The sequence below is a fragment of the Chiloscyllium plagiosum genome, chromosome 1 (genome assembly GCF_004010195.1).
Source record: "Chiloscyllium plagiosum isolate BGI_BamShark_2017 chromosome 1, ASM401019v2, whole genome shotgun sequence".
Lineage (NCBI taxonomy): Eukaryota > Metazoa > Chordata > Chondrichthyes > Orectolobiformes > Hemiscylliidae > Chiloscyllium > Chiloscyllium plagiosum.
In genome coordinates, this window is record NC_057710.1 from 88,918,445 (window position 1) to 88,969,257 (window position 50,813).

The window sequence follows — 50,813 nt, forward strand, 5'->3', positions numbered from 1 at the left end:
TCTCTCCACGCTTCAGGCTCTCTGCCTTTATTCCTGATGAAGGGCTTTTGCCCGAAACGTCGATTTTGCCTGTCCTCGGAAGCTGCCTGAATTGCTGTGCTCTTCCAGCACCACTGATCCAGAATCTGGTTTCCAGCATCTGCAGTCATTGTTTTTACCTAAATGACCCAAGTAGCAAAGCCACAGGTTTCATCTTCAAAGGGAAATCTAGACCAGCTTCAACTACTTTTAAGGACAGGGCAGGGAAAATGTGGCCACTTGTTGCACAAGTCAAACAAGAGGAATAACTTAGAATCTGACTATGGCACTCCCAACTCAAAACATAAACCCCATACTGAACTTCTGCCCTGACAGACCCTTTACAATTGGCAACACAACTATTTACTCTGCATCAGCTGAAGATATAGAATTCCTACAGTGTGGAAACTGGCCCTTTGGCCCAATAAGTCAATACCAACCCTTGAAAGAGTAACCCACACAGACCTATTCCCCTACTAATGCACCTAACCTGCACATCCTTGAACAGTATGGGCAATTTAGCATTTACCAAATCACCTAACCTGCACATTTTTGCACTGTGGGAGGAAATTAGAACACCCAAAGGAAACTCATGCAGACACAGGGAAACTGTGCAAACTCCACACAGACAGTTGCCCAAGGCTGGAATCAAACCCAGGTTCCTGGTGTTGTAAGGTAGCAGTGCTAACCACTTAGCCACCATGCCACCCCAACAGAATTCCTATTCCCTGACCATTGACTAGTTTCTTAACTTTGATCTCAGTTTATAACGTTTCCCCAGTCATGCAAATCAAAACATTACAAACTTGAGAATGTTGGCACCAATAGGAAATCATGAGAAATTGAATTTTAAAAAATCTTCATGGGATGCAGTTGTTGCTAACTTAGCCAATATGTTTTGCCCTTGAGAAGATGGTAATGAGTTACCATCTTGAACTGCTATAGTCCTTTTGCTGTAGATAGACATGAAAGGCTGTTAAGAATGGAGTTCCAGGATTTTGATAATGAAGGAACGGTGATATATTTCCATGTCCAGATGATAAGTGGCAAGTGGTGATGTTCCTATGGGCTGAATCTTATGATTTTCTTTTGACTAAGTCCAAGTTGTATCAAGATTTTTGGAGTGATTTTCACTGCAAGATTTAATGAGTTCTCTCACCATATCTGACAAAACTTTCCTCTTTAATGACCAACACCTTCCCTATGCATTTCTCATAAACGCTTCCAGCTCCATTTTGCCATGCAATCTGTTACTCAGCAGATATCCAGATACATCCCTCCATCCTTCCAAAACTGCCTTATCTGTTGAAGGACAAGCTCTAAACATGTCAGAGAAGTGGAAGATGGCATTATGATTCTCAGTCAGGGACGTGAAGTGACCTGGGTGCTAGCGAGAGTTTGAAGGAAGGCCATCCTCTTTCAGCAGGAGCTAGGCCAGCTGACCCTGACAACCTGGTGTGAGGTCACCATCTGGGCGAGTGCTGCTTCCACAGTGTGGATGGATGACCAGCAGTGACATAAAAAGGTCAATGACAGGAGGTCATTCTACAGGAGTAAATGCCGTACTCTTCTCTGTCCTTCCACCCACTCAGCCTATCGCTTCTGCTGCATTCACCTCCTGCCAAGCCTCATGCTACACCACTTTCACTATTGCATGCAACATCTTCCCTCACTTACACTCACCTATGACAAAACTTTCACATCACTCCCTCTGTGGTGCATCTTCACTCCCTCAGAAAACCTCACCATCTTTTGACCACAGTGAGCTTGTCCAGGTAGAGGGATGATCAACGTTGGACTCCTCCAACCCTACAAAGAGAGACTGTTTGTTCTCATGGGGAAAGACTGCCACTGTTCCTGCAGGGATGCAGGGATGCAGAAACATCCATGTCCCACCAACTGAGTAAATTCCATTCTTTATACTACTGCAACTCTCACATTGATGCTGTTGTCACTCTCATAGAGTCACAGAGTCAGACAGAATGGAAACTGACCCTTCAGTCCAACTCATTCAACTAAACTAGTCCCACTTTTCTGTGTTTGGTCCATATCCCTCCAAACTTTGCAGTTCAGACAGCATCCATGGAAATGTCGAAATGTCTTTTGAATGTTGTAACTATACCTACATTGACCACTTCCTCTGGCAGTCCATTCCACATACGAACCACCCTCTGTGTGAAAATGTTGCCCATCGGGTCCCTTTTAAATCTTTCTTCCCTCACCTTAAAAATCTGCACACTAGTTTGAACTCTCTCACCCTAGGGTAAAGACCCTTGCTATTTACCTTATTTATGCCCCTTATGATTTTATAAACCTCTATAAGGTCATCCCTCAACCTCCTAAGTTCTAGTGAAACAAGTCCCAGCCTATCCAGCCTCTCCTTATAACTCAAACCCTCCAGTCCGAGTAACACACTGGTAAATCTTTTCTGAACCTTCTCCAAATTAATAATATCCGTTTGATAGAGGGTGAGCAGAACTATACCCAGTACTCCAAAAGTGTCCTCACCAACGTCCTGTACAACCTCAAAATGACATCCCAACTGCAATACTCAGTGGTCTGAGCAGTGACAACAAGCATATTAAATGCCTTCATAACCAGCCTGTCTCTCTGTGATGCAACTTTCAAAGAACTATGTACCTGAACTGCTAGGTCTTTCTGTAAGGCAACACCATCCAGAGCCCTACCATTAATTGGGCAAGTCTTGCCCTTGTTCATTTCACCAAAATGCAATACCTCGCATTTGTCCAAATTAGATTCTGACTGCCACTCCCTAGCCCATTGGTCCAATTTTGATGATCAAGATTCTTTTGTAATCCTAGATAGCCTTCTTTAGTGTTGACTATACCACCAATTTTGTTGATGTCTGCAAACCTACTATTGCTGCATCCTAAATTCTCATTAAAATCGTTTATCTAAATGACAAACAATAGTGGACACCTGTGGAACGCAGCTGGTCAGAGACCTCCAAAGAACCCGCCACCACCACTCTCTGTCTCCTAACATCAAGCCAATTTTGTATCCAGTTGACGGGCTTTCCCTGAGTCCCATGTAATCTAACTTTACAAGTCAGTTTAACATGCAGAACATGGCATGCCACTACCATAGCACCTTTTCTCCCTTGTGTTTGCAAATACCACCAGCCCCTCGATGACTTCTGCAGAACCTTGCCCAGCTTCTCCCGAAGCCACCTCCTGAAGACCAAAATACCTAGAACTCAGGGGAAGCATCAGCCAAGTCTGCCTCCTACACCACTGTCAGCTCAGATACTCAAACCTCGGTAGGAAGGCTAGGCTTAGAAAGCATGCCACCACAATCTGGTGAGCACCTACCTCACTGTCACAGCTCCACAGACAGTCAGGGAAGAAATGTCCTAGGCTGCAGAAACCCAGAACACTGCCTGGAGACCAAACAGCTGCTCAGCCCCAGACAGGGAAGGAGTCAGTAGTATTAGCAATCTGGGTCTTTGTGCACGCTCACAGAGAGGAATTTGGGGAGCAATAGACCTCATTTCCCAGAAACTGTGGTAATTCATTCAACTATCTGTCTGCTTCCATGGACAGGTTTGTGGCTACCATGGAGAGACGGACCTAGTACCCTCTGGGTCAGCTGGACCCATTGGTCCTCAAGACAGGGGGGCAGGGAATTTGGCAAATGCTCTGATGATTCTTCCTCACAGGGAGACAGGGCAGCGCCAGGAGGCACTCAGCTGGAGGAGGAACCTGACACAGGCCCCTCAGAAATCTTCTCTCAGAACACTCTAGAGATGGCTGGGCCCTCATCTCCACTTCAAACCTTAAAACTTCTCACCGAGAACAGCCAATCTGCCTCTGGCAAGATGATAACTTGCCATATCTGGCTCACTTAGACTCCACAGTCCCTGTGGTCTCCAGCTAAGTATTCAGGGCCAATACAGTCTTCACACCTCCAGAACCTCAGCGTATGTGCCTATGCCAGCCTACCTTTCCCATTCAGCCCCTGACATATGAGGTGACCATTTCCACCCACCACCCTTGAAGCAAGGGTGCTCCTGACTGTTGGTGAACTCATCTTTGGCATGACCCCCTGCCCATCCATACTTTACAGCATTCCTATCCTGCCCATTTCTGATACTATTGCCCCTTCACAATTGTCATCCACCCATCTCCCCCCAGCCATCAGCCTCCATTCCTGATGACTCACTAGCCAGATCTCAAAGTCTTGGCAACAATTGCTCATTGCATCCTTCCCCCGCTACCTACTTCCACTTAGTTTCTGTGGCCAGAGTCAATCATACCCTTGAGCAGCCCTGGACAAAACATGCCCAAACCTCTGACTGCTGGCTGTATGTTTCCCTGACTGGGTTGGCCTTACCCCTGAGACTGGACATTATGGAGTGATGGAACTTACTGTGACTCACACCATAGATTACAGAGGTAGTGACTCCTCACTGAGATCACCCTGACTGGATGCCTGACCATGGCCAATTCCCTGGACTGGTATCAGAGGCTGCCCTCGACTTACTGTGTTTTGGACCCTTGACTCATGGGTGCCTCCATGGACTTCAGTGAGGACTATTCCCCTGAGATGTTGAGACATGGCTACTTACTTGCACATGGAGTGTGTTTGCCACATAAACAGCTATCACATAGTGCAGGTGTGAGTTTGATGTAGCCTGCTGCTATACAGCAACACAGCTAAGGACTGTTGACCAGCAAGGCAAGCTGCCTGGTTGTGCAACTGCGCTAATTGGACAACAAAGATTTCTATAGAAAGTCTATAGAAACTGCAAACTTGCCATTGGCATGAAGTGAGCAAATGCTAAGAGAGCAAGTCAGCAGCTTTGAGATGCAGCCAGTGAGCTGAGTGCCAATCAGTGCATAAAGAATCCCTTCGGCGGCCTTCCATTGCTGGTTGCCGATGTGTCCACAATGCAATACCGTGCTCCCAGAATGCCATATTAATAATGTATGCTACATCCCCGATAATTTCTCCAGCTAGTCTGTGGACCTCCAAGGTCCTTGTGCAGCAGCAGCTGGAGAAACTGTCAGCATTGCGTAGACGTGTGTGCCCCCTCAGAATGGCTGTGCAGCTTCAGAGAATATTGGTCATGAGGGATTAGCCAATGCTGGGTAGTAGTGTCCATGGATGAGGGTTTAGTGCAGATGATGCCCACAGATTGTGTCCCGCATTGCAATTTGATCAAACGCAACATGGAGGCCGTTTGGAGCAACTGGTGAGCTGAATCTGGTTTACACGTTGTGATTTCTTAGCATTGAGCTTGACTGGTAAGTTTGGTAAGATAGATGGCTGAATAACAATGAGGTGAATTGTGCCAACAACAAGACATCTAACAAGCAATAATCCCTTTAATTAGGAACTCACCATTGCCTAGTGAAAGAAAAACATAAAAGATGGAATGGGATGCTCCTGGTCTCATTGGTCTTCACATTTGATTCTGTCACTTGTCTCAACATAACCCCTTCTCTTAGAACCTTATCATATTGCACCCCATTTCACGACTACCCTTGATCCTTAAGGTGGTAATGGACTTGGGATGCAGTCTCTAAGGAGCCTTGGTGAAATTATGCAGCATCTCGTGTAGATGGTATACACTGCTGCTCCTGTGCATTGATGGTAGAAGGAGTGAATGATTCTACATGAGGTGCCAATCAAGCAGGCTGCTTTGTCCAGCTTTGTTAAGCTTCTTGAGCATTGTTGGAATTGCACTCATCCAGGCAAGTGGGAAATATTCTTTAACACATGTGATGTGTAGATAGTGGACAGGCTCTGGGCAATCAGGAGGGGAGTGACTTGCTGCAGTATTCCTAACATCTGACATGATCCTGTAGACTCAGTATTTAAATGGCCACTCCAGTTTAGTTTCTGATCAACAGTAAACCCCAGGATTTTGATAGTGGGGGATTCAGTAATGGTCATGGCATTGAATGCCAAGAAGTGATGGTTAGATTCTCTGCTGTTGCAGATGGTCATTGCCTGGCACATGTATGGTGCAAATGTTACTTGCCATTTGTCAGCCCAAGTCCGGATTTTGTCCGGGTCAGAGTCATAGAGATGTACAGCGTAGAAACTACTTCACTCTCTGGGTGTTGCTGATGGTGCTGAACATCGTACAATCATCAACAAACATTCCAAATTTTGACCTGACGATGGAGTGAAGGCCATTAGTGAGGCAGTTGAAGATGGTTAGACCTCATACACAACCTTGAGAAACTCCTGCAGTGATGTCCTGGAGCTGAGGTTACTGACTTTCAACAACTCTAACCAACCTCCTTTTAAGTAGGCATGATTTCAACCAGCAGAAGTTTACCCTCTTTGACTCTAGCATTGTTCTGGTGCCTAAATGCCAATGGTCTGTTATATCGCATAATGAAATTTCAATGATTATTTTCATTACAGTATTGTAGAAAAATAGGAGCATGAGTAACCCATGCTACCCTTAAACATTTATATCTAGAAATCTATTGATCATTATTGAACTGACTTCCAGTAGTTAACAAAATCACTTAGAAAATCTGGGAAAGCTGCCATCATCAAGGAAGAATTTTTAAAAGGAATAGAGATTGACAGTGGAATGGTTAAGAAATGAGTGGGGAGATGATTGATTGGATAGGTGAATGAGATGATTTAAAAAAAGGTTTAGAGACACAGAAGATAAGAGTTACGAACAGAACAAAAGCAGTGGGAGATAGGAGGTGGTTTGGAAGCAATAGAAATTGTGGAAAAGAGGTAGAGAAGATAATAACAGATAAACTTTAAGCCTGTTATTTAAGTTTAAAGTTGCTAAGTGTGAGGGAAAAAGCACCACATATCATGTGCAACCCAGAAATAAGCCATTCAACATAACCATACCATGTTGAAATTACCCACACATTTCCCATCTCTCCTCATCTAAATCTATCATCATAATTCTATATTCCCTTCTCCACCATAGGCTTGCCTTTTCCTTCATTGCACAGGAAATTGTTAATTATGGAGGAAAGGAACCTTCTTGATCTTGGATTTCTGAAGGATTTTGAAAGTGAAGTACCACAAACTGTGTTTGATAATTTGACTTAAGTGTAAATTAGTCAATTTTCAATGTCATTAGTTTTATGGGTAACAAATGGACAACTTATTTCAATGTGCTGACTGATCTTTTTCTCTCATAATTTTGCAGATCATGGAAAGTCAAGCAAAAATAATTAATAGGTCAGTGAGGGAGAGCCCACCATAAGGTAGATTGGACATAATCTTTTAGGAGGATCATGTTTAATGGAACATGTTTCCACTCTCCCTCTTTGCTTTGAATGTTGTTTCTCAGTTGTTGGTCTGATATTGTTTGTGGCTTTCAAGCCTGTTGGCAACATCCAAATCAGAACCATTCAAAATAAATGTCTGGTTAAATGGTCAACCAGTTCTAATAGAGATCGATACTGGCATAGCTGTTTCAGTGACCACAGAACTAATCTTAAATGAAATTTGCTCTGGACTCCAACGCTTGAGTTTGCACAAGACTTCAGCTACACTGAGAACCTATACTGGGGATCCTTTACACATTAAGGGTACAACTTTGATTCCAGTCTCTTATGAGAAGCAGTTGGTTCAGTTACCACTGGTTGTAGTAAAAACCATGGGCTCAAGCCTGATGGGATGAAATTGGTTGAGAAAGATTCATTGGTTGGTTCAAAAAATTTTCCGATAAGAAAATGGCTGCCTGAGTGAATTCCAAATTAAACATCTGGAAGTTTTCAGGGAAGTCTAGGAACTGCCAAAGGAACCAAATCCACCTCGCATGTTGACCAGGAAGCAATTCCATGCTTCTGCAAGGCTGGCTCAGTGCCATTTGCCTTACAGGCAAAAGTAGAGGCAGAATTCAGGAGGCTGGAAACCAAAGAAATCATTACACCAATCCAGTTTGTGCAATGGGCAGCACCGATCATAACGATTGTGAAGTCTGATGAGTCAGTTCACCGTTGTGGGGATTTTAAACAACTGGTAAAGCACTTTTCACAGCTGGATAAATACCCAGTCAGTGAGTAGGGAGGTTGTCCTTCACAAAGCTGGACATGAGCCTTGCATACGTACAGTTGCGGTTAGATGAGAATTCCCAGAAATAGTCTATAATTAATTCTCAATAAGGTTTGTACCACATACAAAACTGCCATTTGGGGTATCATCAGCCTGTGCAATTTTTCAGCAGATGATGGAGAACATTTTGCAAGTTCTACCCCAGGCCGTCATTTATTTAGATGAAGTGCTAATAATGGGAAGACCAAAAAGGAGTACAGTACTTAAAGAATTTAGATATAGTCTTTAGATGTTTCACTCAGGCAGATATACACCTTAGAAGGGAAAAAAATGTGTTCCAGGCACCCCAAATGACTTGGGCTACAGAGTTGACAAAACTAGATTACACCAGTTGGAAAATAAAGTGAGGACAATCCCATGCTATGAAGCTTAGATCTTTCCTCGGGCTAGTGAATTATTTCGGAAAGTTCATACATAACCTGGCCTCCATTCTGGCACCTTTACATTAACTCTTAAAAATGGGCCAAACTTGGAAATGGTTGTGTAGCCAAACCATAGCTTTCAGAGAAGTGAAGGAACAACTGTGGAGATGCTAGTGTTGGACTGGGGTCAACAAAGTCAAAATCTCATGACACCAGGTTAGAGTCCAACAGAGTTGCTGAGTTGAACCGTACCTCAATAAGCTTGGTACCATTCTGTGATGTAGTTTTCTGCAATTGGTATGTGATAAGAAGAGCTGAAGTACCTAACATCTTGACCTGTGATCACTGTGAGGTGGACTAGTTTACTGAGGAGTTTGTTACGACTTTTAATTTTTTCTGCAGTCTTCAAGAGGTTCTGTAGCTACAGGAGAGTATTGTCAAGAATGATGCAGTGTTATGGATCAGACCACACCTCCTTCAAATATATCAAGGAGATAGCCTAGACCATAACTTATTTCAAGGCAAGTGGAAGGTACTGTATTCTAGATGTAATTTAATTGGTTATACTACTTGGATTTAAGCAAAACACACTTTATCCTCACACCCATTTAAAATACAAACAAAAGAAAGAAAGAAGAATTGATCTAACTTTAACTCTTTTGGAAAAGTTAACTGTATAGCAGTTTAACTACTAAACAGCAACTGTTCCAATATGGTAACATCCCATAAACATACCCATGGCAAAGACAAATTTAGTAAAACAAATAGTATTATATGTGATTCTGGCAGCAGGAAAAGAATGCAAGTTTTTAGCTGTAACAGAGAGAGATGTAGTTACTCCCACCTTCAGCTTCAAGACCCCAGCAATGACTGAAAGTTAAACTAAAATCTTGGTTCTGTGGGAGCCTGACTCCATCTGTTCATACTGCTTCTACTATTCCAATGTTCAAAGAAAAACCCAAGCCTTCACAAGCTGTTTATTTTATTGGCTTGGAACACACCATTCTCCATCTCTGCCTCAACCTCTCCATTAAAACAACCAGGATAAAATACACCACTTAAAGCCATTCTATTGTCACAATGGTGATTCAATCTCTGGATGTCGAGTAATGCTGACTTCTTTCAATCCTGGCATCCTGTTCATGGAGTAATAGCCTGAGCCTCTGGATTACGAGTCCAGAGACGTACAAAGAACAAGAATCAGTACAGCACAGCAAAGTCCCTTCGGCCGACCGAGCCCACACCAACACACTTGGTGCCTTTCTAAACTAGAAGCATTTTGTCTCTACAAGGGCTGTATCCCTCTTTTCCCTCCCTATTCATGTATCTGTCAAAATGCCTCTTAAATGTTGCTCGCATCTGCTTCTATGACCTCCTCTGGCACTGCATTCCAGGCATTTAACACTCTCTGAGTAAAAATAAAACTCACCTCGCACATCTCTTTTAAATTTACCCTCTGTTACCTTGAACCTATGTCCCCAGTAATTGATGTTTTATCATAGAATCATAGAATTCCTACAGTGCTGAAAGAGGACAATGAGCCCTTCAATTCAGTGCTGAAAAGCATCCCACCCAGATTCAAACCCCTACACTAACCCAGTAACCTGCTGTACTTCTACCCTGGGAAAAATACTTTGACAATCCATTTTACTTACGCCTTACATAACTGTGTAAACTTCTTTCGGGTTGCCTTTCAGCCTCCAACATTCAAGTGAAAGCAAACCAAGTTTGTCCAATCTGTTCCCTTAGCTTATACTCTCCAAACCAAACAACATCCAGGTAAACAATTTCTGCATTCTCTCCAAAACCTCCACATCTTGCTGGTAATGTGACAACCAGAACTGTACACTTTATTTTAAATTTGACCCAACTAAATTTCTATACAGCTGCAACATTACAAGCCAATTTTTATCCTCTATGCCCCATCCAAAGAAAATAACCTGAGGTTATCCAGCCTCCTACATAGCTAAAATGCATAGGTCAATCTCAAATAATAAAGGACCCAGCACTGATCCCTGCTCTAGTGGAAACAATCAAGTTTATCCAATCTTTCCTGATCTATTTGACTCCAATCCAGGCAACATGTTGGTAAACTTCTTCTGCACTCTGTCCAAAGCCTCTACATCCTTCCAAAAGTGTGGCAACCAGACTGCACACTATGCTCCAAATGTGGCCTAACTAAAGTTTATAACTAAAACTTCAACATGACTTGCCAATGTTTATACTCAATGCCCTGACCAATGATGGCAAACATGCCATGTGTCTTATCTAATTGTGTTGCCACTTTCAGAGAGCTATGGATTTCCATTCCAAGATCCCTCTGTATATCCATGTTCCTAAGGGTCCTGCTATTAATTGTATACTTTTGTCTTGCATTTGAAACACATCACTTCATACCTGTCTGAATTAAACTCCATCTGCCATTTCTCTAACCAACTTTCCAACTCTATGCTGCTGTATCCTTTGACAAACTGCTTCACAATCTACAACTCCACCAACTTCCATGTATTCTGCAAACTTACTAATCAGACCACCTACATTCTCCTCCAAATCATTTATAAAAATTACAACCAGCAGAGGTTCAGTACCGTTCCCTGTGGAACACACTGTCACAGACCTTTGGTCAGAAAAACACCCCTCCACAACTTCCCTCTGTTTTCTATTGCCAAGACAATTTTGTATCCAACTTAGCAACTCACGATGGATCCCATATGTCTATATCTTCTATATTAGCCTACCATGAGGCATTTTGTCAAATGCTTTAGTAAAATCCATCTAGAAAACATCCACTGCCCTACCCTCATCAATCATCTTTGTCACTTCCTCAAAAACTCAATCATAATTGCGAGACATTACCTCCTCCACATAAGGCCATGCTGACTATCTCTAATAAATCCATTATTTTCCAAATGTGAGAAATCCTATCACTAAGAATCTTCTCCATAAATTTCCTTACCACTGATGTAAGGCTCACTGACCCATAATTTCTTGAATTATCCCTGTTGCTCTTCTTAAACAAAGAAACAACATTGTCTATCCTCCAATCTTCTGAGACTTCATCTGTGGCTAAAGAGGATACAACGATTTTTGTCAAGCCCTCAGTAATGTCCTCCTTTGCCTCCCACAGTATGGTGGGATAGATGCCACCAGGCCCAAGGAACTTGTCTACCTTAATGTTTTCCAACACCTTCTCCTTCTTAGTATTGACAGGCCCTAGAATGTCAACATACCCCTCCTTCATCTTACCATCTACATCCTTCTCCTTGGTAACTACCAGTGCAATGTAGTCATTAAATACCTCACCCACTTTCTCTGGCTCCATGCATAAATTCCTCTTTTGTCCTTGAATGGACCTACCTTTTCCTGAACTATCCTTTTCCTCCCAATATCTGTATAAAATGCCTTGGGATTCTCCTTAATCCTACTTGCCAATGACATTGCATGGCCACTTTTAGCCATCCTTATTCCTTGTTTAAATTCTTTTCAGTTTCCTTTTTTTTAAGAAGGTATGTTTATTGAAAAAAATCTTTCTTTAATTATAAAATTACAAAAATATGAAAATATAATATTATAACAACAAAAACAACAATAAACAATAAACCAACTATATACTACTCTACAAAAGAACTCACAACTATGCTTATTACAGATCAATAAATAAATAAGTAAATAAATAATGTCGCTCAGCATAACAAGATCTCAGCTCTCAACCTTTGAGAGCATCAATTATTAAACTCACGTTTGCTCAAAATTATTCCTCTCAGGAAATTAGGCTTATTAAACCAAACCACCATGGCTTGACAAAAGCCCTAATTAAATGGCGGACAGATCTGCTTCCAAATAATTCAAAAAGGGCTGCCATGTTTTATAAAATTGTCAGTTTTGTGGTGCACCATGTTTGCAAGAAAGTTCAAAGGAATGTGTTCCAAAATTAAGTTATGCCACCCGATAGACCCGAGGGGTAGGGGGAGGGGGAGGCGGGGGTGTTCTCAGAAATGCAGCGCATCAGAATGTTCTTCCTCACACAAAAATTAAGGATGCTGAAAAGCTTTTGCCCATGTACATCTAAAGGAGATAAATTCGGCAAACCCAGGAGAAGAGAAATCGGGTCCACCTTGACTTCGGTCCCCAAGAGAAATCGGGTCCACCTTGACTTCGGTCCCCAAGACCCTCTCTATTACTCCTGCCACAGCGCTCCAATATGTACGGAGCCTGTGGCAGGACGACAGACAATGAGTGAGGGTACCCGTATTCATTTTACATTTGGGGCACATTGATGACACAGCTGGCTTAAATTTTGCAAGACAATTTGGGGCCAGATGAGCCTATGAAGGGCTGCATAGCACGGGTCCTATTACATATTGAAAACTTCCTCGCATTCTTACAAATGTCCTCCCAAGTTGTCGGAGTGATCTCCATCCCTAGGGGCAGCATGGTGGCTCAGTGGTTAGCACTGCTGCCTCACAGCACCAGGGTCCCAGGTTTGATTCCAGCCTTAGGTGACTATCTGTGTGAAGTTTGCACATTCTCCCTGTGTCTGTGTGGGTTTCCTCCGGGTGCTCTGGTTTCCTCCCACAGTCACAAAGATGTGCAGGTTAGGTGAATTGGCCATGCTAAATTGCCCGTAATGTTAGGTACATTAGTCAGAGGGAAATGGGTCTGGGTGGGTTACTCTTCGGAGGGTCGGTGTGGACTGGTTGGGCCGAACGGCCTGTTTCCACACTGTAGGGAATCTAATCTAACTGTCTCTCCCAAACCTCCCATAATCGCTCATTATCACCCGAGGAACCTCCATCCAACAAATGATAGAGAGTACTCACTGAAAGAGTGCTCTTAGCCTGAATCCTGTATCATTTATATTCCTCAATGGCCTTGTCTGATTTCAGTTTCCTAAAGCTTATACTTACCTCTCTTTTCTTTTTGACTAAGAAGAACATCTTTCCAAAGCATCATCCCTCCTTATTGTAATAACTGTCTTGTTAATTACTTATGTGACACCACCTTCTTTTTCACATCCTTCCTTATTCTACCTGAAGACCCTATACCCCGGAATGTTGAGTTGCCAGTCCTGCCCCTCACTCAATTATGTCTCTGTGATGACAGCAACATTGTAATTCCACACGTCAGTCCATGTCCTTTATTCATCTGCGTCATCTATAATACTCCTAGCATTAAAGTAGCAACCATTCAACCTCACCTTACTTTCTTGAAACTCAGCATGTCTGAATTCCCTCTGCTTTGATTTCTTTATTAAAATATGATTTTGATCTGTTTGTATCTGTTTAAGCATCTTGATATTTCTACTAAATGTCCTGTATAAATATTTTATTATCGTCAGTACATCTCATCTTATTGGGTATACTGGCAATACAGTGGAGCAAGATCAGAAACATTTGCCTTTGAGATTCACAGTCATAGCTCTAATTTACCTTATAAGTCACAGTCAGAAGTTTATAATTCTCACAAAAGGCATAGGAGGCTTTTTTCTGGAGGATTGTGTCAGTATAACGTGATGGAAGATCACATTTACCTTTGCAAACTTTAAACCCTCTGAGTAAAATACCTCAGAGACAATAATTATTTTGACTTCATTTAAAAGCTATTATAAACAGCATCAACATTTGTTTGAGCTGTATTAAGAAAACGCTAAACTTTTCGATGTCTCAAATTCACTGAAACATGAATGACAGTGCATTGATTATAGGAGTTGGGAGGTCATGTTGCGACTGTTCAGCACACTGGTTAAACCACTTTTGGAATATTGCATTCAGTTCTGGTCTTCCAGCTATATTAAGGATGTTGTGAAACTTGAAAGGGTTCAAAAATGATTTATAAGGATGTTGCTGGGACTGGAGGGTTTGAGCTATAGGGGAGAGGCTGAGTAGGCTGGGGATGTTTCCCCTAGAGCACTGGAGGCTGAGGGGTGACCTTATAGAGGTTCAGAAAATCATGACAGGCATATTAAGGTTGAATAGCCATGGTCTTTTCCCCAGGTGAGGGAGTCCAAAATTGGAGGGCATAGAGGTGAGAGGGGAAAGGTTTAAAAGGGACCTAAAGGGTAGCTTTTTCACGCAGAGAGTGGTGCTTATATGGAATGAGCTGTCAGAGGAAGCGGTGGAGGCTAGTACAATTCTAACATTTACAAGGGTATGTAAATAGGAAGGGTTTAGAGGAATATGGGCCAAATGCTGGCAAATGGGATTAGATTAATTTAGGTTATCAGGTTGGCATGGACAAATGGGACCAAAGGGTCTGTTTCCGTGCTATACATCTCTATGACTCTATGACACATTAAGTTGACATTGGGTGAAAAAGGAATTGAGGTTGGAGGTATGAAAGAGGTGGAGCCGAGTGTTGAAGTCAGAAATGAAACCAGGAAGAGAAAGTCGCCGCTTAGCTTTCCGCAGTTTAGTATTGGCTGAGTGAAAGCTGCTGAGAAAGAACAACAATGTCAAACAAAACTTCACCTCCTCTAAACCAAGAACCTGCACCAACTCCGCAGCAAGTAAGTAAAGAGATGATTAATATCACATCGAGTAAAGCACAGGTCTGAAATTGCTTGTGAAGTCTACTCAGAGGTAAGTGTAACTGCAGCAGAATTTCATACTATTTATTTCTCGAGAACAAGTAGCGTTTTTTAAACATTGAACAAGATGGGTGAAAGTTCAATCTCTCCGCCATGCTGAAAGGAAAGAAAGTCAAGGGCAAGAAGGTGGTCCCACCCGCTTCCGTCTTTGGGAGAAACGTGAGGTGAAAAAGGTTGTGAACCCCCTCTATTCGAGAAGAGGGAGCAAGCACTTCGGAATTGGTCGGGGTATCCAGTACAAGAGGGACCTGGGGTAGTCTGTGAAATGGCCTCGGCGTGTGCGGCTTCAGTGTTAAAGGGCCACTGTGTCCCAGCACCTGAGGGTGCCCCCAGCAATGAAGCAGTTCACTCAGGACCTGGACACACAGCTCTTCAGGCTGGTCCATAAATACCGGCCTGAGACCAGGCTGGAGAAGCAGCAGCCGCTGTTAGTCGGAGCAGGAGTGAACACTCTCACCGCTGCGGGAGAAACCTCAGCTGGAGAGCGGCGATCCAGTGGGGCTGGTTGTGGTGCCGCCTGCTCTCTGCTGAAAGGTGGGTGGGTGGGGGTCCTTACTGCACTGTCAAAGGCAGAGCCAGGGTCGGGCATCTGGTGGCACCCTGTCTTGTACCTGGCTCGGATCAGCCCTGAGGAGAAGCGAACAGTGACCAAACTGATGGAGACGGGACGGACAAACTGCAAGAAACGGCTTGATCAGGTTCATGGTCAGTGGCGCGAAGGTATTCTGGGCTCGGGCTGCGAAACTGAGCAAGGCCAAGGCGAGGGTACTGACAACTAACCTGGGCTCACTCAGTGCGCAGTCAGCTCGTTGTGTTTATAAGGAACTGTAAAACTGATCTTTTAAAAACAAAACATGAATGTCAACGCGTCTGTTGCAGCATGAAGTAGATCTTAATCAAAAGAAATAATTTTTAAAGTTTTCCACTTCACAGATCAAATTTCACGTTTGCAGCTCTGTGTATGTATCCTCAGCCATTGCATCATACTAGATATGCAGGAATTACCAGTCAGGTTCTGCATTACTATGTATTTTAACTATGTATTTATTCACATAGCACCATAAAGCTTTAAGCTAGGAGGGACTAAAACTCGGACTTTAGAGTTGGGCAAAGGAAATATTGATGAAATAATAAGAGAATATGTTAGGTGAACATAATTGGAATTGTCTGTTCACGCAAAAAGTGGAAGCTGAAGTCAGCTGAATGGGCAAACTTATTTAGGATTGAAAAGCTGTAGCAATATCTTTCCTTAATTATTAGCCATCTACCATGAGGCATTCATTGCAGGTAGTTACCATCAGCTCTAATAAAATACAGACTACATGGTACTCCATTGAATTTGTAATATTGGGCAGAATCTTACTTTTTTTGGTTAAGTCTGAATGACTTTGCCTTTTCACCTCATCCTATCTTACCAAACTTGCCATATTAATTACTTACTCGACCCTATATTGTCTCTCTGACATCAGATTTTTGGCCTCATCTTAATATTCCCACTTTGCGATCAGAGACATACACCCAGCTCATGAACTCAGCCAGATTACACCTCTTCACTTGCTAAGCAGGCCAAAGAACTACTGATGACATATAACATCCCAAACAGATCATGGATGAAGCTGGGAGTAAACCTTCTCAAAGGAACTGAGTATCTTGTCATCATAGACTAATATACTGACTACTTGCACATAGACAACACCAGAAGTCACACAACACCAGGTTATGGTCCAACAGGTTTATTGTAATCAGGTGAAGTACTGGTGTCATGTGACTTCTGACTTTGTCCACCCCCGTCCAACATTGGCACTTCCGGTTCATACTTTCACATGGACCAGCTCAATTCAGTGACTACCAGTGCGATTGTTGATGCCAAAAAACACACGTGTTCACACTTCTAATGTTCTACACATTGTGATGAGATCCTGTGGCTTGCAATTCACAAGTTTCACAATAGATTAGGAATTTCAACACCACATGTCAGCTCCACACTATCCTTGATCAAATGGAAAGGCTGAGGTGGCAGTGACAATGACAAAAGGGTCATAATGAAATTATACAAATACAAGGCAATCCTCAAGTGAAGAAACACTAACAGCATGGAAAATCATCCAGACCAAAGGCTAGGATCATGTCACACATACACTGTTTTTCCAATAGCAACCAAAATGATTGCTGTCCAAAGTAGTAACAGGCAAGAATGACAAAAGTCAAAGTGAAACAGCAGAAAGCCAAATTTCATTTTGATAAACTGCCAAGCCGCTGTCAGAATTGAGCATTGGAGAGTCAATCAGGGTACAGACATTAAATGCTGTCAGCAAGAGTCAGTCCAAGTGGTAACTTAGGATCTTCAATAGGTAGTTGTTATTTGTACACAGCAGATGTGAACAGCCAGACATACAACTTCAACACAGGTGTATAAACCGAACTGAAGAACATGGTCCTTCAATGTAAGCGGCAATCAGGAAGTTGTGAACTCTCCACCTGCACAGACGATGGATCAACCATCAAACCCAGAGTCCCATGGCACCTCGTCAACAGAAATGGAACAACAGCAGTTACTGTGGCAACAAGTGACATGGAAATGACAGGTTGCAGAGAAGGACATCACCCTGATGAACTGTCAATGACATCACGTACTCATACCTTTTAAGAGACTGGCATAATTTAAAAGCCATGTGTACAATGCAAATTCTGAGACCGATGAGATTAACAAACTGCTAGTACATGAGAACAATTGTAACCTGGGCAACTCACAGTGTAAATGATAATCAATTCTATTTTAGTTTTTCTTTTATGAGATGGGGAATGGTTGGGCTAGAAATGAAATACTGTCGTTCTTGGTTTGTCACAGATATGTGACTCCTACCATGAGGCATTCACTTCACTGGCATCTTATAGACAGTAAAGATAGAGTACAGACAACATAATATTCCATTGAAATCATTGACACCGATGGTTTGCTCCATGGTGTAATTTCTCCGTATACTTCCAAGTTACAAGACAGGAGACCATGTAATGTTAAAAAATTAAATTGTTGGAGATCCAAGATGGTAGCGATCTGAGTGGTCTGCTGTGCTGGGCTCTGTGCCATGCCCCCAGGCAAGGTGGACCTTTACCCCTCCCCCCTCACCAACCACCCCCAGGAGAAAAAAACAGCGAATTTAAACTTGCTGAATGTCTGGAGCTGCTAAAACTGTGGTGTGACAGCTTTAAGGCCAGAATGAAATCGAATAAAGGAAAGGGGCCTAAAGGAGTACAGCAAATAGAGCACTTCCCTACTAAGTTGGGGGGTGTCTGCAGCCAGTGCTCAAACTCCTGTGGCGGCCGCTTTGGATCTAATGGGACTGCAGCATTTACTCTCGGAGTTTGGCAAACTCTGAGAGAAGATTGAAGCAGCAGTAGAATCATTATCTACCATGCTGAAAAAAGCATGAGCAGGAAATTCAATTGTTGGACCCAAACAGTAGAGGCAGTAGAGAAGAGGACTGCGGCATTGGAGACCGTGGCGAAGGTTTCGGGAGCACCGGAAGACCAGGTTCGGGTCCTTCAGGAACAAGTCGACGACCTGGAGAATAAAAATAGAAGAAAAACTTACAGTTTGTGGGTCTTCAGGAAGGCGAGGACCTTGTCAGCTTCCTGGAGAAGTGGCTCCCGAAGTCCTTAGGGCTGGAGTTGGAGTCGGGCCTGTTGTTTATAGAGTGGGCCCACTGGATCACAATGCGCAGGTCCGAGTCAGATCTGCGCCCCCGCCCGATCCTAGTGCAATTCCTGTATTATAAAGAAAAACAGTTAGTAATTGAACAGCAAGAAGAGTGGGAAGAAATTCACAGGCTTTAATGTACAAAGGCTCGAGAATAATATTTTTTCAGGACTTCTCGGGAGCCCTAATTAAGAAGAGAAGGGCATTTGATGGAGTTAAGAAAGAATTAAGGAACCTGAAAATTCAGTATTCCTTGAGGTACACGACCGTGTTGCGTTTCGCTTATGGAGGGACAGTATATAACTTTGAAGCTGCAGAAAAGGCGAAGGACTTTGTGAATTCTCTGAATTAAAGGAGTTGAGTCAGGATGGGAGGGGAGGGGCATCATTACGGATAATTGTATGGGTTTTTTGAAATTTCTTTATTACCCCTTTTTTTCTCTTGTCTCTCCCCTTTTTTTGTGGTTATTGGCTTTACACATATCGCCTTGATGTAAAACCAGAATTATTTCATATATTGATTGGTTGGGTATTATCTGGGGCCTGTTTTCTTTACTGTTGTCGTTTTGCTTTTGTATTGGGCGTGGATATATCTGTGGTTAAGATGAGAGGGAGGGGGGATGGGCATCCATTGTTAACTCTCTGATTGTAATTAACAGGTTTTCCTCATCTGTGAATTGCCTGGGCCTAGGGCATGGCCTCAGCGAGAGGGAGTTGGGACGGTAACAAGGATTGGGAGAAGTGCCCGCTATGGGCAAGGGGGAAGATCTCTAGTGAATTAGGGATTATTTGGGTGTTTGCTTCAGTTAAATGTAGGGATTAGTTTTTAAGTTGTAGTAGTTTTTATAGGAATAGTTTTTAGACTTCATAGAATTAATGTCTTTGACTCTCGTAACACCTCAGATAAGCCACCTCCTCTTGGGAAGCCGCGGGCTGCATTGGACGAACATGGCAAGTGATTTATTCAGGTGGTGCACCTGAAATGTAAAAGAGAGCCACTGCCCCATTAAAAGAAGAAAGGTGCTGCCAAGCCTCAGGAAGAAAAGGGTGGTCATCACCCTACTGCAAGAGGTGCATTTAACTGACAAGGAACATCTGAAACTGCAGCGGGGGGGTTAAGACAGGGTATTCTTATCCTCCTCCAGCTGTAAGAGTAGAGGAGTGGCTATATTGGTAAGAAGGAACCTCCCTTTTCAGGTAACTGAGCAAATTAAGGACGAACATGGACATTCATCATTCTTAAAGCTCTAATTCATTGAGTATGGCATCTTGAATGTGTATTGTCTCCCGGCGCACCCTCTTAAATTTCTAATTGATGCAGTTGATTAATTAATGAATCTTAGGGTGTGCCTCACAATCATAGGAGGGGGATTTTAATTGCCTAATAGATCCCAAGGTTGACAGGGTGCCAAGGGGCCCAGCAGGTACACCTGTGCAGTCTAAGCAGTTGGTGGACATGTGTGAGGAGTTGGGACTAGTGGATGTGTGGAGGCATCTCCACCCTAATGGAGGAGACTTTACTTTCTACTGCAATCTACACAAGTGCCATACGGAAATTAACATGTTTTTTAATGCCAACTGATGGTTTGGTCAGAACATTGGTGTGCAAAGTTGGGAATATAGCTATCTTGGACCATGCACCAGTGTATTTAGATGTTAAAATCAAGGGTGGTGGAATGGATGCAGGGCACTGGCGCATGGACCCATTCCTGTTAAGGGATAGCAAATTTGTTGAGTACGTCAGAAGAGAGTTCAGGGCCTTTTCGGATATCAACTCAGGTTGTAATCCAGCAATACTTTGGGAGGCCACTAAGGCATATCTACGAGACCTGATCATTTCATATTCAGCGACTTGAAGGAGGCAGAGGGAGGAACAACAATGGATGCTGGAGACCTGGCTGCAGATAGCTGAGGAAGCATATTATTAACAGGCCCTCTTTGGTCAAGCTGTAGCAGGTCACAGCCCTCTGGGCAGCTCTTGACTCATTGCACACACAAGTGGCAAAAAAAGAGGTCTCCTTTGCTAAACAGGAAGTGCAGGAAGCAATAAGGCATCTCCAGGGTGGCAAAGCACCGGGGCCAGATAGATTCCCAAGTGAATTCTATAAGGAATTCATAAATGTGTTGGTGGAGCCACTTCTGGGGATCTATAGCTATTCATATACACAGTATTGTCTGCCGCCTTCTCTATGGGAGGTTAATATCACCCACATTTTAAAGAAGGGGAAAGACCCTGAAGAATGTGCCTCATACAGACCAATTTCAATGTTGAATGTAGATTTTAAAATCCTATCCAAGATGCTGGCTCTAAGATTGGAAAAGATCCTGCCCCGTATTATAAAAGAAGATCAGATGGGTTTTGTTAAGGACCATTGCTCCTCCAACAATATCAGGAGGGTACTGAACATAGTGCAGGTATGCCAGCAAAGATTGATCCCGGGTCTCGTGGTCTCCCGAGACGCAGAAAAGGTGTTTGACCAGGTAGAATGGCCGTACCTGTTTGGGGTCCTAGAGCGCTTTGGTCTGGGGGGATCCTTTGCCAGATGGGTTGCAGTATTGTAAAATGATCCTAAGATGGCAGTCATTACAAATGGCACTAAGTCAGGTACTCTTAATATTGGGAGAGGTAATTGACAGGGGTTATTCCCACCGCTGTTATTCACCTTGGCAATTGAGCTGTTAGCCAAGGCTATCAGGAGGGATCCTGAAATAGTGGCGCCAAGGGAGGGAATGCGGTAGCATAAGATCACGACGTTCCTTTGTTCTTGGCCAATCTGGGGAAGTCCATTCCTCGATTGATTCAAACATTTAATTTATTTGGCAGTTTCTTGGGCTACAGGATTAACTTTACAAAATCGGAAGCCATGCTGGTGGGGGGATTAGTGGAGGTGCCTAATCTGAAGGATGGAATGCACTTCCTGTTTAGATGGTTGTCGAAAGGTTTATTGTATTTGGGAATTTTCATTACCCCTTCCTTCCACCAACTGTATAAAGCTAACTATGTACAACTATTCGAGAGGATAAAACAGGATTTGCAGCGGTGGGAGGGGTTACTGAGATCGTGGTTGAGCCCAATAGCCCTGATTAAAATGAATATTCTTCCCCGCCTGCTGTGCCCCGCGAGATGCTCCTGTTGTTACTATCCAGATGAGTGTTACGTAGGTTCAGTGGCTGGTTAGGGTCTAATATTTGGTGTACAGGCACCCTCTAATTAAATTTACCAAATTGCAGCCTTTGCAGGTGAGAGAGGGGTGGATCTTCCAGACTTGAAGAAATATCAGATAAGCGCTTTGTTAGCATATGTTAATGCTGGGTACAGGGGGATTCGGAGTCGATTTGGCTTGATGTTGAAGCTTTGCAGTTGAGAAGTCCCCTAGTTAATCTATTATTTATGGATAAGATGAAACCTGTGACAGAGCAGTGTAAGAATCCAGTCATTTTAAATACAGTGAAAGCCTGGAGGATAATGATGCAAGATGAGGGCACTTGGTCTTAGATCTCACTGTTTACCCCGTTGGTGGGAGTCCAAGGGTTTAAACCTGTGGCAATGAATTCCGGCTTTAAGTTATAGGAGAATAAGGGAATCTATTTCCTAGGAGATTTATTCTAGGGGGAAGTCTGGATATCATTTAGCCAGTTAAGTCAGAAATATTGATTGTCTAATAGGGACCTTTTCTGGTACTTTAAGATAAGGGATTATATGCACAGGAAGACCAAGCTCCTGGCTCAGTGTTACAAGTCAGACGTGGAAAAAAGTGTACAGGTGCTCTTTTAGTCAGTATAATCATAGTCATAGAGTCATAGAGATGTACAGCATGGAAACAGACCCTTCGTTCCAATCCGTCCATGCTGACCAGATATCCCAACCCAAACTAGTCCCACCTGCCAGCACCCAGCCCATATCCCTCCAAACCCTTCCTATTCATATACCCATCGAAATGCCTTTTAAATGTTGCAATTGTACCAGCCTCCACCACTTCCTCTGGCAGCTCATTCCATGCACGTACCACCCTCTGTGTGAAAAAGTTGCCCCTTAGGTCTCTTTTATATCTTCCCCTCTCACCCTAAACCTATGTCTTCTAGTTCTGGACTCCTTGATCCCATGGAAAAGACTTTGTCTATTTATCCTATCCATGCCCCTCAAGATTTTGTAAACCTCAATTAGGTCACCCCTCAATCTCCGATACTCCAGGGAAAACAGCCCCAGCCTGTTCAACCTCTACCTATAGCTCAAATCCTCCAACTCTGGCAACATCCTTGTAAATCTTTTCTGAACCCTTTCAAGCTTCACAACATTTTTCCAATAAGCAGGAGACCAGAATTGCACACAATATTCCAACAGTGGCCTAACCAATGACCTGTACAGCCGCAATATGACGTCCTAACCTCTGTACGCAATACTCTGACCAATAAAAGAAAGCATACCAAACACCTTCTTTACTATCCTGTCTACCTGCGACCCCACTTTCAAGGAGCTATGAACCTGCACTCCAAGGTCTCTTTGTTCAGCAACACTCCCGAGCATCTTACCATTAAGTGTATAAGTCCTGCTAAAATATTGCTTTCCCAAAATACAGCACCTCACATTTATCTAAATTAAACTCCATCTGCCACTTCTCGGCCCATCTGATCAAGATCCTGTTGTAATCTGAGGTAACCTTCTTCACTGTCCACTACACCTCCAATTTTGGTGTCATCTGCAAATTTACTAACTGTGTCTCTTATGTTCACATCCAAATCATTTACATAAATGACAAAAGGTAGTGGACCCAAGCACCAATCCTTGTGGCACTCCACTGGTCACAGGCCTCCAGTCTGAAAAACAACCCTCCACCAGCACCTTCTGTCTTCTACCTTGGAGCCAGTTCTATATCCAAATGGATAGTTCTCCCTGTATTCCATGAGATCTAACCTTGCTAACCAGTCTCCCATGGGGAACCTTGTCGACTGCCTTACTGAAGTCCATATAGATCACATCTACCGCTCTGCCCTCATCAATCTTCTTTGTTATTTCTTCAAAAATCTCAATCAAGTTTGTGAGACATGATTTCCCACACAAAAAGCCATGTTGACTATCCCTCATCAGTCCTTGCCTTTCCAAATACATGTACATCCTGTCCCTCACCTTGCCTTTCCAAATACATGTACATCCTGTCCCTCAGGATTCCTTCCAACAACTTGCCTAATACCGACATCAGGCTCACTGGTCTACAGTTCCCTGGCATGTCCTTACCACTCTTCTTAAACAGTGGCACCACGTTAGCCAACTTCTTGTATCATTTACAGAAAGGTCGTGCCTTAGGGGATGTGGAAAGACTCTGTAGGATGTGGAATCAAGTGCTAGGAGAGGATATCTCATCGGAGGTATGGGAAGATATATGGAGAAATGTAAGGAAAATTTCAGTATGCAACAGAGCGCAGGCCATGCAATTGAAGATCTTACACAGGGCTCATATGGCACCAGAGTGGCTAGCTAAGTTCAAGAGAGGAGTATCATCAGGGTGTTTCAAATGTAAAATTAGTATAGGCACTCTCACACACTGCTTCTGGTCACGTTGTATGATCCACAGATACTAGAGTGCTATAATAGGGGAGCTAAAGAATAGAAGTTAATGTGGATCTGATATTTTTTGTTCTGGGGTTGCCAAATTTGCCCTCTCTGGGGGAAGACGGGAAGAGACTGTGTAACATTCTTATCCACTGTGTGAGGAAGAACATTTTAGTGAAGTGGATGTCAGAAAAACCACTAGGTCTTATGGGGTGGCGTAGGCTGGTGATGGAACATCTTCCCCAAGACCACCTCACAAATATGGCGCACCACAAAACGGAGCAGTTTTACAAGATGTGGCGGCCCTTTCTAAATTATATTGACGCAGACTTATCAGCAAATTAACTAGGGCCACGGTATAGCTGTTGGAATCGGTATGGGTGCCCGTGGTGTGCTGGGAGGGGGAGGCTGGGGGAGAAAGAATACGGGTACAATGTTGGGTGCTCCCAGGGATGGGAGTTTCAATGGAGGTGTGATGACTGAAATAGAATAAAGTAGTGAGATATAATTTAATTTAATTTGAATTCAGTTTAATTTAATTTTTATTTAATTTGTTTGTAGTTTAGTTTAAGTTGGAATAGTAGGTTGTTCACTGCTAATAATATCGTGATATTACTTTGTTGTACTGTTTCTATTTTTCTGTTTTTTGCTATTATTCTTTTTTTGTGTATAGATGTTTTGTAAAAGATTTAAAAAGGTTTCTAATAAAAATATTTCTAAAAAGAAATAAATTGTACTATCTCTCTGGACATTAATGTAATGTTAAAGAATTAAACTGTACTTATCTTTGTGTGTGGGGGGGGGATCGATATTCATGCGGAAACGTGGATGACTCTCACTTCACTTGGTCAGCCATTTACTACTACTCTCGTGTTATTATCAAATTAAATTCTCATTCAGGCCCTTCCATTCAGAAATGCTTTCATAGCCATCCCCCAAAACTAGGGCAAATCACACCTACATTATCTTGGGGAATCATAGAGTCAGGAAATAGTTTGCATAACAATTCCCCGGGATTATGGCATTTACATCTCTGAGGATGCTCTCATTCTACCATTGTGCCTGGGTAACATATGGTTATGGAGGCGAAGGGAGAATGGCCAGAGTACCTGTAAGCATTACCAACTGACCTTTATAAAGGGGATGTGTTTTCTTTGATCGGGGCCTCTTTTGACTCAACTTTTCACGCCTGTGAAGAGGGTCACTGGGGGGTCACCTAGCTTGTACAGACTTTAATAAATTCTAACTGTTTGCAGAAGTTGGTGTGTGCGAATTGCATCTCGTGTGTGAAACCTCGGGAAAAGAACCTAACAACAATAGGTCCATGAATTTACTTTTCTGGGGAAATCCAAAATTAATTGCAATGTCCCCTTCTTTCATCAGAAAATACGCACTTTTAAAAATAAATTTGAATTATTAACACTGTCCAAAAATACTACCGGATGGTGGGGAAATCACAGTTCTAGCAGGATGGAGAACGAGGACGTTCTCCCACAATTTCAATAGTTGTCAGATAAATACACAGTAAGGAATGCAATAAAATGGTTCTCCAAAAGCTGGACAGAAGTGAGTGTAGAGCTGGACAGAAGTGGGTGTAGATCTGTATCGGTTTGGAGCCCTAATTTAGAATAAGCTAACTAATGAGTATTGAAACTGATGACCAAGTACTACAGGATATGGAAATATTATCAGAGAAATGATTTAGTTAATTTTGTAGACAGGGTAGATAGAGATAAGCTTTTTCCCAGGGTGAAGGATTCAATAACAAGAGATCACGCTTTCAAGGTGAGAGGTGAAAAGTTTAAGGGGGTTACACACGGCAAGTACTTTACACAGAGGGTGGTAGGTGCTTGGAATGCATTTGCCAGTAGAGACAGGCACGGGTAGATTCATTTAAGATGCATCTGGACAGATGCGTGAGTAGGTGGGGAGCAGAGGGATACAGATCCTTAGGAATTGGGTGACAGGTTTAGACAATGGATTTGGATTGGCTCAGGCTTGGAGGGCCAAAGGGCCTGTACCTGGGCTGTAAGTTCTCTTTGTTCTTTGTTCCTTTTTTTATTATCCTCTTATTGATAGCTGTAATTGTAAAACAGTTCAATCATCAACAGAATTATGACTGATTAAGCAACTGACTTTGTATACACAGGATGGATATGTGAACGGACCTAATTATGAGAAAGTTGGCAAGATTATAATGGAATGCAAGAGTGAAAGCTTCTGGTACAGAGGCAAGTTTTATTTGCTTATTTTCTGATCATTTGTCACACCCTTTGTTGATCTTTTTCACTTTTGTCCATGTTTTTTGCAAATCTAAGCAGGTCAAAGTAACTATAATTCTATGAATAACCAGGTTAGAATGTACACTCCTCATTGGGATTACTGTGTAGATCTGTTTCATACAATTATTTTTACTGTGATTCTCTGGACTTTACACTATTGACCTTGCACCCTGTCATATTTACATAATCCACTGATCTCTGACAATAATTGTGGAGATATAGGGGGAAGATTTAGTTTTGTGACTTGTCAAAAGTGGAGGTGGGTTCTCTGGTTAACAGTTGGAAACTCTGGGCCACTGTGTGTTTGGTACATCAGTGGCAGTTTTCCTGCCCGAGTGTCAGCCTGATTGGCTTCCAGATGGACAGGAATACTGGAGAAGAGGTTGCAGGACGAACTGGATCCAATCTCTGACTTTGTGAAAGGGGCCAGCAGATTTTGATGAAAAGGAGGATCTAATTCCCAGAGCAGGGGGAGGTATTTGAACCTGCACAGGATGCAATTCCTCACTCTGGGGTGAGGAATTCTGCTGCTATATAGGATTTGGGAGTTGTTGAAATTCTGATCATGAATGATTTGGGAATAGGTGTGTTGCCAGTTAGTAATCCTTTTGCTCTTCATGTTTCACAAAGAGTGCTTCTGACCCTCTTCTTCACTTACTGCCATTAGCAAAGAAAGCTACCCAACCAGATAATTTGTTTTGCAGGATCAAATCTCAAGATTTCAACATCATAGAAACATAGGAAGTAAGAGGAGGAATAGGCCATTTGACCCTTTGAGCCTGCTCGTCTATTCAATATGGCCATATCTGAATATCCAACTCAGTATCCAATTCCTGCTTTCTTCACATACTGTTTGGTCTCTTTAGTCCTAAGAACTATGCCTTACTCCCTCTTGAAAACATGCAACATTTTGGCCTCAACTGCTTTCTGCAGCAGGGCATTCCACAGATTCACCAGCCTCTGTGTGAGGACATTTCTCCTAATTTCAATCCTAAATGGTCTATCCTAATAACCCTTGACTGAGACCTTTGGCTCTGGACCCCTTGCTCTTCAGGAACATCCTTCCTGCATTTAACCTGTCTGGTCCTGTTCAAATTTTATAGGTTACTTTGAGATCCTGCAATATTCTGTCAAACTCCAGTGAATATAGTCCTGTCCAGTCTCTCTACGTATGTCAGTCCTACCATAATAGGAATCGGTCTGGTAAACATTAGTTGCACTCTCTTCATTGCCAGAACATCCCACCTCAGATAAGGAGACCAATACTGCACACAATTCTCACCAAGGCAGTAAGACATCCCTGCTTCTGTACTTCAATTCTATCGCTTTGAAAACCAACATACCATTTGCTTGCTTCATCTGCATTCTTACTTTCAGAGGCTAGTTATGTGATAAATTTAAACTGTTAACTCGCCTCTGTGAGAGCAGGGTGGCTGTCTATCACTTAATTATACTGGGTAAAACTTAGAAGGTTACAACTAAGAGATGATTTCCTGAAACTTTCAGAACTTTTGCCCATTCACCCCCAACCTATCTGACCTACTCACCAATGCACACCCCCTCTCAGTTTTTAAAAAAAAATTCACTCATGGGATCTGGGAGTTGCTAGCTGGGCCAACATTTATTGCCTGTCCGTAGTTGCCCTTAAGCAGGTGATGGTGAACTTAGTTCTTAAACTGCTGCAGTTCATGTGTTACTTCCAGTTACAGCTGTCTTCCAGCCCTTTTGAGTTCTGTTCTACATGGGTTAAAATAAATCAAGTGTAAGAGTGATAGTCCCTCCGAATAAGGATAATACTTGAACATGCCAGGACTCTGCCTCTAGAGTCTTTTAACATAGACAGGCTGTTGCAGTGTAATTACCTCATGATTCTGAACAGGCCATCAATCTCCCTTGTGCTCACTCTTTGCCATCGGAACATTTGAAGTGCTTCCTGATTGTTAATCAAGCTGCTTGGCTGCATTATGGCACAGGTTGTCTGGCTATCATGTCCTGAGCAGTCACTTGAATCTTGAAGTTCTGGTTTAGAAGCAAGGACACTGGCATTGCCCCATAACCCCTCTTCTGATGTAAGGAAGAAATCTGAAGATAAAACAGGAAATTTCCTTCAAGCTCTTTCCCTCAGTCATGAAACATTAGCTCCCTGCACACATTGTATTTGGGATGATTATCCTTGATTGATGTTGGTTTTGACAGAATGGAATTTCACTGTTATGAATTTTCTTGTTTTCAGCTTTGCCATTATCTATTGCAAGTATGCTTGCTACTCAAGGATTGGTGTACAAAGGTAATATTACAAAGAAGTTATCAGTTCATAATGTTCTACTTAAATTAATCAGTTGAATAAAGTGGAGTTGAATCTCCAATGTGTTGTTTTGGCTTAACCACTGTATTTCTGGCAGATGATCCATAGAAATTCCAAGGAAATGGATGTAGATTTTGTTTTCACTCTTGATGAACACCATTTTAATATTACTTAACTTACAACAGTTCATTGACCTTTAGTGGGTTTTAAATCAGCTTAGCTATGACTTTTGGTGTCTGGGCTGATGTGTCAATCTCATTAGGAAATTTGTAGTGTGAATGAGCAGGGTACGTTACACAATGGCTGTTCAAGTAAGCAGATTGAAGAATCATCATTGAGGTATATAGAGGGCAAAAAATTTACCATTATATTAATTAGCATTAAAAACAGTTGGCAAGCTCAAAGAAGAGAGAGGTTTTCTCCTTTTAAGTGATGGGAACGTGAACATTTGTTAAGCAAAATTCTTTATTTTTTAGACTGAAAATTTTCAGTTTCCTTATAGTTTGAGGAAGCTACTTTCAAAACTTAAAGCTAATATACTCTTCTGCCAAATAAAAGACAATAATTGGTGGATTAAATTGGAATAATTTTTTCTATACCCTAAATAGGGATTCTTTCACCTTCAAAGAGGTTTGGGTCGATTCCTAAAGTCGCACGTAAGTTAATGATTTGTTTCACTGTATACATAGTAGTGAACTGTACATAGTAGTGCTTGAAACTGCAAAATATAGAAAAGTATGTCAGAAAATTCAAATGATTTTAATTTGTGTAGCCCCATTACAGCACTATATTGAGTAGGTTACAATCTATGTGTGAGATTTCCTCTATGGTCTTGGCAAATTAAACTGGGAAAAATGTAGGTAGCAGCCTTTCATCTACATTGTTTCTTTCACCTCAGCCATTCTAAAACCTCCATTGCCTGCTGTTCCCAGTTAGTTGAACGGATTAGCAGCTGGGAATTGTGCTCCATGTTCTTTCTTTCTGTTTACTGCCTTGTTGATCATCCCTGGAGAAGGTGATGGTGAACCGTGGGTATGGTATTTTCAAAGATGACCACTCCAAGTACTTTGTGGTACTGGCCACCTCTACCAGTATGAGGTAGTTTGCTGCTACCAATCCACCTTGTCTTTGTTTTGGTTTAGAGCTTATCTCATGGTTAGCAGGAGAGAATACCTCCCTCCTCATTATCACTGGAACATCCTTCAACTAGCTAAATGTTCACGATATCTACACTCTTCCATTTCTGGTCCTCGACATGTTTTCAATTTTAACTACTACACCATTGTCAGCTGTGTTTTCAACAACTGAGGCCCTAAGCTCAGGCATTTATTTCCTGAAGCGTAACGCCTTGTTAGCTGACTGTCTACTTTCAAAATTCTCCTTAAAACTAACTCTTTGATTAAGCTTTTGGTCATCTGTCCAGATATCTCTGTTTAGAGCTTGGTACAGAATCGTTAGGTAGCAAGGTAGGTGAGGTCCGAAACAAACACTTTGTGTTGGTATTCACTAAAAAGAAGGAATTGGTGGAGATAATCTCAGGGGAGGGTGAGTCGAGTTTCTAAGCCAAGTTGCTATTAAAACCAAAGCGGCATTGTGCATCTTAAAAAATATTTAGGTAGATAAGTCTAAGGGTCCTGATGGGATCTGTCCCAGAATATTGAGGGAGGCAAGGTAACAAATTACTGATGTTATGAAGATGTGGGTGTACTGTACCTCTAAGAGAGTTAAAAACTACCTGACTACACCAAGTGTTCTGAATAAGATATAATACAACCTTTTGGTCCAGCAGCTAATGTGGCTGGTTGCCAAGAGACAAAAACAAATTTGAATTGGGACAATCAGTTTAAATAATACCCCCAAATAAACTAAACTCCAATCAAGCTTGAATTTAACGCATTGACAATATTAAAAGCTAATGACACAATCCGATGCTTTGGGGTATAAGATTGGGAAAATTTGAACAGTTGAGGGAGAAGAACCAAGCCACCAGCATGTACAGACTGCCTGAAAAATAGCTCCCTTAAAGGTACCTTTATCTATCAGTGACTTGTGATACTCCTGGGGTCTAATTCTGGGAATTACAGGATTAATTAAGTCTCACATTGGTGGTAGGCAAATTGTTGAAAAAGATTCTCAGGGACAAGATCTATACCCATTTAGGAGCAAAAACTTATTAGTGATAGACAGTATGGTTTTTTGCACAGGAGGGCATGCCTCATTAACTTGGTTGAGTTTTTTGAGGAGGTGACGAAGATGATTGATGAGGGAAAAACCAGTTGATGTTGTCTACTACCTTTGATAGGGTCCCTCTTGGCAGACTGGTACAAAAGGTGACATCACATGGTATCAGGGGTGAGCTAGCAAAATGGATACAGAACTGGCTTAGTCATAGGAGACAGAGGGTAGCAGTGGAAGGATGCTTTTCGGAATGGAGCGTTGTTCCACAGGGAGCAGTGTTGGGACCTCTGCTGTTCGTGATCTATATAAACGATTTGGGGGAAAATGTAGCTGGTCTAATTAGTAAGTTGTCGGACAACACAAAGATTAATGGAGTTGCAGAACATGAGGAGGATTGTCAGAGGATACAGCAGGATATAAATCAATTGGAAGCATGGGCAGAAAAAAATGGCAGATGGAGTTTAATCAGGACAAATATGAGGTGTTGCATTTTGGAAGGTCAGGTACAGGTGGAAATTATACAGTGAATGGCAGAATCCATAGGAATATTGATATTCAGAGGGAGCTGGGTGTGCAGGTCCACAGATCACTGAAGGTGGCAGTGCAGGTAGAAAAGATAGTTAAAAAGGCTTCTGGCATGCTTCCTTTCATTGGAAGAATAGTATTGAGTATAAGGATAGACAAGCTATGCTGCAGCTTTATAGAACTTTAGTTAGACCACACTTGGAACATTGCATACGGTTCTGGTCATCACACTACCAGAAGGATTTGGAGTGGGTACAGAAAAGGTTTACCAGGCGTTGCCTGAGAGATTTTAGCTATGAAGAAATGTTGGCTCGACTGAGTTCGTTTTCACTGGAACACAGGAGGTGGAAGGGCAAACTCATAGATGTTTATAAGATTGTGAATGGCATAGATAGAGTGGAAAGAATGGTGCTTTTTCCCCAGGGTGGAGGGGTTAGTTAATAGGGGACAGGTTCAAGGTGCGGAGGTGGCGGGGGGGGGGGGGTGGGGGTGGGGGTGGTAGGCGGGAGAGGGTGTGTGTGTGTTTAAAAGAGATGTGCGAGACACGTTTTTCACACAAAGGATGGTGAGTGCCTGGAACATGCTGCCAGAGGAGGTGGTGGAAGCAGACACAATAGCAGCATTCAAGAAGCACCTGGATGAATACATGAAAAGAAAGGGAATAGAGGAATGTGGATTCTGTAAGTGAAGACAATTTTAGTATGGAAGGGCAAAACGTGGCGGCATAGAGTTGGAGGGGTGAAGAGCCTGTTCCTGTGCTGTATTGTTCTTTATTCTTGCTGTCATTCCTGTTAACCACCTCAGCAAATAGTAAAATTGATGTATAAATGTTAAGCTGTCATTGTTATAGTTTGCAATGGTGCAGTTGAGAGATTGGGAATTCATCTCTCAAACACAACATCAAGGTGATGAACAGTTTTACTCAGTTTAAGTCCTCTCAGTCAATGAGCATACGTCAGACTGCCACTTCCCAGCATTGTGTAAGGTAGCAGTTCTGAAGGGTTTGATGTTCATGTTACAGTGACCCGGTTCTTTCTACTAATGTCAGACACTGTGTGGATTCAGAGAATGTTTATTAGGATAATCACTGGTATGGAGGGATTGTCTTATAGCAAGAATTAAACAGATTGGGACTCTACTGACTGGAGTTTAGAAGAATGAGAGGTAATCTCATTGAAATACATACTGGACCATTTTTAAGGGGCTTGACAGGGTAAATTCTTAGAGAATGTTTCCCTTCATGGGAGAGTCTAGGACTAGAAAGTATAGTCTCAGAATAAAGGAGGTGTTAATTTGAGACTGAGATAAGGACAAATTTCTTCTCTCAGAGGGTTGTGAGTCTTTGGAACTCCTTGCCACAGACAGCCCCCAGAATCTTTGTGTATATTTAAAGCTGAGATGGATACATCCCTGATCATTAGGGGAATCATGGGTTGCTTTGAAAGGGCAGGAAAGTGGATGTGGGGAATGTCGGATCAGCCATGATCCATTTGAATAGCGGAACAGGGTTGAAGGGCCAAACAGCCTAGTCCAGTTCCTATTTCTCATGGTCTTCTGGACTTATGGGTGGAAACAAGGAGCTCTATTCTTGCTTGTGGAGGGAGCAGGTGTACCTACACCAGGTCACTAAGATGCTAGTGACTGTGCCTGACTAACAGTGCCTTTGTATTTTGTTTGGCAGTTGCTGGAGTTCTTGGTTTTGTGGTTGGAAAAATCTCTTATGTGGGAGCTTGTCGTCAAAAGTTTCAAAATGCAGGCTTTCCCCCTTTTGGAACTTCATTTCCTTATGGATTTAGAAACTTCCCTTTTGGGTAAGTAATGTTCCATAAGTTTATCCACATAAAGCATTTTAGCATATTTAATTATAACCTTTCAGTAATGCCATCGGATTGATACTTAGAACTTTTGTTATCAAACTGTTCAGACGTCTTGGCTTCAGAAGTTGTGATTTGGTGTCCTGCCGTGTTCAGATTTTTAAAATCTGCATTATTTGTTTCCTGTGATGCTTTGCTGTTTTTATGTTTTCACTTAAATATTTTCATTTTCTTTTTCAACTTCTATTTGCTACTCTTCTGTATATCCATCCTTGCCATTTGTTTTCCTTTATGGATCTTTGCTATTTTCTTCTTGTTCTTAAATGTTCCTGACACACTTGAGAAACTTAAGGAAATGAAGAAACTGTTGGACTAATTATGTGTTTCTCAATGATGTGTGACTGGAGTAAAATTAAAATTGGCAGGAAACATTTGAGTATTTTCCTTGATGTATAACAGAAATAGAAAATAACCAACTGAAAACAAAATGAAACAAAAACTTAAGTCACTAGAAAAGCTGAGCAGGTCTGGCAGCATCTGTGAAGAGAAATCAGAGTTAATGTTTCAGATCTGGTGACCCTTCCTCAGAACCTTCTGTCATCTATATTGTGATTTTCCAACCTATCTGCCAATTTTACCTTTCTTGAGAAATTTCTGTTCTTTTCTGAAATGGTTATTTTAGTTATTTGTATATTTTGCTATTTAAATGCTTTTCTCCCTGAGTCTGTTGCTTTGGCTCAATCTTTGGAAATAACTACTGCCCCAATTGTCGCTCTCTCTTTTTTTGATTTTTGGCTACTTCTTGGTCCAATATAAAGTCAGTAGGATACTGCATGGACGAGTTGGGCCAAAGGGTCTGTTTCTGTACTGTATGACACTATGACTTTATGCTGCTTCTTCTCTGTTCTGTAGGATCTCGGACCTTCCTTACTGACTAGCCTGTTAGAGGGTGGATACAATAATAACCTTCAGGAGGGAATTGGATGAATATTTGATAAAGAACAAAATTGGAGGGAAAGGAGAGGAAGTGGGAAGCAAGGCGGACAGCTGAACTTAATTGTATGAGAGTCCTTAAATCACAATCCTGATGAGAGAGTAAATTATGATGATTGAGTTCTCCAGATCTTAAAAATGGGTAGACAGGCATAAAACCAATTGGTGCTGAAGAGGCCCTTTCGTCCGTTGTGTCTGGACCGGCAAATATTAGTCTAAATCTACACGAGTCCCACTTTCCAGCACTTGGCCCATAGCCTTGAATAGTACAGGTTCTCACCCAATTTTAAAGGTTGTGAGGTTACCCGTCTCAAATATCCTCCCAGGCACTGCATTCCAGGTTCCAACTACCCTCTGGGTAAAACAAATTTCCTCAAATCCCTCTAAAGGTTAAACCTTTCACCTTATCATTGTGCCCCCTTGTTATTGACTTTTTGACGAGGCGGAACAGCTGCTTTCTATCCATGCTGTCTGTGCCCTTCATAATCTTAAACATCTTAAACATCAGGTCACCTCTCAACCCTCTCTTCTCGAAAACAACCTGAGCTTACCCAGCCTCTCTTCATAACTAAAATACTCTATCATGGCTAACCTCTTGGTGAACATTCTCTAAATCTCCTCCACTACAATCACATCCTTCCTATAGTGTAGTGAGCTGAACTGCACACAGTTCTCCAGCTGTGGGCTAACCGAATCCTATGTAGGTCCATCATGATGTCCCTGATCTTATCTTCCATCGGTCATGGCATAGATTATAAGTATCCCATATGCCTTGATTCCTTTATTAACCTGTCCCACTGCCTTTAAGAATCTATGGACAAGCACTGCACGATTTCTTTGTTCCTCTGAACTTCCTCGTGTTCTGCAATTCACTGAATACTCCCTGATCTTGTTCCAACTTCCAAAGTGCAGCACCTCACACCTTCCTCAAGGTTAAATGACATCTGCCACTGATCTGCCCATTTGACCAGTCCATCTGTATCCTCCTGTAACCTAATATCTTTCTCCTCACTGTCAACCACCTGGCCAAACTTTCAGTCTACAGCAAACGTACTTATCAGAGACCTGCCCAGTGGTGAATATCAGGAAGCCCTTTTGCAATTATTTGCCAATTATAAATGCTCATCCAATGGCCAGCTCACTAAAATTAAGTTCCCCCTTCCCAAATAACTTTTCTATGAGTGAGCAATATCGGCCTTCTGATTTCTGACTGCCTATAAAAAGCATGCAAAAAAAGCATGCAAAAGGGAGGTTCTGCTCTTGGAGGGAAAATCTGCTGATTTGTTCTCTTTGGGGGAAGCTTTTGGCTGTACCATGCCCCCGTTGATATTGGATGTTTTAATCTCGCGTGGTGATAATCTAAATTGCACTGAGTACAGAAGATAAATGAAGGTGCAAGATTGGAATTTAATAGGCACACCCCATTGAATTTATCTTGGGGTAATGTCTGTTTGGCCGTTGGAGGCTGGTTGACCAGGAACGTGTGGAAAGACAGGAATGCTTAGCTGCACATGTCCATTCTAAGAGCCCAGGAGATGCTCTTGGCTTGTGGGCAATGAATGGCACCAGGATCTTTGACCCCTTGGTGGAACATGGTGGGAGTATAATGAGGTGGGATTTGCATTAATGTGCAACAAAAACCGATCCATCTCCAAGCAGAAGCCATGCTCAGCCTGACAAGAACCATCAAACTTTGACGCCATAATGGAAGATTCTGCCCAGGAAAGGGGATCAATCAGATTTCTCTCTTTGAAAGAGCTATTGGATGCTTAATGAGACAAATGGCTTCCTTCCATCCTTGATATTACAATAATGGAAAATATTGGAATGAGTCAGGGAGTTTCTGTAGAGTGAGAAGCAAAATTAATGGGTGAATTATTGGCAAGTGATTATGGGGATAAGTGTTGGTCAACACTGTACCAACCATCAATCCAGGCACCCCAGATGGCCCTAATTACTGCAGAGTGAAACATACACCCCCCAATAGGGATAAAATTAACTCCCTCCCTCCAGACTGCAGATAGCTCCTGTATAATAGGACTGACAGGCATTCTGTAGTCACAGCAGTCCCGAAGGAGAGTGGCAGCCACTGTTGGGAGCACAGATAGTCACCAGGAAGACAGCTTTCTTAGATTTGAAGGTAAGTGGGTAGGCAGAGATTGGAGACCCTAGGTCTGGCTGAAAAATTGTGGTGGAAGTGGAATGTGACTCTAAGAGATAGTTAACAGTTCACTGCCAATTCTCGGTACGCCTAAGGATGGGCTGCCTGACACTTTAACCACCCCTGTATAATGTGGGGGACAGAATGGAGCTGGGTAGATGGATGGTGGGCTGATCACTTGCTTTATTTTACATGCTTAGCCACCTCCAAATTCACTGGTTTGGGAAGTTGTAAAGTACAACCCATTGTTTAATTTCAGCGAACTGTCTCCAGTGATTTTGCATTTGGGAACATGCTTGATATTTTGTAATAACTTACAAGATTATGTCTTCCAGTAGGCCCCATCATGGCTGTGACCATCATGACGGCAAAAATAGACCCCATGGATTCCCAGACCATTGGAAGAAATCTCAATAGACAACCCCGCCCATAAACCCTGCTGACATCAGGTACATTACATCTTGACATTTGCAAAATCAGTGCAGTCTATTTGCTACCGTAACCTGAAATAAATAATACTAACAGTATGTCATCTGCTTTACTGAAACAAATTTTCACTGTGGGCTCAGTGACCTGATATCTCTTTTTTTTATTTATAATTTTAAGCTGGTATTCCATATCTCGCTCCTGAAATGACCATTCTCTCTCTTTCTCTTCAAGCTCGGGTCTTTTTAGTTCTAGTTCCCTTTTTATCTCCATTTACATTTCCATTCTCTTCAATTCCACTTTCCATTGTCTTTTTCTGCTCTCTACTTGTTTGTTTCATTCTCTCGTGGTTTGTGAATGTCGCTCACTGGCCAACATTTATTGCCCGTCCCTGGATACTCTTGAGAAAGTGGTATTGAACTGCCTTCTTGAACTGCTGCAGTCCATATGCTGTGGGTTGACCTACAATGCAATTAGGGAGGGAATTGCAGGATTTTGACCCAGAAACTGAACTGGACTAGTCAAACTGTGGCTTCATTACCAAGACAAATGCTAGGAAACTTCAGTTGAGTTGCTCACCTCCTGAATTCCCCAAACTGTTCACTACCTCCAAGACACAAAACAGGAGAATGCTGGAATACTCCTCACTTACCTGAATGAGTGCAGCTCCAACATAAGCTTGACTGCAGTAGGGGCACTGGACAAATTGATAGATGACTCCACAAGAACAGATAAAGATCATTTATTTTGTGCATGCATAGAGAACTTTAAAAGAGATCAAAGCTCACTGACTTACAGAACACCTTCACACGTTATGCAGATTACAGGATGCATATTGCAATTATAATTCCTCCACTTGAACATCCATGTGTAGTCCCATATTATCAATGTTTTCCCACAGTTTTTGTAGGCATCATCTGTTCCTCAACCAAAGCTTTTGATAGCTACTAAATTTGACAGTTCAATGCCTTTTTTCTGAGTTCTAGTTTCACTTATTTCTAACTATATAGCCAAAATTTTAACTCTTAACTAACTTAACCCTCTTCAACACCATCTGAGATAAAACAGCCAGCTTGATTTGCATTCACTCCTTCCACCAGCAGCACACAGTAATAGCAGTGTGTATCACCTACAAGGTGCACAATAGGTATTCACCAAGGCTTCTTGGATAGCACCTTCTGAACCCACAGCCACTGCCATCTAGGAGGACAAGGGCAGCAGATACATGAGAATACCATACCTGTAAGTTTCCTTTCAAACTACTCACCATTCTGAGTTGGAAATATATCACGTTTCCTTCATGCATTGCTGGATCAAAATCCTGGAACTTCCTTCATAATGGCATTATGGGTCAACCGACACTTAACAGATTACAGTGGTTCAAGAAGACAGCTCACCACCACCACCTCGAAGGGATGGGCAATAAATGCTGGCCCAGTCCACGAAGCCACAGCCCCTGAATGGATTAAAACAAAATGAATGAGATTGTGCATTTTATTTTGGTCAACATTGATAACACTACACATAAAAAATGTGGCTCTAAAAACAAATCTAAATTTGTTACTAAAATTGGTTGAACCAGGCTATAAACAGTTGCAAGAAATTCCCAGGAATTGACTTTCCATCCTGTCCAGGAATTAAGCTTGTACTGGATTGTTTTGATGAGAAAGGATGCTTAATCTACTGGGTTGGACTAGGGTGGACAAAGTCAGAAGTCACACAATGCCAACTGACTTCACCTGAAGAAGGAGCTATCTGTTGGACTATAACCTGGTGTCATGTGTCGACTGACTTGATCTACTGGTGTCTACTTTGACTCTGTGTCAGAGTAGGTGTGTTTGTAAATGAATTTGCATGGGGCTGCTTTCACCTTTCTGTGAGATTCCAAAGCCCACAGAATCAATACCATGTATGCTTTCTGGCCTTGATCATTCCAAGGAGCACACTAACATTTGTTCCAAATTCCAAAGTTTCTCTCTCTCATGTTTGAAAGCAGACCAGCCACTGTTTGGTGTTCTAACTGAGAACTCGAGGGATGCAAGTTCAGTGAGCTGCTTCTTCAATAACTGAAAATCAAAGTGCATTCGAGGGTTGAGCTAGCTACTAATTTTGGGCACTGCATAAAGTAAAAAGTACCCAGATGCATTAGAAATGGTCAAAGTTTGAAACAAATAAGAAGAAGTTTTGTTGATTATTTCCTCCATTCTCCTGTGTTTTCCTTCATTATTTGAATTTCCTAGTGTAATTTAAGAACAGAGTACAATATAGCCCAGGCCCACCAAGCCTGAGCTGACACATGACACCTTTCTAAACAAAAAATGTATTGCCTCTACATAATCTATATCTGTCTATTCCCTGCCTATTCATGTATCTGTCAAGATGCCTCTGAAGTGTTGCTATAGTATTTGCTTGTACCACCTCTTCTGGCAGTGCATCCAGACATTTACCACCCTTTGTGTGAAGAAATTTGCCTCTCACACCTCCTTTAAACTTAAACCCCTCCCCAATCCCCCAACTTTACCTTAAACCTCTGCCCCCTAGTAATTGACATTTCTACCCTGGGAAAAAGACTCTGACTATCCATCCTATTTATGCCTCTCATAATGTTGTAAACCTCAATGAGGTCGACACTCAGGCTCTGACATTCAAGTGAAAACAATCCAAGTTTGTCCAATCTCTCCTCATAGCTAATACCCTCTAAGTCAGACAACATCCTGCTTTTCCAAAGCCTCCACACCCTACTGGTAATGTGGCTTGGTTAAAGTTTGCTACGTTAATAGAAGACAAATTAACTTGCAACAAAATCTGACTTTTTTTGATTGTTTTTTTTCTGTGTTGAAAATACCAACACATTGATCTATGATTGTGTGCTTTTACCTAATCTGTGTTAATTCAGTTATTGTGGATCATGGTTCCAAGGTGACCAATGCTGGAAAATATTATTTGACCGTACACATTTCAAATAATGGGCAGAATGGAGAAGAAATAAGAGCAGCCCTGATAATAAATTATGCCATAAGATAGTTGTGAGAAAGAGGTGTTAGATCAGAAGATGGGAAAGTAGGACTAATAAAGGTGGAAATTAGGAATAGCAGGAGTCAGAAAATGTTGATGGGTGATATTAATGGGTCTGCTAACAGTAGTTTCACCATTGCATAGAGTAGTATGTGACAAATAATTTGAACTTGTAACAAAGTAAAGTTTAATCTTTGCTTGGACTAGATCAATCAAAGAAACCTTAATAGAATCTTTTCCAGCAGTTTCCTGGAACAATATATTGTTGAACCAAACAGGCACTATGATTTTATATGTAATATTGGTTAATAAAGCACCTTTATTTAATAAACTCACAGTAAGAGACCCACTGGGAAAAAGCAACCATAATACAATACAAATTCCATTCCAAGGTTAAGAGCATCAAATTGCACTTCCAAGCACAAAGCTAAGCTTAAACAATGCTAATTACGCAGATATAAGGGGGAGGCTGTTTAAGATTGATTTGTCACATTGACTAAAAAAGTAGCAAAAAAGGGTGGCAAATGTTGAAAGAAGTAATTTAAAATGTCCAAACAAAATATATTGCATTAAATGGATTCTGGGTAATCCAAGATGGAGGATGGGAAACATTTCTGGCTGTAAGGTGTTGGAGGTGATTTAGGTGTTGGAGGTGATTTCCTCGAATTCCAGGAGCAGCAAATACTGTTTTATATGCTGTTGCATTGTTTTGGAACTTTGGAAAAAAAAGTCAAAACAGTTTAAAAGGGAGAAGAACAGACAAAGGAAGCACATGGTGAGGTTAGTGCAGAAGAGAGAGGGAAAGAAAGAAAGAAAGAAAGAAATCAATCAATCAATCAATCATGGGGAGAGGGGCCAGCAAGAGGTCATTGTCAACACTGGAACCAATGACATGGGAAGGGGAAAGGTTGTGTTTCTGAAGGGAGAGTACAGTGAGTTAGTCAGGAATTTAAAAAGGAGGTCCTCGAGAGTAGTAATATCTGGACTACTCCCGGTGCGATGAGCTAGTGAGGGTAGGAATAGGAGGATAGAGCAGATGAATGGGAGAAGGATTCACATTTTTGGATCATTGGAATCTTTTTTGGGGTAGAAGTGACCTGTACAAGAAGGACGGATTGCACCTAAATTGGAAGGGGACTAGTATACTGGCAGGGAAATTTGCTGGAGCTGCTCAGGAGGATTTAAACTAGTAAGGTGGGGGTGGAGGGGTGTGGGGATAATGACCCAGGGTGATAGTGAGGAAAGAGATCAATCTGAGACTGTGGTACAGTTGAGAACAGAAGCGAGTCAAACAGTCAGGGCAGGCAGGGACAAGGTAGGACTATTAAATTATTTCATTGCAAGGGGGCCTAACGGGGAAGGCAGATGAACTCAGGGCATAGTTAGGAACATGTGACTGGGATATCATAGCAATTACAGAAACATGACTCAGGATTGAGCAGGACTAGCAGCTTCATGTTCCAGGATACAAATGCTACAGGAAGGATAGAAAGGGAGGCAAGTGAGGAGTGGGAGTGGCGTACTTGATAAGGGATAGCATTACAGCTGTGCTGAGGGAGGATATTCCTGGAAATACATCCAGGGAAATTATTTGGATAGAACTGAGAAATAAGAAAGGGATGATCACCGTATTGGGATTATATTATAGACCTCCTAATAGTCAGAGGGAAATTGAGAAACAAACTTGTAAGGTGATCTCAGCTATCTGTAAGAATAATAGGGTGGTTAGGGTAGGGGATTTTAGCTTTCCAAACATAGACTGGGACTGCCATAGTGTTAAGGGTTTAGATGGAGAGGAATTTATTAAGTGTGTACAAGACGGGGAATCGACAAGATGGCGGCGATTCTGTAGAACTGCTGTGGACAGCTCTGCCTAACAGCCAAGGCATACTGATGTTTTTTGCCATCCCTGGCCAACTTATGTTGTGGAATTATTAGTTTAAAACCTTACAGAACACATATTTGTTAATATTTGGGAGTGGGAAGGATGCCAAAAGGAAAAGCAGCGAGCAAACAGCAGGACATTCCCTGCAGCACCTTCCACACCAGAGACAGCAGCAGCAGCCTCTCCTGAACTCCCCCCCCCCACCGGGAACCTGACAGACTCACAGGAATTGGCTGCGGCAATGGAGAGACTTACCTTGAAAGTTGCGGCTGTGATTGAGGAGATCCCATGGGGAGATTCATGCCCAGGTCCAACGTATCGCATCCATGCTGCAGAAGTATGAGAAGTAGATCCAGGGCCTTGAGGAGAGGCTGGAGGTGGTGGAGGGTTCAACTAAGGCTTTGTAAGCTGCGATGGAGTTCTCATCCAGTCAGATCCAGGTGCTGGAGTGAGAGGTGCAGGCCTTGCAAGACTATATCGACGACCTCGAAAATCGAGATCGGAGGATAAATCTCTGAATTATCGGGCTCCCTGAAAGTGAGGAAGGTGAGCGGACAGTCAGCTTCTTTGAAAGCTGGCTGCCAAAGTTTTTGGGCCTTCACATCGAGTCCAGCAGGCTACAGATTGAAAGGGCTTATCGGTTTACAGTTCACACGTCAGGCCCAGTGCAGCTCGGTCCTAGTGCACTTCCATTCATATAAGGACCAGCAAAAAGTCATAGAAGTTTCCAGATCCGTGTGAAAAGATCCGCTGGCACTGCTGTACAAGATGTCAAAAACCATGTTTTTCCATGATTTTTCAGCAGCTGTAATTCAAAAGAGGAAGTCCTTCAATGAAGTTAAAAAGAGGCTGAGGAACCTGAATATCCAGTACTCCATGAGATACCCCGCAGTGCTCCATTTCAGCCCCGAGGATTCAGTTTATACATTTGTCTCAGCGGATAAGGCTAAAAACTTTGTGGACACTTTAAAATGGACAGATTGACCCGAAGAATATGGTTAATGTTTGTGCTCTTTTCTATCTTTCCCCATGTTTTCCCTTCCTTTTTTTTATTCCTTTCTTTCTCCCTAATAATTTCCTCTTTGGAAAGGGGAGAAAAGACTTTGGAATAAGTTGTTCCTTTTTTTTAATAACTGGATTTTCTGATGGGAAATTTTGTGCATGTTCTTTGTTGTCTCTCCCCCTTTTTTCTTGTTTGTTCTGTTTCTCTTTTAGTCACAAGTCGGGGTGACATGAAGCCAGGGATGGGTGGAGTGCTCATCCGGACTTTGTCTTTTTTTTTCTGTTGAGTTAAGGATCATCTCCTTGTTTTTTTTTCTGGCCTAAGTCTGGGGCACAGTCTGGGTTGAAGGAGCTGTGAAGGAGGGGATGGATAGGGTGAGTGCCCCCTATGGGCTGGGGGAAGAGTCTTCCATTCATGATTCTGTAGTTGGTTTTCTTTGTAGTTTTTTGGTAGTAATAGTTGTTTATAGTTATGATTGAGTAGTTTTTGTATATATAGTTTTTCGATGCTATGAGTCTTTATTTACTTATGCTCGGCACTTTGTAAGCAGGGTTCTCCCTCCGAGGGGTTCAAGGGTCTCAGAAAGGGGATATGGCTAAGTGTCTAATTAAATGGTGCACCTGGAACATTAAGGGAAGTCATTCGCCTGTTAAAAGGAAAAAAATGTTTTCTAGCCTAAAGAGGGAAAGGTTTGATATCGCTTTGTTGCAGGAAACCCATCTTGATGATGGGAACACCTGAAATTCCAACAGGGGGGTTATGACTTTTCATCCTTTACTACTAAAAGCAGGGGAATGGTGGTACTTATTCAGAAAAATCTTCTGTTCACATTATTAGAGCAGGTGAAAGATGAGCAGGGACAGTTTGTGATACTTAAAGCCCTGATACATGGGGAAGAATATGGCATTTTAAATGTCTACTGTCCTTCGGCGCATCCCCTCAAATTTTTGATTAGTGCTTTCTCTAAGTTGAGTGCTTTTGGAACACGGCGCATTATTGCAGCGGGGGGGGGGGGAGGGGGGGGGGGATTTTAATTGTCTTTTGAATCTGACAGTGGACAGGATGCCTTGTGGGCCCCCAACTATTTCTTCACAGGCCAAGCAGGTGGCTGACTTTTGCGAGGAGTTGGGGCTGTGGATATTTGGAAATGTCTTCACCCTACTGGCAGAGACTTCACCTTTTTTTCAAACCCACATAAATGTCACACGAGGATTGACCTCTTTCTGGCTCCCTTGGCCCTTCTGGATTCGATTATGACTGTAAAGTTGGGAATATAGCTATTGCTGATCATGCGGCAGTATATTTGGAGGTTAAGGCCAAGAGTGAAGGGCTAGGTTTGTGGAACTGGCGTTTGGACCCTTTTCTCCTTAAGGATTCCAAATTTATGGAATACTTTTTGAAGGAGTTTCAGGAATTCTTGACTATCAACTCAGGCACGGCTAGTAGTCCATCTATGCTATGGGAGACTGCTAAGGCCTTTGCTAGAGGATTAGCTATTTCCTATTTGGCTAGCCGGAAATGACAGAAGGAGGAACAGCAGCGTCTACTTGAGATGCAGTTGAAAGCCGCGGAGGCAGCACATTTTGCGCGGCCTTTGGTGACTAAGCTACTGCAGATCACGGCCCTTCGGGCTGCCTTGAATTCAATACTGACCCAAAAAAAAGAACTTACTTTTGCAAGACAGAGGCAGTTTGAATATGGGGATAGGCCAGAGAAGTATTTAGCATACCTGACTAGGAAAAAGCGTGCTCCCCAATCCATTACTGCAATCAGAGACAGCGCCAGGGTCCTTACATATGATGCTAAAAGGATTAATGAGGCTTTTTGGAGCTTTTACTCTGTATCGGTCTGAAGGTTGTGAAGGCAAGAGGGCTTAAATGGAGACCTTTTTTAAGAATCTTGAGCTCCCAGGGGTAACCTTGGAACAGGCTTCTCTCCTTAATGCCCCCTTGACAGTTCAGGAAATACAGGAGGCAGCTAGGCAACTTCAGAGTGGAAAAGCACCTGGCCCTGATGGTCTCCTAGGTGAGTTTTATAAGGAGTTTATAGTGATTCGGGCAGGCCGATGTTGGAGATGTACAATCACTCCTATAGGCATGAATGCCTACCACCATCTTTGAGAGAAGCTAATATTTCCTTAATTCTTAAGGAGGGGAAGGTCCTTGGGGATTGTGCATCATACAGGCCCATCTCTCTATTAAATTCAGATTTCAAGATTCTGTCCAAGATCCTGGAAAGTGTGTTGCCCTATATTATTAAAGAGGACCAGACAGACTTTATAGGGGGCCGTAGGTCCTCTAATAATATTAGAAGGTTGCTGAATGTGGTCCACATTTGTTAGCAACGATCGATTCAGGGGTTGGTGATTTCCTTCGATGCGGAGACAGCATTTGACCGGGTGGAATGGCCCTGTCTTTTTTATGTCTTAGAACAGTTTGGGTTGGATGGGGTCCTTGCTCGGTGGGTGAGGTTTTATATCGCCACCCTCTAGCCGCAGTCATCACCAACGGGGTGAAGTCTGTGAATCTTAGGATTGGTAGAGGTAGTCGGCAAGGCTGTCCCCTCTCACCGTTGTTGTTTACGTTGGTGATAGAGCCGCTGGCAGAGGCCATTCGTCAGGACGTCCACATAACCGCTCCAGAAGTGGGATCGAGGGAACACAAGATTACACTGTATGCAGATGATGTCCTTCTGTTTTCATCGAACCCGATGACCTCTGTACCCCGTTTGATACAATGTATCAATTCATTTGGGGCTATTTCAAGATATAACATTAACTTTGCAGAATCGGAGGCTATGCCTTTGGGGAAACTTAAGGATGTGCCAGAAGTTGAAGGTGGCTCTAAGTTCCCTTTTAAGTGGTCACGGGCAGGGTTCTGATACCTAGGCATTTTTATTACCCCCAAGTTTGATCTGTTATTTCGGACTAACTTTGCTCACTTACTTGACAATATTAAGCGAGATCTCCAGAGATGGGAGGCTCTTCCAATTTCATGGCTGGGCCGAATATCTCTCATTAAGACGAATGTTCTTCCTCGTTTGCTTTATCCCATACGTATGCTCCCTATAATGTTTCTCAGGTCTATGCTGCGAAAGCTTATGGGGTGATTTGGTTCCTTTGTCTGGCATTGTGGGCGGCCCCTCGTCAAACTTACCAAATTGCAGTTGCCTCAAAGAGGGGGAGGAGTTGATTTCCCAGACATCAGGAGGTATCAATTGAGTTCCCGGCTGTCCTTTCTCTGCGATTGGGTAGGTAACAATCCAAACTCAATATGGCTGGATATTGAGGCCTCCCAAGCAAAGTGCCCACTTATTAACCTGTTGTTCATGGATAAGATGAGGACAGTTATGGACCACTGCCGGAACCCCATTGTCATTAATGCAGTCAGGGCTTGGAGGGCAATGCGTCAGAGTGAGGGTTGTTTATCCAAGACTTTGCCACTTACACCTATAGATGGCAGCTGAAAATGTGTTGCTGGAGAAGCGCAGCAGGTCAGGCAGCATCCAGGGAACAGGAGAATCGACGTTTCCTGAAAAAGGGCTTATGCCTGAAACGCCGATTCTCCTGTTCCCTGGATGCTGCCTGACCTGCTGCGCTTCTCCAGCAACACATTTTCAGCTCTGATCTCCAGCATCTGCAGACCTCACTTTCACCAGGGTTTCGACCAGGGATGATGGACTCAGGGTTCAAACTATGGACAGCGAGAGGAGTTTCTAGTTTGGGAGACTTGTTTGTGGGAGAAGTTATTATGTCTTTTGAGCAACCGAGCCGCAAATATGGGTTACCCAGCAGAGATCTTTTCTGTTTTTTTCAGGTTAGGGATTTCCTCCAGAAGAAGACTACTCTTCTCACTAAGCCCTATAAGCCTGATACAGAGAGGTTGTTGCTACGTCCCACAAGCACCCTTTCGGTTAGTGCCCTCTATTGCCTGCTGGGTAGCAGGGCCTGGCAGGATATTAATCGGTTATGTGAGGTCTGGGAGCAAGAGCTGGGGATGGAGATCTCTTCTGAAACATGGGAGAACATATGGGAGAATACTCGAAAGATCTCTATCTGTAATAGGACATGTGCTACAAAGTTAAACGTTCTGCACAGGGCTCATCTGGCACCAGACTGTCTGGCGAAGTTTGAAAAAGGGGCATCTTCAGTGTGCCCCAAATGTAAAATAAGTGTAGGTACTCTTACCCATTGCTTCTGGACATGCCACAGGCTCTGTGTTTATTGGAGCTCTGTGGCGGGAGAGATAGGGAGGGTATTGAGGACTGAAGTCAAAGTCGACCCGATATCTCTCCTCTTAGGTCTACCCAATTTACCATCTTTAGACGGGCATGGGAAGAAACTATTTAATATTTTTGCATACTGTGCACAGAAAAATATTCTGATGAATTGGGTGTCAGAGAACCCGCTGGGCTTGCTAGGATGGCAGAAATTAGTTATGGAGCACATTCCCTTGGACTTTTTTACAAACATGGTACACCAACAACAGACCATTTTTATAATACATGGCAGCCCTACTTGAGTTATTTGGAAACAGATTTGTCAGTTGTCTTAACTAGGGCATTTGTTTAACCAGGATGGTTAGATTTGTCAAGCCCTGGGCCCTGGAGGGGGTCTCCTGAGTTAATACAGGTAAATATACAATGCTCCCATTCCTCTGTTTGGGAGCTTTGCACCAAGCATAGCTTTTCTGTACTCTGTTTTATTTTTGTTTTTTTTTTGCTTTTCTTTTTTTTGGCGTTGCTTTTCACAGTGTTAGTGTTTGTTTTGTATTAGAGGATAGGTTAATAATTAGGAGACAGTAGTTGTATTGTTTTTGTGTTTGTTTTCTTTTTATTACACTGAAATTTGTTATTGATTGTATTTTTCAATAATTTTATATGTTGGTAAAGTTAAAAAAAAATGCTAATAAATATATTTACGAAACAAAAGGACATTCAGAGAATCAAAGGATATGAGCAGAAAGTGGAAAAATAGAGCTGGAAAGATAATTATCATATTGAATGGCAGAAAGAACTCCAGTAGCCTTACAATTCTGCTCATATTTCTTATGGTCTTTAAAATAAAGCTATCACTTCATCTCCATTGTTGCTTTGTATGGATTATTTTTTTACATTTAATTGTAGGTATATCAGCCTGTTTGGTTTCTATGAACTGCAGAATTCTTAAGTATTTGACTTTTGAAAAATGCTTTTTTTTTACAGTTCACAGGATTCATAAAGAATTAATACATCGTCGTGCCTGCAACTTGGTGGAGAAATTCTGTGGTGTAGCTCTCCTATATTCTAAACTATCCTACTTTTAGCATTTAAAATGTTGCATTAATCTAAATAATGAGTATAAATAATGTGCGGCATGTTTTATTCATGGTGATTTACAAACTACAATTGCTATAAAAAGAGTGATTTGAATTCATCAGCTATTTTACTATACCATGTAATCAATGGGCTAATTTGTATTTCTAATGCTCTTTACAGATTCCCATAATAAACTGGGACTTTTTATCACAGTATCTTGTCTTTGAAGGGGGCCAGTCCTTGGTCTTCTCATGTATTAATTAAGAAATGTTGTAGTAGGAATGCTACCTGTTTATGTTCATATATTTATCAGTCAGGTTAAAGGTGGTTCCAAATATCAAACAGCTATTGTTGGTTAAACTATATCAAAATTGTCAACCCTGGGCCCTTCTTAACAATGGCACCAATGGTGTTTCTGTGTCTGCAATGTCAGGGGGTTGGTTAACTCAGTTGAATGGGGTGATCCTCAGTATAAAATCACCACCAGTCTTCTTTCTTTAAGGAGAGAGCAACCATATGATCATTTGGGAATTTGGTGACTACCTATTTGTAATGTACACACCTGTTTATAACAAGGAAGACATGATATTTGGGATTTCCAGTGATGTCCACGATACTGCCATCTCACCACCAAATTAACCCCTCCAGCCCCAAACAAACTGTGATAACAGCTGCAACGTGGATATGTAGAAGCAACACTTAGCTGTTTGGAAATTCTCAAAACCGCTTGAAAGTTACTGAAATGCATTTCAATTCAAATTTCTACCCCTCCACTACTCAGTATTTTCATCTCTTTGTGCAGCTGTGTTGTCCTGTTTTAAATAATCAATGGGTGGAAACTAAGTATAGTTTTTTAGACTTGTTTTATCTCAGTAGTGCAAGGAGAGATTTGCCTTAATTACTGTGCTGAAGCAAAGTTCTAAAAAGTTCTTTTCCATCCTCTCATTCACAATTCAGTGTTCCTCCACCCACAGCAAATAATGTCAAAGGTTAATGTATTAAATTCTCCATCATGCAGCCAGGGAGTAAACAATCAATCTGGTTCTGGATGTTGCCCCCTGTCCGAGACTCTTTTCTCCAAAGCCATTCTTAACATTGTCTCCTGTTTATACAGATGCCTATGGACACTCGCCTTTCAGGTGCATAAGCACCTCTCCATACAAAGTTGAAATCTGCCTTCTACTTCTAGTACAGAAGGATAATTTAACCCTTAGAGTCTAAAAATCTATGTTTCCTCGAACAGCTGGAGAGGAAGTGGCACCTAGGAACACTGAAGAATGGACTGGTCCCACCAACTCCTTTCCTAATGTATCCGAATGAGGATGATCAAATTATGGTTAGCCCCAGCCTTCAAGCTAAACACCACATCAGTCATTTTATCAGCTGAGCCCTCTGATGTGGAGGCAGTGTGACAAAAACCTGTCATAATTGGTTGGCTGATTTTTGGATTGGCAATGCTTTTCTCGGGCCTCTGAAAGTAGGAAGGGTGTGGATGTTTATATGAATATTTCCTTGTGTCAGCTGTGAAAAGCTGCCACAGTGTATAGTTATTGTGTGCATCAAAGAAAATCTTACGTTTGTACATGAGAATCCTATGCTCTTTTCCAATGAAAAGGAAACATCAGCAACAATAATTCAGGGATTCAAAGCTGAACAACTGATTTGCGTATCGCAACTAAACCGGCAAATTGTAGGAAGAACTTTCATTTATGTGAAATGGTATCAGATCACAAGCACAAATCATCCTGTATTTAATTGTATGCTGTTCAGGTCATCTGTGATTCCTTCATTCTTCAGCTGTCTTCATTTCATCCACTATTTGAAGGCACAGTAGGATATTCATGACTCTCAAGCTTTAACAACAACTTAGATTCATATAGCTCCTTTAATGTAGTAAAACATCCCAAATCTCTTCACATGAGCATTAACAAACAAAATTTGATACTGGACATATTGAAGATAACAAGAGGTGACCAAATTCATCTTAAGATCTTTCCTAAAATAAGTAAGAGAGAAAGGAGTGGCTCCGAGTAAATTTCAAAGCCTATAACACTAGCAGTAGAAAACATGACTGCCAGTGATGACTGATTGAAATTGGAGATATGAACTAACACAGAAATTAGTCGGTTACTCATCTGTTTGAGCCTTCTCCATATTCGAGAAGATAATGGAGTCACAGCTAATCTGATTTTGACCTCAATTCTACACTCCTTGATATTCCTCCCCTGATAACCTTTCACTCGTTTGCTAATCAAGAATCTATCCCCCTCTGCCTTATAAAACCATAAGACCATAAGACATAGGAGCGGAAGTAAGGCCATTCGGCCCATCAAGTCCACTCCGCCATTCAATCATGGCTGATGGGCATTTCAACTCCACTTACCCGCATTCTCCCCGTAGCCCTTAATTCCTTGTGACATCAAGAATTTATCAATTTCTGCCTTGAAGACATTTAGCGTCCCAGCCTCCACTGCACTCTGTGGCAATGAATTCCACAGGCCCACCACTCTCTGGCTGAAGAAATGTCTCTGCATTTCTGTTCTGAATTTACCCCCTCTAATTCTAAGGCTGTGTCCACGGGTCCTAGTCTCCTCGCCTAACGGAAACAATTTCCTAGCATCCACCCTCTCCAAGCCATGTATTATCTTATA

The 50,813-nt window shown here is 42.2% G+C and overlaps 1 protein-coding gene across 3 annotated transcripts; it reads left to right on the forward strand.

Moving 5' to 3' along the window:
- The first annotated feature begins 14,806 nt into the window (after window positions 1-14,806).
- On the forward strand, window positions 14,807-48,374 carry ociad2 (OCIA domain containing 2). Of its 3 annotated transcripts, none has more exons than XM_043691178.1 (7): window positions 14,807-14,955; window positions 26,430-26,511; window positions 28,796-28,849; window positions 29,476-29,523; window positions 33,252-33,381; window positions 36,874-36,987; window positions 48,070-48,374. In XM_043691178.1, exons 1-6 carry the CDS (start codon window positions 14,899-14,901, stop codon window positions 36,953-36,955), a joined length of 453 nt encoding a protein of 150 aa, XP_043547113.1. In that variant the 5' UTR covers window positions 14,807-14,898; the 3' UTR covers window positions 36,956-36,987; window positions 48,070-48,374. The 3 variants fall into 3 exon arrangements, with proteins under 3 accessions (XP_043547113.1, XP_043547125.1, XP_043547119.1); XM_043691190.1 differs by having other exon boundaries at window positions 36,877-36,987; XM_043691184.1 differs by lacking the exon at window positions 48,070-48,374 and adding an exon at window positions 46,683-46,701.
- The last annotated feature ends 2,439 nt before the right edge of the window (window positions 48,375-50,813 follow it).

Coding starts and splice junctions, on each gene's coding strand:
- ociad2 (XM_043691178.1), top strand. CDS start 14,899: ATGTCAAACAAAACTTCACCTCCTCTAAACCAAGAACCTGCACCAACT. Junction 28,850..29,475: donor TCAAGGATTGGTGTACAAAG/GTAATATTACAA, acceptor TACCCTAAATAG/GGATTCTTTCACCTTCAAAG. Junction 33,382..36,873: donor TTTAGAAACTTCCCTTTTGG/GTAAGTAATGTT, acceptor TATGTCTTCCAG/TAGGCCCCATCATGGCTGTG.